Genomic DNA, 63,497 nt, shown 5'->3' with positions numbered 1-63,497 from the left:
TTTTAATGTGCAGCAAAAGAGTAGAAAAGGGGAGATACTGCATCAAATTTCAAGAACAAGCTTTATGAAATACAACTAATGAATACACCTTGAGAAACTAAACAAGCTTGCATGAAACTGAAAAAGGATTAAAGAAAACTGAATTGTGAAATGTTTTTCGGAGTTTAATTTTGCACAAGTAGCTTAAAACATTGCTCAGATGAACAAAGAAGGAGCAGGAAGGGAATGAGAAATGAGTGCTGGGAACTTACAGGTAAAAAGTTGTACATAAAGTTCATACAGCTGTATCACGACAAAAATAATTTGATCCCATTTTATCACATATAATTCCACCTTCTTTCTGTGTGAAGTAACTCATTTTTCAGTACAGAAATACCAAAAGTCATCATTGCCACACCCAATTATGCTGCCTTCTCCCCATGTTTTGACATATTGCAGGGACTGGTAAAAAGTTGCAGACACCAGTGCTGAAACTGTGAACTTTACCAAGCAAAGATATTAATGATTCATGACTGAGAAAGTGTCACCCACAAACCCCCATTTGCTAGTTCAGAAGTCAAAGGTATCTATTGAAATCATTGAGAAAAGATGAAAACTGGAGAAGAAAAAAAAGAAACTGTGACATTACTAATACTGCAGGTACTCTATAAGGAGAATCAAAACTTCCTCTAAGTAACAAGCCAGTTTATTAAATGGGAATAAAAGGCAGACACTGCTAAGAGAAAGAAAAAGGAAAGAGGTGGGAAGATAAGAAGGCATCCTTGTTCCCTGCCTCTTTTCATTAAACCACAACTAGTTGTGTTAAAGTGGGAGGGAGGATGGATTGGTTATTGCAAAACATCTGCACCTTCACCTAGACACATCATTTGCATAAACACAACTTGAATCTATATTTGATTTTATGTATATGGAAGCAAAACTATGTGAGAAAGACCAGATCATTCCCTTCTAAATTCAAAACTCACGTGACTGCAATAGAAGCTGATATTAAATGCCATAGCTGAATATACTGATAATTCATTTGAAACCCTGAACAAATACAGAAAGAGATTGAAAAAGTGCTTGAATTAATAGTGGTTCCTCAGCGCATTTAGTATATTTCAAGTGCTGAAAGAAATATCGATTTTCTCCCTTCTCATGAATAAGCAACATTTTTTATTATTTTCAGTGACATCTGAAATGTATTTTTGGTTTTGGATTGAGCACCTTCATAAATCTTCAGTTCCAAATGCTGTTTTTCGAGTGGCACTTGTTTTGTTGTTTTCTTGCTTTTTGAGAAAGACATGTTATGATGAGCATTACTTTAAGTCTAGGAAGCAAATATAGGAAGAATTTCAAAGAAAAACTGAATCTGTGAATCTGCTGTATGTTCTACAGATTATATTCACTTTAAAAGGAAAGATAATGAGAATGATTATGTGAATGCTTGGAACAGTACTCTCTGAACAGGTCTGTAAATAAAAGATTGATATATAAGCTAAGGACATCTCCCTTCTTTTTTCAGGTTCACAACTTTGATGTTGCTACAGATCTCAGTCACTGTGGATGTGAATCAGTGCCAGCTTTCATTTTGAATAAGAGAGCAGGGATAACAACAAATATTCAAATGTCAGTGTTCTGATTAAACTAAGCCTCAGAGAAAATATTGACAAAGATATAAGTAAATGTTGCCATGTTCTCGTCCCAGACCCGTACTAGAAATCGAGCATTACATAGCAACTCATCTTCTGCTCTTGGAACACAGGCCTACATGCTGCTTTTGAGTCTGATAGTCCTGACCATCTCCTCCTTTCCCTGTTTGTAGCCTTTCAATTCCATAAAATTTCCTCCTCTGGGGAGACAGTGCATCAGCGGAAAATAATGACAGCAATAAGGGAATTGAGATTAAAATCATCCTTCATTTTCTGTCTTTATCCTGTCTTTTGTTCTGGTTGTGCCCTTGTGTTCCAGTCATCCCAGCACCCACAGAATACCCACAGAATGTTTTAAGCACAGCCCCATGCCCCACTCCTGCAATCTCTTCTATTCTATAACTTTAGAGGGATTAATGAAGAACTCCAAGGCAGAAAAGGCCACGAACCACAAATTCTTCACAAGGCAGGATGTTGGAGCTTTGAAGAAAAGCAAAGTGTGCCTACAGTGGAGATATAACCACCAAGAAAATGCAGCTGAGGCTTCCACAGGGTTGTTATTATATACATAATATGTAAGTATATGTATTACATATATAATTTCTGTAAGTTTATGTGTCATAATTTGTCTTATTTTTTTTTCCTGAGATTAAATGGCTCGCCCCAGTTTTGGAAACAAAAACAAGGCTGAAGTTAGTGTACCTGTGCAAAGGATCTCTCCCTCAAATCCAACCATCTGTATGTAGTGGTGCCTGCTTAATGCCATGTGTCTAAGGGCTAATCAGCTCTGAGATGATGGTGTTGACCATACATGTGCAACATGTGCTTAAAACCAAACCAAACCAAATCCTAGCTGGCAACAATTTTTCTCTGTACTGCTACTCATTAACAATATTACATTAGTGGATGACTTCATGAGGAGTAGCAAATGGGTATGACAATCTCCAGAATAGAGGAAGCGCAGAATAAATACAGCAAACCATTTTCACAGACACAGGACTTAGAAACTTCATAGAAATGAAGCTCAATTAAATACTAGTAAGTAGACTTCAGGATTTATGGTAGAAGTTAGAGGTATCTCTGTACATAATTCATTTGCAGAACTCAGTTAGTTTACAAAAGCCTGTAAAGAACAAAAATAAGTCAGCTGAAGCTGTGTGTATGCATGGGAAACAGAGAAATAAGATAAGTTGAATACGGCAATATTTAAAGTCAAGATTTGAGTGCTGCACCACCATGGCTGTAATTATTATTATTTTTTATTTATTTATTTTTATGTATTTATTTTTGGTCAGATTTATTTTTTTTCACATATAAATGAAGTCACGAGGCTAGAGTTTTAAGAGTGGAGGAATGGAAGGTGTTTCCTGTAGATTGATTGTTAGGTGCCTCAACAAAGATTTGCAATGCAGCCTTGGGCAGACTTTCATGACAGGCTCAGTCAGGGCTGTCATTTCAATTACACACAAACAGCAGGATACAATAAAACAATTACTTTACAGATATACTTTCAAGCAAAAAGTTTCTATTTTTTTTTTTTTTTACACTCCAGCCACCTTCCATACCCAAACAGGATTTCATGGCAGCAAGGAGGTAACTTATCCCCTTTAACAATAGCATGAGGGCTGCTTCAAAAGTAATGCCTTCTACTGTATGGTATTGACTCACAATGTCAGAGGTGGGTGTTGGTGCTATGGCAGCGGAGGTTAAACCATCCCACCAACTACATTTAGTTGCTTTCCAACAGATGGCATCAGAGGGGCAGCTTGACAAAATGGCACCTGACATAGAAGTGCAGATGAAGCAAAGCTGTGTTGCTGAATTCCTCCCTGTGGAAAAAAATACGTCATTCATTGATGCTCATCAGCACTTGCTGAACATGGAGATCAAACAGTGGATATTGGCACGGTGGTGGGTAGTGCAACAGTGGGTCATCTCCACTGGTGAATGTAGACTTTTCATCACTGGCAACAATACACAGCTAATGGTGGCATTCTGCAGATGAGAATTTGCTCTATCAAAAAGTGTTGTTGTGCTCTTTGAATCTGTTGTAGCTTTCATGGAAATGAATAGGAGGCATTACTTTTGGAGTGGCCTACATACTAACCATGCGACATGATGGCACATGATCTCTGACACCTGCTTGATGCTCCTGCATCTTTAGATCTTCAGAAGGAATATCCCCAAAATTAAGAGAACAGAAAAATGAGAAGAAAAAAAAAAAAAAGTTTAATCCTAGCTCTTATCACTACTTCTTCAGTTCATCACATACTTCATCTATTCACTTCCATGAGATGATCAAGAGTTTCACAATGACTCCTCATGTAGGGCATCAGGATACCACAGGCAGTTGTGTCTTCAAGTGTAATAGCATTTTCATGCGCTGAGGTCAGCAGGAAGGCAGTAATAAAGCAGTCAGAATGGGGAAGCTTTCTACCTGAGGCAATAGGCAGACAATTTCATCAAGTCTTCACTCTGTGGTTAAATGGCGCTCTGTAATTGCAGCTGCTCCAAGCAGGTAAGAGAGGAAGATGTACCAGCAGTATCAGCATGGCAACAGCACCAGTGCTGCTGATCTTCTGGGGGTATTTCTTCCAGTTGTTTCACACAGTCTTACCCCACGTATCGAACACAGAAAGCAACAAAGCAGCAGCCAATCAGTGCCACCATTGACGCTGAAATCACAGTGACTGCACTGCCAGCAACACTGACCAGGAGCCCCAGGCCCACACCGAGAATGATCTGTGCCAGCTGGACCATGCAGGTGAGAGCAGCACAGTCAATGCCTTTGCCTCTCCCATGCTCCGCACCTTGTTCCTTCTGCTGTAGATTCAGGTCCTAGAAATAAACACAAAACAAGACCCAGAGGACTTAGACATGGCCCATAAGCTGAATCCCTCATGCCATGACATCCAGATGCAGCAAAACAGGCCAATGGCTCTCTGCTTCCTTTCTGGTTTTAGCATCTGTCCCACAGAGGTTACAAAATTCAAACAGAGATTGTTCAAGTGATAATGAGTTTTCCAAATTGTCCTGTTTCCCACATCAGCAGCTTTTCCTCCATCCCTTCTCTCAAGAAGAGAACTGAAAATTGATCAGAAAAAAACCCAACTTTTTCCTTGAAGTTCAGCTCTATTTGAGCTCTGGCAAACTGAAACAAGAAGAACATTTCACAGGACAGGACACCTCATCAAGGATATTTTAGCTCCAGCTCTCACGTGGCTGAATCACAGAATCACCCAGGAGTAATGGAATGGAAAAGGAATGGAAAAGGTTGTTTAGAGTGGTGTGTCTCCAACCAGGAAGATCTTCAGAACTGGACAAGACCGTGGACAACCTGCTCATGGTGATGTTACTTGCACAGAAGTATTGGACCAGATGATCTCTGGGCATTCCTTACAGACTCAGGTTTAATTTTGCGAATCCTTTCCACAGGGTCCTATTCTGTTTCACAGTATAATTACATGATGATAATTAAATGTTTATTGTCCTTGCTGCTGTTTGGAGAGGTTTGCATTGTAACAGACATAAAGTTTCCATGCTGTATGCTAGCTGAGCTGCTCTCTCCTAGTACCCAAATGCTCTTGACTGTGATTAGGATGCTTTTTGCTATACCTGTTATATTGCCTTTGAGCTTTTACCACATAAATATGAAAAGCAGCAGAAACCAGTAGTGCCTTTGTAATCCAGGACTGAAAATGAATTAGGTTCCTAGGGAATGGCAGCATGGAACAGGAATTGAAATGACAGCAATTTAAAACCCAGCATATGATTTTGGTAGATTGTATACTAAGGAAAGATGTCTGTTCTTTGTTCTAAAATAATACAGTGTTTTCAATTCCAGACACATTTTTTTTATATATTACATTTACTTTGTTGGGCTGTGCCCAGCATTCCTACGTGTCAGTTGTTCCAACCACAATAATACAAATGTGTAAGTGAATGCAGTCTTGCACTTGATATTTCCTTTTGTATCATACTTTTCCTACCATCTCCTGCATTATAGGAGGCTTAAGACAAACCTAATCCTGTTAATGTCAGACCTAACATATGGTTGTCATTTATCAAATGAGATAGCCATTTGCCAAGTGCTCTTATACATGGCATTTGAAGATATCGCTTTATTATATTTTAGGTCCATGAACACTTCAGAGTATTCTGTCTCTCTTTTGTTTTGGAACAGGTCTGATTCAGAACTGGGCTGTAATTTTGCCTTCTCATCAATCCTGCTTGTTTCCAGCCTTCTTAATAACTTGCTAGAATGTTTCCATTAAAGACCAGAACACTTCACAAAACACTAAGGTACAGCTGAGCCTACTGAGGTGGCATAAAGAACAAGGGATTTTCCAGATTCCCTTTGCAAACAGAATGTGAAGGACCAAGAAGAACACCAGAAGAATGAGAACAAGGAATACAACTTACTACAGAACTACATTAAACTCTTAGTACTTGAACTGCATATCTTTATCAGATAACAGGTTTTTTTAACCCTTCACAGTTAGCTGAAGCTTCTGAAGGCTTCACAGGGTGGTTATTAACCTCAGGGACTCAGAAGCCAGCTCCTCAGCTAACATGAACAACTTTATCTTCCCTAAAGTAACAGCAGCTGCTCAGACTAAGCCTCAGGCCTCCCTTTGCTTTTAAAGGGGACAAAAAACTCAGTGATTTAGATCTTATTCTCGGGCAGGAAATCTTTGAAGGCAACACAGGTTGGCTGGATCTCTGTTAGCAGCTTATGGCCTGAACACATGCTGCAATTGGCCTCTCTCAGTTGTGATGATCATTCTTCATCTCACTGTGGGACTATGGAGATTCTCTGGAGCTGGGACCTTGGAGCTCTCAATATCAGTGTTGTTTATAAATAGTTTGAAGTTCATAATTTAAAACCAATTCACCCCTTCTAACCAGTGTTCAGCCAAAACAAAATAAACAGATTCAGACAGAAAGACATTTACCCTGCCTTAGATTTTCAACTTACCTCTTCTTCCTTGTGATACTCTGCAATGAGTTGGAATGGCACTGTGTACAGAGTGCTGGACATGACTCCAAAAAGCGAACATAGAACCAAAGTGGAATAGACATTGGGAAACAAGCCAATCAACCCAGTGCCTAATCCAAAAAGTAGGTATCCAATGAAATAAAGTCCCTTTAACCCTATGTATGGCAGAAGGACTTTCTGCAGGTCTGTGGAAAGAAAGAGAGATTGCTGCCAAGGGTTAAACATAACAAGCAACATTTCATCAGGGAATTCATTTAAGTGTTTTATTTTCTAAGATGCAGTGGAGGGGAAATTCTTGCTGATTTTGAAAGTCGCTTCAAATTACTGTGGATACAAATGGATGCTTCTTTCTGATACTCTTACTCTGGCGTAACCAAGCTCAGAGAAGCAGTTAACAGCCATTCTGGATGGACAACCCCCATGGACAACTTCAGACATTTCTGCTGTTTGATTGCAATGAAAACATTTGGCATCAACCTCCGTCTGAGCTGGGAGAAGTGTTAAATAAATGCCTGTATTTGAGCTCCAAAGAGGATTTCCCTCATGCTTTTTTAAGATGCTCAATTCAACTCCCAATACGCTGTTAATGTGAGTTTTTGGATTGTAAGTTTATTTTTGTTTTTGTTTTTGTTTTTGTTTTTGTTTTAAAAAAAAAAAAAAAAAAAAAAAAAAAAAAAAAAGCCTGAGTAAGAGCTATGGCAAGATTTAGATGGCAAACTTGTTAGTATATTTACACAAAATTCTGGAGAACAAGGTTCATGTTTTTGGCAAGGACTTCTATGTAATTATGAAAAAGTTTATTTGTGAAGAATGCAGATGGCAAGAAGCCATCTGAGGGGCCTTAGCAAACCTATAGCAACAGTACTGCAAGGCGAAAATGATGCCTCCCTCCCCCCTTCCCCCCCCCCCCCCCGCATCCATTTTACTCTGGCTTTAGAATTATTTTCAGTGCTCATGGTCAATTCAATTGAAGGACGATGCCCTTCTCCCAGAGTGACCCCTTTTCATGTGGTCCAGGCAAGAAATCAAGAAATGCTCACCATAAGATACAGGTTTCTAACACTGTGAGAATTAATAATTGATAAAATTTTCATGTGAATAATAAATAAAAAAAGTAAAAAATCAAAACGGTGTTGGAGTACATTCCTGAACACTTACAAGAATAGGCTGAGGATGCAATCGCATTGATGCACAGCCCCCAGCATCCAACCTCCACTCCTCTTCTGTAGGTATGGTAAAGTGTGGAGTTATGAGAAGCGTAAGGACTGCCCTGGTACACAACCTAAAGAGACCACAAAGATCACAGAGGGCAAGGAATTATACAAGGCATGTATATAATACCTCCTGCACAGAAAGATGGGCTAGCATCCAGGAAATCTTTCAAACAGTGAAACATCACCTCTGTGCTGTACTCTGTATTTCACACCCATGTTTCACAGACTCTCACATACCAGGCTTATCCTTGTTTCTTGCCTTTTACTTTTTCCTGTGTTGGCCACTCTATAGAGACTCATCTGCTCTTTTTCCTTTGGGTGTTTCTCATTTCTCATTCTCCTTCTCCTTCCGCTTCTGACTTATTGCTTAATCTGCCTTCTCCTAACTTAGCTACAATGATTTTTATTTTTTTTATTTTTTTTTATTTTTTTTATTTTTTTTTTTCTCAGGCCAACACAAACACACTCAACTTTTTTCACTTAGTCAATCCCTTATTTGGCCCCTTATTCAGGCAAGCATATTTCATTTTTCTTTAGTTGTTCATGCCATATACACTGAAGGAAACAAAAACTGCCTCTCACTTCTTCCACAGAGAGAGGAAAAACCAAAACGCTAAGGCAAGGAAATACTGAACGCTGAGTGGGAGCCAGAGTCACATCTTCAAGTTCATAACAATATTTTCATTTGCTTTTGGTGGAGGAGGAAATGCGATGAGGAAAGAAAAGCAAGAGGATTTTACACATTTACCTGTCCCATGAAATCTGTGAAGAAGAGCATGTTGGACAGGAAAGCCATCCATCCAAAGAGGTGGCTCACACACAGGTAGCGATAATGGGATGGCATGCTTAAAAGAGTCTTCAAGAGTGACTTAAGTGTCATCCGCCTTTGAGCCTAAAAACAAGTATGTAACAATGTTGCATTAATGCCCTTAAGGCTAATAAAATGCTGACAGCAAGTGGAAAAGGCCTCAGTGCCTTTTCATGCTAACATTCCAAAGTTATTTTGGTTTTGCTTGGATAGGTTGGTTGGGTGCTGAACATCCTTCACTACACTTTTGATCTGTAGAATTGTTGGCTAATAAAGTTACTTGAAAGATGACAGGGACTCTCTACTAAATTCTGTGTTCTACCTTTTTTGGTATAGAATCACTATGAAATTTTCACTACACTACACTACTACTACAGAACACTACTGTGTTCTCCCTCACAAAGCAGTGAGAAGACAGTAATTTGTAACAGAAGAGATAGCACCCAAAACAAGAGATGCAGCAAAAACCCTGTTGGGTCCAGGACCTGAACATCCCCAGTCTTGTGGGATAAACAACACATTTCAAAATCAGAACATGGTGGGCAGAGGGTAAAAAAATTCTGACCAAAAAAATTCTTCAGGGTTCCACTTTATCTCCTTCTCCTCATCTGAACTTAGTGCTCAAAACCTCAGTTCCTTTCTCAGTCACAACTGTCAGTGTCACATTTTCAGCTGTGGTGGAATTGTTTTTGTCAGAGTATTTGATATGAAGCTGTTTTGGTGTTAGGGTTAATCCTCATAGGAATGCCAAAATTAATGTTGCTGACTACTACCTTGAACTGCATACGGTGTAAAAACCCCTGGAATTTCTCTTGGCATCACTGTCTCTTTTAACTGTTCTTAACAGGGAAAATTATCAATTCTACTAGTTATACAAAATTAAAAAAACCCAATATTTCATACTGAATCATCAGTATTATTTCAAGGATAACTACTGTTTTTTGACTTAGTTTATATAATTTATTCAGCTCTTCCATGGAGTTATTTAAAATAGCCTTTTAATCACAGTATTAAGATAATGTCAGGGAACTACAAAGAGCACTGCTGTAATTACAAATGATAATTTGACATCTAGAGAGGAATGCTTGCTCTCTGTTTAGGTATTTTAGAAAATGGAAATGGAAAGAAGTGTTTAATGCATGCATTCAATACTTGACAGTAAACACATTCTACACTGATATTTTTAAATGAAGCTCTGAATTTTGTCTCTGTGTAAGTGGTTTATCCTCCAAAAGTTCACAACATCCAACCCATTTCCCTATAAAATCACCATAACTTAAAGGCTAGGATGATTCTGACAGAGAGAGAGGAATCCATAGCATAGGTTTTACAGAAGATCCTCAGTGACTTTGCACCAAACCAAATAACAAAAGTAGAATAACTTTGGATTTCTATTCATACTGAAAGAGATCAAATCTCATTAATAACCATGGAAGCAATTAGCATGCAAAAGCATATTCCTTAATTTAGAAGAAATAGGCCATGATGCCTGCAGTGAAAAAAAAGATAGAAAAACAGGAAACCAAACCATTTCTTCAAGGAAGCAATTACTGTAATGAATGAACTTGGAAAGCATGTGCCACAGGAGACAGAACGTTTTGGTGGTGAGAGCATCTAGAATCTGCCCAAGCCTGGACACATCAAAGGAACATGAGACAGATCAAAGCCCACCAACCTCTGACAGGCTGAAGACCTAGAAAGGAGGGCAATTGCACAAGCTGGCCCACAGTGAATGCCAGAGATATACCTTGGGTGTCAGACATTACTGGTTCATTGGGATTCTTGCCAAGCCAAAAGCGACCCAATACATCCCTGCAAGCTTCCTGCAAGGAATGCTCTCTACAGAGGAAATGTCTCTTTTCCATTCACTTTCCCTTCTTTCAGGGCCTTTGTTGGTCAGTCGGTGCAACCAAGAATCTCCAGCAATTCAGAGTCAGATGGGCAAACAGGAAGCACACTGCAGCGTGCCAACTATACTCTGCTAACAAACCATTGCCTTGTTTGTGCATCTGGTATTCTCATCAGTCAGTGTTCATCTTTTATTCCAGCTTTTTGTAGTGTGTGGTGTGATGATATTCTTGTTTGGTTTAAAAAAACCAAATGCTATTAGAATACAATTGATAAATAACAAAAGACAATACATTTTATTTTTGTATGATTATAATGGTAGCTTTAACTTTACTTTAGGTTTCCACCAAATCTAACATAACCACCTGAGCATTCTCAGTAATCTTTAGCTGACTTTCCAAGACGTGTATCCATGGTACATATCTAATAATGCTAAGAGATAAGGAGTGAAATTAAAGACTGTTGCATTATTCATTGCCACACTTGGATCCAGACATACGTATTAGCCTTTGCATGAATAGGATACCATGAAAGTGCAGAGAGGATTCTTGTTGATGACCTTTAATGGTGAAACCCACTATCTGTTACTAAGACCATTCTACACATATCTCTCCAGATATTTTTCTGGTAGACAGCTTTTCCCAGATGGTTAGATTGCAGTAATGTCTTATAAGATCAAGGAATAGGCAAAACACCACTGGTTACTTGAAATACAAGTTCCCCCATCTCAAAGTTATGCCAAAGGCACAGCCATAGCAACAATTCAAAATAAAATAAAACCCCGGACGTGATGCAGTATTGTTGTTTAAGCAATTTCAGACAAGTCAGTATTATCAATAAACCCTCAGTGAAACACTGAATGGCAGCCAATGGATCACAGAATGAACGCTTTCATGTACTACATGTATCAGTGTGTTGATTTCAATGGGAGTCACAGACTTACATCAAATATTAATGGTCTGTAGCTCCTGTCCACAATTTGATGTTAATTGTACAAGGACTAACAGAGAAATTAGAACCTCTTGACAAAATTCAGATGGATAGGATATGAAGAAACAGGCACAGAGTAGAAAACTATATTTGGCTCTCCCTCAGCCACACCAAAGCATCAGGACAATACTTTGCTGGAAATATTCTGTAAATAACCAAAGAGAAAAGAAAGACTTTGATCTGACTCTCTATCCAGGTCAGAAGAAGAAAGAATCCAAAGGGATTATTTTTTCTGGATGTGCGTGTGAAAGGACTCTATTTCAACTAGTCAGCAACAGCTAATTAAAAGGCTACTGATGGTCTTCAGTTATGAAATGATACGGGTTATAAAATCGCCTCTGTTCTTACCTCTGAATACGATGTGTCAGTGCCTTTCTTCGGCTTACTCGTACCATTTAAGTCGGCACATGATAAGTATCCATTCTTGATTTCCTCTATGGAGCTGTACTTATAGGGCTCGGTCACTTCCAACAAGAGCTTTGTCTCTTCATTGTCATATCTGAGTGGGACTTCCGGAATACTGCGTAGATGTACAATAAGGCAGATGAGGAAAACCAAGGCTGACAAGAGGAAAATCACCTGGAATTCTGATGTCAAGGAATATCCCAGTACAGTTTCACCCCAGTCCACAGCACCTGTCAGGTAGCCCAGCGCTCCTCCTAAGCCTACAGGGGGAAAAAGGGGGGAAAAAATATCTATTGGTATTTATAAATAAGTATGCAGTATACAACACTCTCATTGTGCGATTCCCTCTAGAAATGACTTGAATAATCACTCCTCAGATATTAGGATATTCACTCCTCAGGTATCAGTACATACAAGAAGAATCAAAAGAAATTGGAACTCAGAGCAAATTACACATACAAGCAGTTATTAAAATACAAAACAAGATTTCCTCAGGTCTGGAAAGAGCCATGCAGGAGCTCTCAAAAAAGATCTCAATATACAGCAACATGGGATTTCATCTCTTTTCCAGCAAATAATCTGCATGGCTTAGAAACACTTCCTTAAGGCTGTGTTTCCTCTACAGAACTCTACTGGAATTTGCTTTCTAAAGCTTTGTGGAACAAACAATTTTTCTATTATATCAAGCAGAGTCTGTAAATTGTACCGTAGGTAGCTGACTCTAGACAGAAATACTGCTTCCGCATGACTTATCTTTTAGAAAGGGAATAAAATTTAAAACAGAGTTTTGTAATCACTGAAATGCAAGTATCTCTCTGCTAGGAGAGACATCTGTATGTCTCAGAGTTAGTAAAAGAAAAATCCCCCCTCTTATATTTATTTGTTTTTTAACAACTTCTTCCTTTGCTGATAGTGCACACTGTTTGAGAAGCACAAGGAAGCACGCACTGCTGCATTCAGCAAATGGGTCTCATAGAGAAAGCATTTGCCCAGTCCTGCCCTCCCTGATATCCAGGCAGCTCGGCAGGATGGAGAACTGGCCCAGCACAGATCATTTGAAGGACATGGTAGAATTTCTACCCTTCTGCTTAGGAGACTTCAGACATTCTGTGCAAGAAAAGGAAATAGAAATAACAAGACTTAACATTTGCCTCCCCTAAAAATCATGGTATTGTAACTCCATTCTGGGTTTTCTGTACATATTTTCCTCCTACGTGTGATTACAGCCCTTCTTTGTTATATCTTACTGAATCCTACAAGGCCTATATCACTGCTTGTTTTAATGAAAGACAATTAAGCTGTTAATATCTTCTGGAAGAAGATCTACATTCAGTGTTTGCTCAGTAGCTCATGTTTGATGCTTGAGGTCTTTTTTTGCATACTGTTTTGACTAAAAATAATCACGGCATTGGAATGCACAGCCTCGAGTTGTGTCAGATATGTACCATGTATCTTCTTCTTGTCTCAGTGGTCCTTACTGTTATAACAACAATCCATCCAGTTTGATGTTTAGAATTTAAACACAGAGAAGACAAACTGAAGAGCAAAGTCTTGAGGATGATTAATATTAAAAGAAGAAATTAAGTAGTGGAAAATTGAAAACTCAAAACACAAAACAGAAGCTGGAAAAATGAGGAAGGAAGGTTGCTTTTTGTGTCTGAAGTGGATAGAAAAAAGGAGTGACAAAAGTCAGAAATGTATTAGATGGATAATATGATTAAATTTTAGGGAATGCAGTCCAACAGCAAGGCCAGTGGCATGCTGGAACAGGCTGCTCTGAGAGGGCTGCAGGACCACTGTCAAGGGCAGACACAAAAACTAGAACCACGTAGATGTGGTAGAGAGGGACATGGTTAGTGGGCATGGTGTGGGAGGACTGGTGGTTGGACTAGATGATCTTAGTGGTCTTTTCCAGCCTTAATGTTCCTATGATTCCATGACTTCAGGAATGGGCAGGGCAATCACCTATCCAGAAGGGTTTAGACAAGGACAGCCTTGCTACAGAAAGCACGTGGTGTTGGTCCAAATAACACAGAGAAATCTGTCTGTCTTATCTAATGCAATTCACCCAACATCCCCATTTACAGCTTCCCATACAAACGAATCAGTTCAATCCATATCTTTAAATGTGGAAACCTAAACTTTTTAATAGGAAGAACAGTAAGCAGAGTTCTGCTGCAGACAGAAATATACCCAGCGTCTTGCTCCTCATTCTCCCCAAACAAGTGATTAGAAAAATTTGTGTCTGTTTCTAAAGGCCAAAAGTCATTTGACTTCATCAAAACTTGAAGATCAGAATAGACTGAATAAATGCTACTTCATTTTAAAAACAGTTAATTGTTCTTAATTGAGCCATGGCTATTTTGCTGTAAATGTTTAGGCCTGCAGCCTCCTGCAGCAGAGTTCTTGCACCAGCAACCACAAGCTGCAGTTCTCTGTAGCAGTGAAAACCCAGCAACAAGAGACCCGTGACTGAAGCACAGAATCAGATGATCAGTTCATTCAAGATTAGTACACAGTGATTACAAAATCCATGCAGTTTCCTTCCTCTCCCTCCAAGTAGGAAGGAAAAGAAGGGATATGAGTACCTGTAAACAGGGCATGATAATGCAGACCCTTCTCTTTATCTTGATGAGAGCAGACATCAAATAAATACGCTTTGATGGGGCCATCAATAAAGTCTGCTGCAAAATCAAAAAGCACCACTCCCAGCATGGTAATGACTATCGCCCATGTCCGCTGCTTGTCTCTCTCACCGATGAAAGCTACAAAACCAAAAAGACTCTCATTGTGACAGCAATAGTGCTTTGTTTCGCAAAACCTCATTTCATCTTTTCAGATTCCTCCAAATCTAAACAATGCTCAGTTATGCATGAGGGACCACTGATACCCAATGATTGACATCTAAGAAGCGAGATAACTGGATTTTGAGTCTGTGCAGCACTGTGCTGTGCTAGGTTCACTCCGAGCCCTGGATCAGCAGAAGCTCTGAGTATCCCCAGCTCCACAGTCAAGAGCATCATTAACCTTTCCTTTCTGCTTTGCTCTTCCACCGCATGCTCTGTTAGCCTAAAGCACATGTTGTTTGGAGTACATTTTTGTTTCATTCCATTTGTCTCACCCTTCCACACTTTTAGGCAATCAGGACTGGCCTAACATCTCTTCCTGGCTCAACAATTACAAATACATCCAACAGCAAAGAAATCCAGGAACAGAGAACAGATCAGCCTGTGGAAACACACTCCTCCTGAGGAGGAGCCACTAGTCACAGCAACAACAATGATTTTCCAACAAGTCTTTGAGAAGTTACATCTCAGGCTGAACTAGAACAGTGCCTGGGGATGTCAGTCCTATTTGATTTGCACATTCCAGGTGCGCTGTTTCCATGGAGTTGTGACTTCTATTACTCATCAGCATGACACATTCCTGAGTCAAGCCAGTGCTGCAATAATTTAAGATAGATAAATGTTTTGAATGTCAACTCATGTAAAATAGGAGCTAACACAGATTCATTTAGGATGTGTACTACATCATATGAGCAACATCAATCATTTAACTCTAGAAGGCAAATTTTAGTTATCAAATACATCTCTGGGCCTAAGCAGCGCTTTATTGTATGAACTGATCAGGCAGCCAGGTCATCATATAATACGGCAATCTCATGCACAGACTACTGAACACTACGTACAGGATACATAACACACAGCATTAGGATTGAATGTAAATAGACTGCAGTGTTCCTAATCTCCTTCAGTGCTGCTCAGTAGCATGATCCCCCATTTTAACACCTAATTTTAACAGGGTAAAAAATAACAGAACCCCATCCTTTCCCATTCAAAGCAATAGGATGAGTTTTGTCAGCCAGTACAGCGCGTTGCCCTCACTTACCTGAGATCATCTCGTCCCCATTGAGGTACAAAGCCATGCCTACCAGCATTATGATGCCCAGACCCAGAATGTAAGGTCTCCTCCTGCCCCAGCTACAGGCGCAGTGATCACTGGCAGAACCTACCACAGGCTGCAGCACGAAGCCCAGGATGGGGCTGATGAGCCACACCAGGCTGTACAGGTTCTTGGGCAGCCCTACACTGAGCAGCACCGGCGTGACAAAGGCAGCCTCCACAGCATAGCAGAACTCCCTCCCGAACATCGCCATGCTGTGCATGATCAGCCTTCCTGTCGCTCGCTGCTTGGGCACCAGCACTCCAGTCCTTGCTGTGGAGGGCTGCGCAGCTTTCTCCTTCCCTCCTGTGTTGTCCATGTCTGCCTTGGCCACCTCAGAAAGGGGTGGAGGAGGCTCCTGGAAGCTCTGTTCTGTTAAGGTCATTGCTCTGGCTATGCGCAGTGCTTGGGCAGGTCAGTGCTGCCTGGTCTGGCTGACATGGAGCCCTGATCATATGCCGGGTTCAATCGCTCTGTTCTGGGGGAGGGACTCGCATACTTTCATGGCTCCGCGATCACAAGTTATGAAGGAAGGGGGCGGGGAAGCCTGTCTTAACATTAGCAGTTCTGCGCTCTGGGGCGTCTGTAGAGCTCCCAACTATCCCAGACTAAAGCAGTACTGTTGCAGCACAAAACACGCCTACAACACACATCACATGGGAGAGACGCAGGATTAACCCGACACAAAGCCAGTCATTCCCTCTTGCTGCTGCAGGACAACGGTGACACCAAGACTTGGGAAACCTCATCTTTTCATTCAGCAAGAGCGCTGATCTGCTGCAGGCAGCAAAACAAAAAGGCAAACGTCCAAATTTTGGATCAAAACCTAAGTGTGCTGAGGGATTATGCTTGGCTATAATTACTCTGCTCCAATACAATCAGATGCATATGACACTAAGCAAATTCTCAGATCTCAGTGTGCAGCAAGGAATTGGATTTGATGACCACTGTGGTCCGTTCTGACTCAGGATACTGTATGGCTCTGTGATAATGCAATGGTATATAACATTCTCTTTCATCAAACTGATTGTGAATGGGAAACTTAAAATGCTTTTAATAACTGTTAACTAATCTGTCAGTGTCTACAAGATAATTCTTGCTTCCATGCAGGTGTTTGTAGAGTAGAACGTAAAAGGTCTTTTCGTATAGTACTAATGCAGATGCTTTGCCATGACACATGTAAAATAAAGTGTATCTCAGCTATGGAAACCTTCACAAGCAACAAGCCTATCTTCAGCAAGACTGAAAAATGACCAAAATTGTTTTAAAAAACAACCCTTTTTGTCAAAATTCTTGACACGTTGGACTAACAAAGATTGCATTTAAATCCATATAACTGATTGTTTAAATATATATATATATATAATTTGTGTTGAAGGAGTAAAGAACATTTCAAATGACTCATTTTGAAGGAAACAACAACTCTACAGTATAACCTTTTATAAAAGCTGTGCAACTACCCCCATGCCTTTCATCTTTCCAGAAAGAAAGTAAAGGATCAAAAACTGGCTGATATTTTATAACGAGGAATTTATTTCTGAAATTATTTTTCAGGCAAACTGGGATGCTGAACATAATACGATCAGGAGACTGCACTAAGAAAACATAGACAGGATATTAGATACAATTACTTTATCATAATAACTCTGCAGCAACACAAGGAAGCAGCATTATTCAGACCATTGTTTTGGTATGATAAGGCACATCAACCAATATGGTGAGATCCCCATTAATCTATGAGTAAAGAATCAACTGCTTACTAAGCACTTAACCATATTTTAAGAGCATGGCCTTCAAGTAATTATACTGCAAAGGAGTAGTTTAATTATGAGTTAAAAGAACCAAAAGTTTCACAGGACAAATTATTTAAAAAACCATTTTGAGGACTTACATCTGCTTGCTATGACAAACAGCACAGAACTTCAGAGCACATTTTTGGTGTCATTGTAGACTGCAAGCCATCCACAAACACAGAACTCCCACTGTTTTCCATTACACTTAAAACTTCATTTAAAATATTCATTTAAAAGAAACAGCACACAAACGTTCATTTGTCATGTAATTCAATACATTTAATCTTACTGCATCAGCCCAAAGTTCATCTGATTTGCATAATCAGATTATAAATTAGCTTTTAGTTTGTTGGATTCTATTACTTTATCAGAATAAAGTTTAGCAATCTCTTCCTGAGTAAATCCATATTCTAGAAGTATCTCTTCTGTGTGCTCGCCTATAAAAGGATCTCTTTTAAATGATGGAACAGCAGGGGTCCTTGAAAGAAGAGGAGCAGGTCTGGGACTTATCTCTTCCTGATCATTTTTGATAAAAGAACTTCTTTGTTTGTTATGCTGATGTAACGGAGCATCATCAAAGGATAAAACAGGGGTCACACACGCATCAGTTCCATCAAATATACTGCACCATTCACTTTGTGTCTTCTGTGCAAAGATGGATGCAAACATTTTCTTCATCTCAGGCCAGTCAGAGAAACTCAACTGACTGGGAAGCTTATTTGAATCCAGCCCAAGACCTGAAAGGAGAAAAACAGAATAGCTTAGCTTAGATAAAATGAAGTGCTGCCCCTAATTAAGTATGTTTCTCAATATCCTATTATTTTGCAGACAGTCCAACGGAGCATGGCATACTAACTAAAAATAAGAAATCACTAGGATACTGATTACATAAGTAAGGGAGAAGAAAATGTTACATGATTTCCAATTAGAGCAAACAGTATCAGCTGTAGCCCTTTAACTGAGTTCATCATTTTCATAACACTTTATAAAAACAGTAGCTGCCTGGAGGTAACATTTTGTCCTGAAAACATTTTCTGGAATAGATACTGTACATCTACTGGCAAGTACAAAACTCTGGTGAATGGGCTGAGGGCTGCAGCAACACACTTACGGCTCAGAAGCTCTTAGGAGTCCAGAATCATTGGGTATTTCCATGCTAGAGCTGAAGACAGTGAAGATCTGCTGCTCTCAGCTCTCCAGCACACTTCTAGGTTCAGATTCTTCTGCTTTTGCTCTTAAACCTACACCCCCTAACTGCTTAAAGACCCAGCTTCCCAGAAGGTCAGTTACGTGGGCTACCTAGGTATGCAATACACAAAGCCTTTCTGAGACACAACAGTTTGGTACGTAGGCTGTCTGCAGGTAGCATTTACACAGCACTCCCATATTCAGCTGCAGACAGGAAAAAAAAAAATCAAAAACAATATTTCTGTATCTTCCTCTATTTCTACATCTTCATTATCACTGAAGGGAGTGGAAATGCAGCTATGTGAAACATAAGGGGTAAGAAAAGAAGACATCTTTCTCATTCTTCAGAATCTTCGCCACATGCATTTCTTGGGCCTCATATTTGCCTCCAGATTACAAAGCTGTCGTTTATCTATTAGCCATTCATATCACCCTCATAAAAGGATTAACTACTCACAGCGGTTAAGTATCCTTAATTAAACTGAACCTAAAGATCCTTACAAAATGGAGTTGATCATTGAACTGAGAAGGAGCAGTGTGAGACTACTTCAGAACTAGGAGTTGATTTAAATTTACCTCTCACAACAGGTAAACCTAAGTAACAGTATACTACCTGAGACTCCATCCCCATGCCTGATATTAGGTCAACTGGGAACACTGTCTGATTAGCATTAATATGCTTATTAATTTTGTTTTTTGTTCTACCATTCAGTCCAATTCGAATAAAGAGATACAGTTATCCCATTACACAATTACAACTGGAGATTGTGCCAGATGGAAAGTTGGCTGAATCTAACCACACATGCTCCAGTAAAATAGAACAATATGCAGAACCTAGAATTTAATATTACATGCTCATTTTCCAAGGACCACTGAAGACCTCAACTTTAAATAGTATGAACTGACAACATTTAAGCACCAAAGCCTCTCATTTTCCAGCTTGTGCTAACCAGTTGTGGTGCAGATGAAGAGAACTGCAGCAGGAACAACTGAGTCAACAAGGAAACAATTACACAGCACAGAATTGTTTGGGATACCACAAAATGATATACTTCTCCCAATATAATCAAAAGCAAAATATCCTTTACACAGAGTATCTGGTAGAGCAATCAAGACCAGTTTCCAAGCTTGTTTTTGATTTTCATCTAAAGATTTTTGTTCAGAAAAGCTGTACCTACCTGGTACAGTTTTGACATCATGGTTTTCAAAAGAAAAAGGAAAAAACAAAAACTAAGTCTCTTTGCAATGGTACAGCTTTAAGTTCCCCATAATTGCCACAGCTTTATTGAATCATTACCTGTGCACTATTTACTGAAGCAACAAATTGGAAACACAGTTCCTTCAGAAATTTTGAAACAAACTCACACAAAACAAACTCAAGTAAAACTTAAAATTATAAGGGAAAATCGTCCAAAATGTAATGAGGAAACCATCAGCACCCCTAGCTCCAATTTAAATGTGATCTAAGGTTATTCACTCTGTGCAGTTCTTAATTGCAATGTTGTTGCATTGAACACTAATAGATTTTTGAAATAGCACATTATATGTCACCATCACTAAATGGAGAACTCTGAAGAAATCCCTCATAAAGATTTAATTAACTATGTTATTCAAATGATTTCTAATTTTTTTTCCATCCTTTTTAAATAGAAGATGCACAATGTAGTAAAAAGTTTATTAAACACATGTTCATAACTTTTATGACTCTTTCTGCTTTTCCTATCAATATAAATTTACACAAACTTCACTTTTTATGGTAAGGTTCATGGAATAATAGAATCACAGAATGGCTTGGGTTTGAAGGCACCCCAAGGATCAAGTTCAAGCCCCATTGCCACAGGCAGTGAAAAGTTCATGCTTCTTACCTGACACATGAACTTCATGTTCTGCATGCCTCTCCTAGCTCAGCTACTGCAGTACTGAGCTTGTACTGCTAAACGTCAAGAGAAACTTGCAGAACCAATTTATAGGTCAGCTAGAGGACATTCTTTTTATTTGAATACTGAGACTTAATATTAGCACATGTACCTTACACCAGATTTCTTGTAAAATGCAAAGGTATTTTCATTACTCACTGGCTAGCTTTTGCAGTAATAAAATTAATATAAGCAAAAGGATTAAGCATGTTTGTGAACAGGAAAAGGTCTATAGTGAAATCAGAATTCCACTCATGACACTGAAGCTATTACACCAATTACTTACCATGTCAATTTTATGCAGCCTCAGCCTCTCACATAAGCAATTTATTTTTAAATTTTATATAGTTATGGTAAGAAAAAAATTAATTTTTGCTGCTGAACACTATCCACAAAGCCAACATTTTTCTCAAACCAAGACGTATTTTCTCTAACTTATTAAGGCTCTCTCTGAAGATCCTTAAAAAAGAACTTTCCTCACTGTTTCATTAACTGCACTCAGTTCCAGTACTGGGATCCTAATTCTGAAGGAAAACACTGAAATGAACCAAAAGCCAAAAGATGGTTTTACTTCTGCTCACCAGAATTCTCAGGGCAGTGACAACACCTTCAGAAATCACATCCTCTGCTCACTTCTGCAATCTTTAAATCTCCAGCTATTGCTTTCACGAAACCTCTATCCTTGTGTTCTCACTATAAAAGAATGGTAAAAGTAACCCATTCTCTGAGTATGGACAGAGAGACATACAGAGGCTTCAGATTTTATCTGGAACAGCACCAGAACTGACCAGAATTATGGGGGAAAAAATGAAGTATGAAATAAAATTATAGAAACTGGAACATACTATTTTAAAGTGAACAAAGCAGAGAGTTAATACCTTAAACAGATGGCTCAGCTTAAGTCAAAGTTCCTTCAGTTTATGAAATAGAAATACTGTTCTCACAAGCTGCTTTTTACTTCCTGTAACGTTAAAAAGCTTAAATTCTGAACCGAATTTCTGTAACAGGTATCTCAGAAAGGACAAAAAAGTCCCAAAGCCACAAGACAAATCATCTGTTCTAATTATGTACAGTACTGTTTCAGAAAGCTTGCAAGCAGAGCTACTGAGGAGGGTAATTATTCCTATGTGAAAGAAATTCATAACATGCTCATGAATACAATGAGGAAGAGCAACTTATTTTAAATACAGTGTTGTGAAAGAATATTAGTTCAGTCTCGATTTAAAGAGCACAGAAAGAAAATTAGTGCCTAGGTATGAGAAAAAAAAAAAAAAGTAATTAAAGGCAAAAAGCATCATTTCCTTAAAAGACTGCAGTCTGTATATTGAATTTTAGAAAGAAGCTCACTGAAACACTGTGAAACAAGTTGTGAATATACATTTCAGCCTCAGAATGTAGATACTTAGAACCAGTGACAGGACAAGGGGCAATTGGTGCACGCCAGAACATGGATGGTTCCACATAAATACGAGAAAAAACTTCTTCACAATAAGGGTAACTGGAACAGGCTCCTTTGGAGACACTCAAAACCCACCTGGACTCAGGGCTGGTGTGTGTCTGACCTGGTCTAGGTGTTCCTGCTCTGGCAGGGGAATTGGACTTGATGATCTTTTGAGGTCCTTTCCAATCCCTGACATTCTGTGAGACCATAACTTACATCTAAGTAAACAGGTATTTTATCGCTGAAATAACTTCTGAAACTTAAAATCAAGTAAACACATATTTTAAGCAAATGGAATACTTTCAAGCATAAAAATACAGTTGGCAAATGTGGATGTCCCAGCATTGGCAGGTGAATTTATAGTTACTGCTTCAAGTTTACACTATAAATTTCTGAGAAATCACAAGGAAGAAAATAGATTTCAGCAGCTTCCTCAGTAAATAGATGTCTGGGTAAAACAGAAACTAGTCAGTGATCATGATACACAGTGACAATAGATTCATTCATCAAAATGATCTTCTTAGATAACATATTGGCTCGCTGACAGAGAAAAGCCTAAGATTTCATCCTGGAGCAATAATCAGCACAGGATGCTGGAGTGTTCAGCAAAAGTTCACTTAAAGTGACAAATCAGCACCTGACTCCATTACAGAATCTATTCCCTTTAATAACAACTGTCAAGTCTCTTCCACTCCTGCAACTTAATCTCCTGAGAAGAGTAGAACACTGCAGCCATGAGCACTGCAGTGAATACTATGAGTACTATTTGAACACTTCAAGCCAAACCTGTGGGTACCTGAAGATGCAGATTTATTCTTTTTATCTTTCTTTAGTATTTAATACGGGCATTCTCCCTAAAGACATGTCCAATCTTACAACCCCATTCCTTCCTTCATGACATCTTGTCTTAACTGCACTCCTGAGTTCCAAAAACTCCAATAAAAGAGCAGGTCCTGGCACTGACTATGCTCTTATTAGCACAGAGCAGCTGACTGAGGCAGAGCTGGCAGGAACTGCCTATGAGAAGGGATCCACTCTACAACTGATGGAATCATCAGTGGAGAGTCACTGAATAAGGCACTGTCATCCCCACTCAGCAAAGATTTACCATGAGCAAGTAATTCATGCAAAAAAGCAGTACACGTAACACTGTCTGAAAATATCCACATTAGCTATATTGCATGCTGGTAGTCCTTCTCATTAAACCGAATTAAAATAAGATTGACAAATTTTGATGTATATCATGCTCAGAACACTAGAAACAGAAAATATATATCAAATTATTTTGGGAAGTAAAACTTAATTTCATTAATACCATAAATTTATGAAATTAAAACATTACCGCATGTTTTAAGCTCATGCAATAATGACTCTGCATAGAATTACAGAATACCCTATACAGGAAGGATCCACATGGATCACGAAGCCCAACTCCCAGCTCCACACAGCATCATCCAAATTCAAACCCAAAGTCTGAGAGCACTGTGCAAATGTTCTCTGGGCTCATGCAGTTCAGGGCTGTGCCCACTGCCCTGTGCAGTCCATTCCATGCCCAGTGCCCTAACTGGGGCAAAGCCTTTCACAAACCCCAGCCCTCCCCTGGCACAGCTCCATGCCATTCCCTCAGGCCCCATCGCTGTCACACAGAGCAGAGCTCAGCGCTGCCCTCCACTCCCTGTGAGGGGCTGCAGTCGCCATGATGCTCCCCTCAGCTCCTCTGCCCTGTGCCCAGCACACCCACGGTCCTCAGCTCACACACCTTGCCCTCCAGACCCTCTCCATCTTTGATACACTCCCCTGGACACTTTCCAATTGTTTTATATAGTTTTCATATTATGAATCATTCTAATTTATTGAACAGGTAAACTAAATTTTATAATCCTATTTCAAAACTCTTAAAGTCAAATACAGAAATCACATCCATAGCTGGACACATAAAAAAGAACACTCAGATCCTGTTACAAAACTTTGGTTTTTATAAAATTTTCTGGTTTACCTTTATTATTTTCAATAAGCACTTACTTCTAAAATAAGTTCAAACCACTTTAAAAATTTTATAGCAGAAAGAACTGAAACTGCTTGCAATTTTATTTGTTGTATCAAAGAATTAAGCCTTCTTTTAAAGTATATTCACTTCCTATTTAATAAAATAGTTCTAAAAATAGTTCATTAGTGCTTAAACCAAACCACATCACAGACTACCACTGCTGTTATTCTAGAAGAAAAATTATAATTTAAGTGTAGTATCTGGGAGTAACACAAAGGGATTAAAAACAAAGAAATCAATTCCTGAAAGAAGATTCCTGCTACCATACTATCCATTTGGTTTCAAGAAGTGTTTAGCTTTCACAAAGAAATTGACATAACTAACTTCATGTCATTCAATAATGCATTGTTGATGAGAAAAGACTACTCCAGGCTACTCACCCTTTATTAACTGGTCATAGAATTGAGGCTCAATAGCACCAACAGCCATGAATTTTCCATCAGAGGTCTTGTAGGTCTCATAAAATGGTGCACCACTGTCTAGGAGGTTCTCACCTCGTGGTCTGTTCCAGAGTCCTAAATTTTGTGATTTCCACAGAAAAGAACTTATGTATGCTATTCCTTCTACCTTAAAGATACACAGAAAAACAAAACAACAGCTTCAGTAAAGCTTAGGTGATTTTATATCCACCAGGAGAGCACAATAAGTAATTTCAGTTGAAAGAATAAACTTCTTGCCTCTATAGAACACTGTACACCAACAAGCATTCTACCTCTAGAAATCAAGATACCTACACCAGTAAGCATCAATCCTTTAAGTATCAGTTTATCTGTATTTTTATATTCATGTATTTATATTTATGTATATAAGACTATATAAAATATATAAAAGCATACATTCCTGAACACTGTGTTTTCTTGAATGTACTAACTATACTTCTATTTTTACAGCCAGAAGGAAAATGAAGGTTAAAATTTTCTTACAACATGAGAACTGAAAAGTTCATCTGGATCCCTGTGTTAAAACATACATTCTTCCACTCTTGTCACTGAGAAGGATAGCAACATACCAAGGTAACCTTTGAATAGGCAACGGTCTCATGAATACAGCATTAGAAAACATGGTTAATCCTGTTTCAGATTCCTCCTCAAAATTTTGGATATGCAAAGCACAACTAGTTGAAAATTCAGGTTGTTCAGCTTTTGTGTAATTACCTGTATCCATCTTTCCACGCAAAACTATACAGTTCTGCTCATCAAAAGGCTCTAATTTCTTCTGACTGCATTAAAAAAACTGTAAGTGAAGATGTGACAGTAATAGGACATGACCAGAAACATTCCAATGGAAAAGTGAAAAACCTGAGCTGTGTAATTATCTAGCCAACACTCAAATCTCTGTAGAAATACAAGGAGCTTGAAAGGCAAAACAGCATTCACCTCATTTTATTACAGGTTTTTTTCTACTATGTTCTCACCAGTACTCTATGTATTTGATACACGTACTATATATGTTATGCTATATATATACATGTGTAATGTATAATACATATCTAATATGCAGTAGGTATGTAATATACAATAAGCACGTAGCAATGTACAATGTACATACATCTATGGTATCAGCATTATATATGACTGTAAAGAGAAATTTAATATGGTTTCAAAACAGAAATTTCAATGAAATTGAGACAAGATTCCTCAAGCTGTGTGCAAATGAGGACTGTGTAAACAGCATGATTAAAATTAGATGACGTCATATTTTCACAGTATATGAATCAAAATATTTTTCATATATATTAATTTCTACCCTTTAAAACAAGAATTTAAAGTATGCAGATCATTGAAGCACGCAGTCATGAAGGCGTCTTCATTTCATATGTATTGCTTGACCTTTTTCTCAATTTCCTGCCACAAATGAAGAATTATTTTTTGCCCTAATTGTCATATGATGAAGTTAACTTTCTTAGGAAAAAAATAATATGTAACATCATATGCAAGTTTGCAAGATCTGCAAAGGTATCAAAATAGGGCTTACTTTATTAAGGATCTTATCTTGCACTGCTCATTTTAACAAACAATTACACAAAAAACACTGCAAGTAAGGATAATTACAGGTGGGGCTAATTCCAGAATAAGCTCCAAGTACAAGTTAGGTTTTGGTTCCACAAATTAGTCAGAACTACTGACAATATCTATCCACTGTATTATCTGCCCTGGGAACATAAAAAAATAGCACTACTATTTTGGTCTGATACATGGATTTCAAAATACCCCTATCCGGGTAACTGGACAGCTAGCATCTGCATGAGGTCTGCTGTGCTTCAGAGACCAAAGTGTCTAGCATCCTCAACAAATCTCCAAAGGCATGCTCAAATTACACCACATACACACATTAATGTGGTCACTTTCTTTTAAAACATGAAAAGGACAACATGGGAGGACTTCGCTTTAGTCTAACTGTACGGTGATTATCATAATCATTAGGCATTACATTTAATTATTTCCTAAAGCTAAAAGCATTAACAGCCTCTGAAGGAGGGACAAGAATCCAGAGGCACAATTTCCCTGGATGACCTCTGTCAGATCCATGAGTCTTCTGTTCCCTCAGCAGAATGAATAGTTCAAAACAAAGCTGAGAATAAACCCACACCAACCTAACTTCTAACCTCGTGACTGAGGAACTCTTCAAGGATGTGGGAGTTTTACTTTTGAACATCTCTAGGCTGAGAAAGACTTGGAACCCCAGCCTTCTGTCAGACAGCTAAATGCTCTTGCCATGGGACAGTTATGCAAGTGATCATTACCACCATCTTTTCCTGTGGCTGTCTTTCCACAAGCAGTGAGTCATGCTTGATCAGATGCTTACCAACAGCTGTAGACTCTGTGTCTAAATTTCATGTGAACCTGAAGCGTTGTCGTAACTCATACGTGTGAGAGTGCAGAAGCATCACTGTGCCCACCATATTACTTCGTGGCACCCTCCCTGCACCATACCCAGCATGTGGGAACTATTATGACCACTGTACCGAAATCTATTCTTACAGAGTCAATGAAACAATATATAAAGCTGTCCAGACCAGTTACTTAATTCTTCTGAGGTAACCTGCTGACACACATTCCTACAGCCAAAAAATATCCCTTGTTTCACTCCCAATGAGACAGAGATCTTGTAAGGACACAGTGGACTTGCACTGACTTGAGACACAGAATTTTTTTAATAACTTAAAGTATTTAAGTTTTGTTTTTTAGTAACTTATACTAATATTTTCTCTTTTTTAGTAAGTTAAAATTCCTCTCTTATGAGGAAAGACAGAGCAATCTGGGTCTATTCAGCCTTGAGAAAAGAAGACTCAGAAGAGATCTTATTAACGTTTATAAATATTGTAAGTGTGGAAGTCAAAAGGACATGGCCAATCTCTTTACAGTGATCTGTGGGGACAGGACAAGGGGGAAACTGCTGACAACTGAAGCACAGGAAGTTCGGCACCAATATGTTAAGGAACTTCTCCATAGTAAGAATGACAGAGCACTGGAACAGGGTGCCCATGGGGGTTGTGGATTCTCCTTCTCTGGAGATGAATAATCAAGACCCGCCTGGACACCTACCTGCGCAGCCTGTTGTAGGGAGCCTGCTTCGCAGGGCGCTGGACTTAATCTCTAAAGGTCCCTTCCAGCCCCTACAATTCTGTGATTCTGTGAGTAGTGAAGACAAAGTAATACTTCAAATACTTGAGCTAAATGATCTCTTAATGTCCTTTCCAACTGAACTACTCTATTCTGAACTACAGGAACTGTTCTGAGTATTTACTTAAAGTATATGCTTGCCATGTGTTTTCACAAAGATGCAAATCCTCTCAGTTTTCCTTTGTAGGCCATGTTTTTTACACTCACAGTCATTTCTATTATGTTCACTGGACCTCCTCAAATTGGTCATTTTTTGTGAAGGAAAATGTCGTGTCAGAAAAAGTATTTTTCTGAGGCTTTAGAAATACTGATTAGATTGGAAGAATTACTTAAGAAACCTTGCTGGCTCTATTTCCTGCTCATACATCCCAATACAGTGTGTATGTGTTTTACAACAACATTACATTGTTGACTCATGTTCAGCTTGTGACTACTATAAACCTCCAGGATGATACTTCAGCCTATTGTTCTCATATCACATTTGTGCAGCTAATTGTTTCTGCTTTAGAAAATTACAGAGCAGAGGTCTCAATGAATTTCAGGCAATTTTTTCCAGGTCATCTGTCTGATTTGTAAAGGTCAGTTTCAATTCTAATCCTGTCATCCCACATGCTTGCAGCTCTTCCCACATCCACATTCTCTGTGAATTTACCAAACAACATCCCTTGGCCAGCATTCACCTTAATGCAAAAAAACACTTAAAAATAATTAGAAATAAAATAAGCCCGTGAACAAATTCAGAGAGGAGGAAAGTAAAAGAGAGAAGGTAGGAGTGGAGGAAGTGGAGGGAGACAGCACACAGGTTTCAAGAATAAACATGAATATATTTGTTTTTCTTTATGTGTAAATGGGTGGCCTTGCACTGGGGTGGAATTTGGTGATCCCTGAGGTCTCTTCCAACCCAGGCAATTCTATGATTCTATAATTAAAAATTCTACAATATGAATTATTAAGCAATAAAAAAAATACCCTTCATTTCACAGCACATTAATGCAAAGTGTTTGAAATTAATTTCTCAGCAGTGATCCATGGCTGTGTAATTTTTCTAGGGAACGGTGCTCCTCATAAGACATGATGCACCTCAAATTGACAAGCAGTTTTATCCAGGACAAAACTAATGCAAATGTTGTAATAGGATCATTATTTTGCTGTTTATTGCATACCCTATTTTCATATATCAGATTTATTCACCAGTGCACTCAGCTAACAGTTTTTGAAGAAGGTAGACTAGTAGAAGAAAAATAGGGAAAGGCACTGGAGAAAAGCTGCAGTATGCCCCCCATGTTGTAACGATGTCATGGTAACACTGACCTCTGAAACCTGCCTGCAGGTAGAAAAAATAGCTACTTTATGAGATTATTTACTTTCCTATTCCAAGTTCTCAATTTTAAACCTTAGTCAGTAGCTCCAACTTTCTCCCTTTAAGAGATTTAGAGTAGGTAAAAAAACCCACAAAAATCTTAGCAAACAAATTCAACCATTTTTCCAAGACAAGACTTACCATACTTGCATCAACAACCTGCCCCTTGCCAGATATGGTACGTTCATAAAGGGCAATAATAATGCCCAGCGCACATAACACACCTCCACCAGCAAAATCAGCAAGAAGATTTAAAGGTGCATACGGATTTTCACCTTTTCTGCCCAGCTTTGACAGCACACCTGAAAGCAGAGCAAACAAAGCAAACGTACGCATTAAAACTGATGTTTGTAAGTCAAGTTTCATTCTTTTCAATCTATGCAGGCAAATATAGGCCAGAGCAAACTTCCCTCAACGGCTTTCTGATTCATCTCCAGCTACATCTTAGCAAACATCATTCATGAAATAACAGGATATCTGAAATTACTTCAGTGAAGACAATATCTAAAAATATAAATTAATAAAGAAGTTAGTATCTCGTAAATAAATCACTGATCATTTGGCTACATAAGTACAACATTTCATAGAAAATTAACTTGTATACAATAGTTCTACATTAATACTTCTACATGGATAGAGCCCCCATAAAAAAAACTTAGTAGGCATTATGAACATTCCTCAGAGCAACAATAGTGAATTTTTCTTGTTTGGAGCTTTTAAAGTAAAATGCAGATTTACAATCTTCAATGCTCATAATCCAAGAATTAACAGAACTAACAAAAGATTTCATACTGACATCCCTGTTTCTGTTCTACTCTCTCATTTGAACTGTCTTCTAAAAACAGGTTGTGTATCAGAGGAATGGATGAATAACATACAAAGGCAACCTCTGATTGCATGCAACAGGCACTAGGAACCTATGTTTATGCCAGAAATTATGCAGAAAATGAAAGGTTATAGAGTAAAGGTTAGGTAAATTTACTCCAGTCAGAGCTCTGAATCTGTCAGCATTTTTCTGACATCCCAAACAGCCTTCTTACTGTCATTTCATTCTTTTTAGCTTCCTTGTATGTCCCTTAGGGTAAATAAAACTCTGCATGTGGTCGTGTCACCCATTATGTGACGTCTCATTTTGAGGACAGATACCTTTAAAATACTTTGTCTTATTTCTTTAAAGTTGGAAGAAACACAGAATTTTTTGGCCCGTTTTCTCTCCTCGCACATACACTTGGAGAAGCAGCAGGATCAGAAGCAGTAAGAACAGCAGTAAATGCTGTTTAAATCAGGTCATGCCTGACAGCACTGATGATGCACTGATTGCTACCATCAGAGTTGGGTAATTTTGTTGTCTAATACTACATACCTGTAGAACTGTGATACTTGAAATCAGCATTCTGTCCACAATGCAATACTCAAAGAAAACAGCACTACACACAAAACCACATTATTTTCAACTGCCTTTTTCCCCACTTCGTATCAATACAGACAAGTATGCCTTAGACCTGGTCAGTTGTTTCATCAGACTGCATATGAGGTTATCTGAGCTATCTGCAAAGAACTTCTCAGTGAATTATTCAGTCTTTTCTTAGGAAAAGAATAACACTTCATTCAACAGAAAATTTTACAGCCTACCTGATAAAGCCACATAATTGATGTCGTGACCTGCAGACTTGGCATACTTTCCTGTCTGACCAAATCCTGTAAGTCTGGCATAGATGAGTCTGGGGTTCTCATGCAGAAGGACCTCAGGACCAAGACCAAGTTTTTCCATGACACCTTAATGAGACAAACCACAGAATCCTAATTCGCATTTGTGTTTAATAACATAGATGATTAAAGGTTTAATCATAAAACAACAGAAATGAACTGCCATCTCTGAAATAACACATTCTAAATCACTGTTCATATTAAAACATTAACAGTCAGAATGTAACAAATTACCAGCAAACTGCATACATTTTGAATGCAAGCCAATTAAATGGAAATTAAGTCTTAGGGTCATTTCTTATTCTTCTGCTTTTTGTTTTGTTTTCCAAAAGCAGGCCAACAGCTTGCTCTGCTCTACAGTAGAATGCCACCAAAAGCAGGCATAACTTTAAAACAATCCCTCCCAGAAAAGAGTTGATTTTTACATTTTCCACATCTAAATGATATGAAATTGCTTCAATTTTTCACTGGAATATATCATAGAATCATAGAATGGATTGGGTAGATAAGGAACTCTAAGATCAACTGGTTTCAACCACCCTACCACAGGCAGCGTCACCAACCACCAGACCAGGCTCATTTTCCTCATCATATTAACCTCTCAGTACAACATGCATTCCTGTGTCTTTTAACTCACTTACACAAATGGACCATGCCAGTATGGATTCCACAAATCATTTGCAATAATTGTACAAAAGAAGATGTGTTAAAAAATAACAGAGAAAAAAGAACTTTTAGAAATCAATGAAAAATAGGCTTGATCAGCACGGGTTTACAGTAATCAGGCCTAAATTTTTGAACCTGCATTCTAAAATAACGGATTTTAAAGTAGCAGATTCAAGTTGCAAATAAATATGTATTTGTATTGGCTCAGTGCTTTCTGGTCACACTGTATGCCATTATCTATATTGGGATTGCAGGGAGATTGAGTTTGGAGAGGAGGGGATTGACTCTCTATAGAATCACAGAACCATCAAGGTTGGAAAAGACCACCAAGATCATCCAGTTCAACCACTCACCTATGACCACTATTTCCCACTAAACCACATCCTTCAGTAGAACATCTAAAGTATTTCACAAACACCTTCAGGGATGGTGACTCAACCACTACCCTGAACAGCCTCTTCCAGCACCCAACCACTCTCTCAGAGAAGAAATTTTTCCAACCTGAACCTCTGTGGTCAGTAGGGCACACTGCTGGCTCATGTCAAACGCTGATAAGCACCCCTGGGTCCATGTCCTTTACAGTTTACCAGACACTCTGCCCCAAGCCTGCAGCATTGTCTGTGGTTGCTGTCTGGATTCTGGTTTTGTTCAGTCATGATGAAGAAAAAGAGACAGTTATTAGTTGTAGGTGATTCCTCCCTCCAGGGAACTGATACCCAGTATGTTGAGCAGACCCTGTTCTACCTAGCCTGTTATAGCTGTCAGGCTACAAGCCCATACTGCTTTTCTATACAGCGAGAGATGAAGCAGCTATAAGTGGGTCATGGGTTTCAAGGCCTTGGGACAACAGCTAAGGGAACTGAATGCACCGATCACCTTTTCCTCTCTGCTTCTTGAATTGGGAAAGGACATGGAAACAAATCAAACGATCTTCTTACCTTTAAATATGTGGCTTTGTAGCTGGTGCCAATGCCAGAACTTTGGATTTCTAGACAACTAGATGGCCTACATAGCAATGAGTCTGTGGTCAAAAGATGAGCTACATAAGGATGGGGACGGGAAAGCCAAGACCCAGCTTGAACTGACCTTGGCAAAGAATGCCAAAAAGAACAAGAAAGGCTTCTTCAGGTTCCTCAGCCACAAAAGGAAGGTCCAGGAGGGTATACTTGCCCAGTGAGTGACATGGGCAAGCAGATAAAACAGTAACAAGGAGAAGGCTGAGGAAATTAACTTTTTTTTTTGCCTCCATCTTCTCTAATATCTGCTCACCACACAGCCCTCAAATGTTTGATTAGGTAGTGGGGAATCAGGGAAGCAACATCCTTCTTGCTGTAAGCAAAGATCAAGTTTGTGAGCACCTGAGGAGCCTGAATATCCACAAGACTGTGGGTTCTGGTGAGATGCATCCCAGAATCCTGAGGGGGTGACTTGGGGTAGGCACTTTCAACGATACTTGTAAAGTCATGGCAGCCAGACAACTCTGGTCTCTGAACAAAAGGCAACAACACACCCATTTTTAAGAAGGGTAAAAAGGAAGATCCCAGGAACCACCAATCTGTCAGTCTCACCTCTGTGTCAGAAAGATCACGGAGCAGATCCTCCTGGAAGCTATGCTAAGACACATGGAAGGCTATGAGGAGATAGGGGAGAAACAGCATGGCTTCACCAAAGGGCAAATCCTCTTTGACCAGCCTTAGTGGCATTTTATGATGGTGTCACTGCATCAATGGACAAAGGAAGAACCACTGATGTCACCTATCTGGACTTCAGTAAGCCTCTGACAAGGTATCCCACTACATCCTTCTCTCCAAATTGGAAAGTTATGGATTTGATGGGTGGACTGTTCAATAAATAAAGAACTGGCTGCAAGATTGAGTCCATAGAGTGGTATTCAATAGCTCCATGTCTGGATGGAGATCAGTGACAAGTGGGGTCCCCAGAAGTCAGTGCTGGGGTGGATACTCTTTAATATCTTCATCAGTGCCATGGACAGCACAGTGAAGCAAACCCTCAGCAAGTCTGTTGATGACACCAAGCTGTGTGGTAAGGGCAACACACCAGAGGGCAAGGATGCCACCCAGGGGGACCCAGACAGGCTGGAACAGTGGGCTCAGGTGAAACTCATGAGGTTCAGCAAAACCAAATGCAATATCTTGCATCTGGGTCAGTGCAACCTTCACTACCAACACAAGCTGGGGGATGATAGGCGCAATCCTGATGAAGGAGACCCAAGGGTACTGGTGGATGGGAAACTGGACATGAGCCAGCAGTGTGCCCTCGCAGCCCAGAAAGCCAAATGTATCCTGGGCTGCTTCAAAAGAAGTGTGGCCAGTAGGGTGAGGGATGTGACTGCCCCTCTACTCTGTGCTGATGAGGCCTCACCTGGAGCACTGCATCCAGATGTGGTGGCCTCAGTACAGGAGAGACACAGACCCGCTGGAGTGTGTCTAGAGGAGGGCCACAAAAAATGATCCAAGGGATGGAACACCTCTGCTACAAGGACAGGATGAAGGAGAGCTGGGGCTATTCAGCCTAGAGAAGAGAAGGTTGCGAGGTGATCTGAGAGGGGTCTTTCAGGAAGTCCTTTACAGTGAGGGTGGTGAAGCACTGGAATAGGTTGCCCAGAGATGTGGGTCCACTCAATCCCCTCATCCAGGTCATCCATAAAGATATTAAACAGGACAGGTCCCAGTACTGACATAACTGGTATGTCTGTTCTATTCCACAACCTATTACTGCAACTTGTTTCAGGCTGTTCACAGAATTACTACACCTTCAAATTCCTTGAGATCTACTTCTCTTGTATTAACAGGCACTGAAAATATTTAACATTACAGAGAAATGGGTGATATTTGGTACCACAGTTCTACAAACTCACACCAATTCCAGAAAAGCAAGGTTTATCTAATTACCACGAGGAAATGAAAGAAAATTTCAGTCTTCCTAAAGACAGAAGTTTTGAGGATTCATGATCGTAGCTTAAAATAGGAACCACTGTCAAGAAGCTTCAAACAAGATCAGGTCTGGCCTGTATAAAGACTTCCAATGGAAAGTGTTATTGACAGTGCCAAATATACTCCATCCATAAATTCACTTACTTGACATCAAAGCTAGAGGACTGGCTCAGAATACACAGTCAAAGTCAAAAGCTTCTTTCTACTGAATCTCTTGTTATTGTATGAGCAAGATTTTCATGTACCACTGAGGACTGGTTGTTCAACAATCACTGTGCCTCAAGATCACTGACTGAAGGTCAAAATACATGTGCCTAAAGAAACCTCCCTTCCACTTAGCACTTAGGCTCTTCTCATCTCTTTGGTTCACATTAACTATGCTGATCACACATTTATCTTTTACAGTTTTAGGCCCACAAACCTTAATGTCTAGTTTAAAAATTGCCAGCATTTTCTGATAATCATAAAACCGTTTGAGTTGAAAGAGACTCTTAAAGGTCACATAGCCTAACTCTCCCACAATGGGGACATCTGCAGCTAGATCAGGGTGCTCAGAGACTGCTCCAGTCCCGCCTTGAATGTCTCCAGCAATGAGGCATCCACAGCCTGTCTGGGCAACTTGTTCCAGTGCCTCAACACCCTTACTGTAAAGAACTTCTGTACATCCAATCTAAATCTCCCCTATGTTAGTTTGAAGCCATTTCCCCTCGTTCTACCACAACAGACTCTGCTGAAGTGTCTGTCCCGGTCTCTCTTGCATCCCTTAGTTACATATTACAAGGCTTCTATCAGGACACCTCAGAGCCTTCCCTTCCCCAGGCTGAACAGCCCCATCTCCCTCATTCTGTCCTCATCGGGCAGAAGTCCCATCTCTTGAAACTAGAAATTCCTAAAGTTAAAAACATGTTTTACGAATGAATAAAGCATCTCATACACATCTGCCACCCGCAGAGGAATCACAAGCTCCAAGAACATCTCCTGTATTAACCTCCCAAGTGTGAGCAGGGCTGACAGACACCACAGGCCTGCAGCCCACGCTCACACACGCCTTGTCAGATACACGGGTGTTTCCCAGCACCATTTTCTCAGCCTGCCCCAGGCCGTGGGGCAAAGCCTGGTGGAGAGCACGGTTTCTCCCTCTGGTGCATCTGGGCTGACACATCCCCGTCTGTCCCACCCCAGCCACAGGAAATAAAACTCCAGAAGCTGTTCCCTTCCCATTTCCCCTGTACACATCAAAAAAGCCACACACTGAGGGATCCCCCTCAGCACCGCACCCGCCCCCTCCCTCTCACAGAGCACACCATGGAGCTGCTCCGAGCGCTGCGGGAAGCCCTCAACCCTTAACCCGGGGCTCCGCCGCCGCCTCACCGTGGCGGAAGGGCTCGATCAGCACGTCTGCCCGGCCGCACAGCCGCCTCAGGGCCGCCGCGCCCGGGGGTCGCTTGAGGTCGAGCGCTAAGGAGCGCTTTCCGCGGCCCTGCACGTCGGTGGCCACGGCGGAGCGGGGAGCCCGGTCCACCCGCACCACGCGGGCCCCGAAGTCGGCGAGGATCATCCCGCAAAGCGGAGCGGGAGCCAAACCCGCCAGCTCCAGCACCCGCACCCCGCTCAGCGCCATGGCGCCGCCGCTGCCTGCCGAGCGCCGAGACATCGATCCTCGCAGAGCGGGGCCGTGCCGCCCTGCAGGCCGCGTGGGTCGGGCCCTCAGCTGTAGGATGGTGATCCGTCCTTTGGATGATCACTTTGGTGTGCTTTCCCTTCTGCATCACGGTCAGCCAGACAGCGAGGAACGTGAAAATCAACAGTTTACAGAAAAACTGCGGTGGTTGTGTTTTACAGGGCCCTGCTAATCATCTTTTTTTTTTTTTTTTTTTGCTTTTTTTTTGCTTTGTGAAGCTGCACAGACACACACGTTCTTCAGCCTCTTCATGCCATACTCCAGGATATCAGAATAGGCTGATTAAAGCCTTTAGCTGGGCTGTCTGGTCCTGCTACAGCTGCTGTAATCTCTGTTGGAGAGCCAGTGCTCACACATAGATATCTCAATCAATTAGAAGATCGCCTCTTAGAATCACAGAATGGTTTGTAAGGGAGCCTTAAAGGATATCTAGTACAACTCCCCTGCAGTGAATGGGGACATCTGCAGCTAGACCAGCGTGCTCAGAGACTGCTTCAGACTCACCTTCAGTATCTTCAGTATCTCTGGGCAACCTGTGCCAGTGCTTTACCACCCTTATTTTAAAACGCTTTTGTATACCCAAACTATATCACCCTTTTGTCCGTTTGAAGCCATTTCCCCTTGTCCAGTCACTACAGATCCTGCTGAAGAGTCTGCTCCCTTCTTTCTTGCAGCCCTTATCTATATAGTGACAGACTGCACTCTGATTTCCTCGGAGCCTTCTCCAGGCTGAACAGCCCCCACCTCAGCCTGTCCTCCAGGTAAAGTGGTCAAGGCAGGGCTGGCACAGCTGCTTATAGCAAGTATGGCACTGAGATTTTTTAATAAGTAAAAATTTTAACAAAGAATTTAGGGCTCACAGGGCTTTTCAAGTGTATGTCCCACTCTGAGTCTCTCCGTTTAGCAGATCAAAGAGGCCCTTCAAGACAATTTCATATTTGTTTCGTTTATTTTTAAGTTACTTGGACTATAAAAACAATCACTGGCTGCAAATGCTGAATTTGTTTTAACTTTGCACTGGCAAAGATTTTTCCAGTTTTATCACAGCAACCCATTTATGCAATGCTGTGCACGTGTTTTTTGCTGCCATTAACCATTTCAGTGGGTACTCTGGGGCAGCAACATCCAAGTCAGAACCTTATTAAATGATTTCAGTTTCAGGAAGGTGTGGGCAAAACTTTATGAGCATTAAATTCACTTTGAAAATTTGCATTTTAACAAGTTAAGAAATACATAGGTGTAAGGGAGAAACAGATATCCTAGTTTACCGAGGGATGACACAGATGATCTGCATCCAAGAAACTCTACCAAAGCAACAAGTCACACCACACAGAATATGTGTTGAAAGCAGGCAGCCATCCCCTGTCATAGGCTTGCAGAAAGAACAGTACGGCACTGATATTATTTATTGCTGATTCATGACTCTGCAGCAAGAAATAGGTGATTGTGTAAATTCAATACTGCAGAGGTAATGGGTGTGGGTGAGGTCAATACATCCCTCTGAAGTAGCCGTGAATTCATACCACCTGGGAATCTGTCTGAGACTATGAATTACGGATTTAGAAATGAAAGTCCACTCCCATCTGCAGAGTACAAATGTGTAAGCTGTGTTGTGATTCTATATTAAAATCAACATATCCTAGAAATTCTGCCCTTTTTGATTGGTTAAGTCCGGGCAGTCACTGAGGTGAAGATCTGGCCTTGCTGCAAGGCAAGCTTTGCCATTAATTTTCGGTTTACTCCTTATTACTCTGTTCAAACAGGAGGACAAGTTACTGATATCTGTGACAGTGATTTCCATGCTTTGGACCTTGTACCTAAATTAGAGTATTCACCTTTGAGTTGTGCCTTCTAGTATAACTGTGCTTTCTTGGTTTAGATGAAGAGACTGGCAAATAGATTTGACTAACCTTTATGCTGACTAAACTGAGGAAAATAAATATTTTCCTACAAGTTTATCATTAACTGCTATTGTATGAACTGGAAAGTCTAGTCCATGGTTATTCCTGTATGTTGATTGCCTGGATACTGAGCTTCAGGTCTCCTCTGGGCATCGTGTTACACTAATTGTCAGTCTTGCCCTAATTCCTTTCCTGCTGACTGGCATCTTCCACAGTTCTCATCATAGGCAATTTTTCTAGGTTTGCCAGTGTGACTGGCCTTTGTTTTTATGAACTGTTTCTGTCACACAGACAGATTGTCACCAATAGGACACTGATTTGCACCTCAGTGATGGCCAAATTAATTTATAGTTCATGTTCTTTTTCATTTTTTGATCCCTAGATAGGTTGAGAAAACAAACGTGGACTTTTCTGAGTAACGTGTAATCCTGAAAGAAAGAAAGCATTGATCTGAATGGACTTACTATCTGAAATATTTCATCTGAAACAGTGTGTCCACTCTTTCATCGTTTAGAAGATGAAAAGCAGACAAAGTAAATTCCATCCAGGACTTTTCACTGCAGCCCAGGACTTTACACATTACTCGTACAAACACTCAGTTCCTGTATAAGGAATGTGTTCCCATATGCTGCCATCTGTCAGAAAGTTTCTGTGGTGTTTTTCTGTTGCCTTCCACTCTGTCTTAAAAGGCCAAGTTGTATAAAATTTGTGAAAATGATGTAAAATGAGAATTGCAAAACTATATTTTATATTATTGGCCATTACAACAGATTGTGTAATACAAAGAGCCTTAAAATGCTTGTGGGTATCCTTGTTTTTAAGCAGTGTATGCTACCCCTAATGAATTTAAAAAAAATCCATACCAAAGGAAAACAAATTCTTTAAAGGAAGCCTTACAGATTTATATTTTTGTGTGTGCACAGATATATATGCGTGTAAAAAGAATATATTTTATGACACTTAATATCAGCTTTCTCCAATTAAGTAGCAAAAGTAATGCTTAGGAAATATATTTTGTGTATATATCTCTATAGTCTTCAAATGGTGAAGGTCTTTGGTTGATCTCAGATATATAGTAGAATATATAGATATGAACAAAGCATTGTAGTTTTATGACTATTAATCTTTATTGGGTAAATGTATGTTTTACAAAGTAAGCAAACATTGCTAACATGTACACAGAATACTTTTTTTTCCAGGTTTTTTTCTGACTTGAACATTAGCTTGTGATGACATACATCTCATACACCTTGTGTATTTATTTCCATAGAACAGCATTATCTGAATACTTGATTGGTAGGTTTTAAATTGAAGGCATGCCAGAATCATACTAAAACACTTATCATAATAACATGGTCTCAGGCTTTAAAATGTACGTGGTAGAAACCCACCCCAAATTCATGAAAGAATAAAAGTCACTAGAGGAGAGTTCTTTAAGATGAATCTTTTCAGTGGTTGTTGCAAAAACTAAAAAATCTCAAATCACAGTCAAGTATCAACATGCATAATTCATCATAAAGTGTGATTTCCATATTCTAGAAATTCAGTATTAGAGAGTTTCAAACAAATGTTGTCCTAACCCTGCCTGCTTGTTACATATTAATGACAGGTAGTGTCTGTCATAAGCCTGTTGAAATGTAATCTGTATTTCGTTAGTTCATGGTGGAGAGCCAGAATGTGCAGAAGATACATTCAAACTTCTGTACTTCTTTAGTATATTCGTTGTTGATTCTGACAAAAAGAAAATAGTAAGACAGGATTTCAGGTACACAGATTTTGAAAAACTGATGGTAAATGTTATTGCTGAAGAAAGGCCTGATTTACTGTGGTCAGAACTGCTGACCCAGACAGTGTTTGCTTTCACCAGCTAAATATTGAACTAGGTTGCTACAGCTTTGCCAGGCTGCAATGTCTTTTCCTGAAATACTGGCTCTAGGAAGGCTGGTACGACAACTGTATCAACATCTTCACTTTTAAGTAAATATGCTATATTAAAATATACATCCTTCTGAAAGATCCCCAAACTCCATAGTTCATATGTTTCTCTGTGCTGTTGACATATCTCAACTTTTCTCTGTTTTGACAGCTTGCATTTTGTCAATTTAAAGGCTGGGAAGAAACACGACAGGTCCCCTGCCCAGTTCCCTGCAGTCTGCAGACTGAACTAGCTTAGCACAAGTTGCTACTAAGGCAGAAATTACTGCTGCTCTTATTTTGTTTTGTTTTGTTTTCTTGAAGGGAGCAAGCAAGCATAAATACACACTAAAAATATGTGAAAATTGACATAAAATGCATCTTTGGAGGTTTGAGATGGGGACACAATAAACCCAAATTCTGGACATCTTTGTTTTCACATTTTTTTTCTTCTATGTGTAAAGTTCACTCTAGTCCAGTAAAAATATCTTCCTTTAAAACTGGTCTCAGCTGAACCTACTTATAACTCGTTCCGTCCTGGTTCCATGCAAATTTAAATGAACACACCAGAAAGGAAAAGAAAAAAATAAAAATAAAAATTTAAAATTTAAAAAAATCAATTGCTGAGTTCCTGGTACACACTTAACTGTAGTATTCTTACAGACAAAATTGTCCTTATTGTGCAAACTGCTCTCTAAATTACTGAAACTACTTTCCCTTTGTTTTTCTCTTTGAAGAAGAGAGCAATAAAAATTGTGTCAACTACCCAATGTGTTCAGCTCATCTCCAAAATAGCAATGCACTGCATCAAAACAAGCCTTCCTGACCTTTACAATTCCACAGTCCTGAAAAAAAATGCAGTTCCAAAAAGAAGCTTCTTCACATAAACAGCTATTTGGCTGTTTTCTTCTCTACTTGGTTTCAAAAAGAAGAAACCCTGCAAAGGTGGAGAAGCGCTGGTGGTCCCCATGGAGGGCTCCGTTTCCCATTCGCAGCCAAACTTCATCTCCCTTGGCAAGTTTCAGCACCGCACTGTTACCCGAGGTGTCCGCCTTCCCTTTTGATTCATAGCTAAGGATGAATATTTTAACAAGTCAGTTTTTCTTTGTCAGCAATGATCAAGGAAACAATTTTTAAAAAGAAAAACAAAAAAAAGAAAAAAAAGTGCATCCAAGAAACCACATTCAGGCTTGCCAACATTCTCAGTTTTGGGGAGGGGAATTTTGGAGTTTTATTTAGTTATTTATTCATTCATTCATTTTGCACTTGATCCCTAAATCAAACATTGCACCTTATCTATTAGGTACTCATCATTATTTCCTTCTGAAATTCTGGAATTCTGAATGTTTAAATTAGGTGTTTTTCCTGCATACAGGTTATGAGTGTACTATTTAAAATAAACTTATGCCCACTCTTTGCAACACTCTGGATCTTCTGAGATGGTCTCTCTGTGAGATTCATCACAGTCAGTTTTAAATGCCTCCAGGTCAGAAGTTGCATGTGAGCAGGATCCCTGTGCTCCTTGCACAGGCAGAAGGCAGACAGGGTACTCAAATCGCCTTGAGGTCTTTTGTTGAAATACAGATGCATTTCATGTGGGCTAATGCAACTATTCCTTTGATTGTTGGTTCTCTTTCCTCCAACTTTTGCCTTTTCTGACATTAATGCTTTGTGGGAAAGTAATAGGGTGCTCTTTGTTTTGCAGAGAAGTTCTGCTGGGAATGAAGTGCAAGGGGAGAAGGGCAAAGGGACATGGCCTCAAGTTGTGCCAGGGTAAGTTTAGGTTGGATATCAGGAAAAACTGATTTACAGAAAGGGTTGTTAATCACTGGAATAGGCTCTCCAGAGAGGTGGTTGAGTCACCATCCCTGGATGTGTTTAAAAAGTGTTTTTATGTGGTGCTCAGGGACATGATTTAGCAGAGGGCTGTTAGAGTCAGAGTAGTATGGTCAGGTTGTTGCTGGACTTGATGATCTTTAAGGTCTTTTCCAACCTGAGCAATTCTATGATTCTAAGTACCCTTTAGTTGTGCCTTTGTTACTGGCCACTGAAAGAGTCTAGATGGCTTAAATAAAGCTGCTCTTATCTTAGGTGCCTAAAATCCAGTGTGCTGAATCTCAGCTTTTATGTGTGCTTTATCAGCTTTGGAAGATAAACTTGATTTTATCACCAGATTCCTTACTGATATTGAACAAATTACATTTTTTCAAACTTCCTTTGCACATGTTCACTTGGCAATAAGCTTCTTGACCTGATCCATATAGAAGATACTAAGTTAAAAGTGGATCTTATTCTTGATGAATCTGCAATAAATATATAGAGCTTAGAAAATTTTGGTTCAAATTGTGTTAATGATCACAAAGCCAGTAAATGGAACGCCTTGCTTCTTACTTATCTTCACTACTGCAGTTTGAATGCTCTCCACCTTTAAAGTAAAGTGCTTTCCCTTAACCTTCCATAAGACTATTTTTAGTTGCTGAAGATTTCATTACACTCTGACAGAAAAAATATAACAGTGAAGGTAGGTTTCAGCAGAAATACAGCACTCTACCAGTAGACTCCAACCCTGACTTGTGCTAATTCATTTCCCTTCAGCACTGGGGAACTTCTGATTAAGAATCATTTTCCAACCTTGTCTCAAGGACAGATGTTATGTAAATTTATATGTTGGGGAGCACAAAATGTAATACTTTTCCTTATTTGGTTATTTCACCCTATGAAATTTCTTCAAAAAAGAACAAGTTTGTGTTTTGAAGTGTAAGCATGTAGTCATAGTCACGTCAATGCAAACATCTTTTGCTGAGAAAATGTCATAGTCCTCCACTTACCTATATAAGCTGAATACTGTGTTACCATTATGCATCAGGTACACGTACACTTCCTCCACATCTTCATGTTTCATCATATTGAAGGTGAAGAAATACACACCTGGAATGATTACCAAAGTGTTTTCTTCATAGCAGTAGCCACTCTACAGATTTGTTCTCGGAGTTGTATTGAGTGATCCTTACGGGTCCCTTCCAACTAAGTTTTTTATGGTTCTATATATTAATCTCAAAAGAAAGCAGCTGGGAGAATAATCGCCTATGCTTCTAAGTGTCAGTAAGACAAGTGACATAGCAAGCTTGGAGGGCCTGACTTCCATTAAATGTAACGTCATGTGTCATAACTGGAAGTAGATGAATAGAAGTGTGAGAAAGGCCAAATGGAGGAAGATGCTCTTAGTCTTCACTTACATGTGTTATTGTCCTCCCTCCTCCATCTCCTGTTGCTGACTGGAAAGCCTGCTTTTGACTTTCTCAGTTTCCAGTTTCAATTCTCCAAAAGCAGGGAATCGTTTTGCAGAGTGAGTCTTATCTGTTCCTTGCTCTAACTCAGTACCTTTTTCTCACTGTTACTGACCACACTTTTCTCCAGAGGTCTGAGGACTGCGTTATTTTGTTTGACAAGTACTCACCATTCACTGGAGCACCAAATCTCCCGGTCATTACATCAAAGAAATTCCCAACGTTAGTTTCAACGCTACTGAAGATGATCCCACTGTTCTGGTTGCTGAAGTGAGTAGCCATGGAAGCCATGAATGCAACCTGGAAAAATTTACTGCTTAGGCAATCATTCATTAAATGTGCATGTATCAGGGAATCAGCTACATTATTTTTTCCTGGATTTACACTCTGTTTATTTTCCTGACGGATATGTTCTTCTAGGGCCTGCTCCAAGGCCATTAAACTCCAGTAACAGAACTCCCATTGAAGGAAGCTAGAAGAGTGCTAGCCTTCTTGGATTCAATTGGACTATTCATGGCTGTAAAGGTAAGTGTATGGGTAAGTGTTTGCAGGGCAGAACCTTAATTTTGGATTTTATTTACCTTCAAGTCTCTCTAGAATGATGCAACGATCAACTGGTATGGCATTTTAGATAAATGTGAATTAGTTAGTTTTTATATGCTCCCTAGTGTACCTAGGCTGGATATTAATTTAAATGGAATATATTGAATAAATAATCTTGGTAGAATCCAAACACATTATTGTTTCTTTCTAACTGCCTTCAAAGATAAATTAGGTATTTTTATTAGAGATCTTCTAGAAGTTCAGTGGCTGGGATTCAGTAATCAGCACTTTTCCTCAGATTACCCTCAGTAAGACACCAAGGTACAACCAATAGAAAACTGCGTTCCATGGGTGGGGCAGGGGGTTATCTCTTTTGTCAGTCTGTAATCCTCCCACCTGATTGTCAGTAGAAAGAGTACAGGAAGAACTGCAGCACCTGCGTGCTAGAAAGTCACACAGTGACGTAGTGGAAATGTTATTCCTCTCTCTTTCTCTGAAGAAAAGTTAGAAGAGTGTTCAATTACAGCTGTTAAGTCCTCCCTACAATAACCATGTTTTTAAAATGAGATTCCAGACCTTTTATTCCAGAACTGTTATAAAAAACAAAACAAAAAAAGCCCACCCAAATCTTTTGATTTCAGATCCAAATGAGAAATGAGGTGAAATCAGATGCCAGTTCTGATGCAACAATGGAAATAATCAGCCATTTGCTCAGAAATTTGAGGAGCTCCAGATGTGAGCTGAAAGCTTGGGCTGATTTTCTTTATCCTTACACAGGTACATTTTCTCTGACAGCAAAGGTTTACATTCTTACTTCTCAGTCAGGTGCACATCAAAGTTCATTCTATGTTAAAGCAAAGCGGCTGTAATGGCCACTAGATGGAATTTATTACTCTTTGTTCAGTTTCCATTTTACTCTCTCTTCAATTCAAAGGTCCTTTTCTGGGCTGATCAGAACAGCTGAAAAAAAAAAGAATGTCCTTTCTCCCTCTGTCTCATTTTGAACTACAAGTCTTTCAAAATAACTCTGTGCTTCAACCACTATTTATTCAGACATCTTTTTTACTCTTCCCCTCTGCTCTCCAAAGTTCTTAAGCATGATGTTAACAAGAAATTACATACGCTGCTATATGATGAAGCACGTCTATCGAATAGTGATTAACTTTTACCTGAAAGCAGTCACTGCAATCTGAGCCTTTGTTATTCATGCCATGTCATTATTCATTGTTATTACCACTGTCTTATGTAAGAAAAAATACTGATATCTCATTTAAAATTGCAAAAAGATCAATGTTGAAGATAATTGCAACAAATACATTTTCCAAGATATTCAGCTATGATGTTAATTCCACTTGCTTTTTAAAGACTCCTAAGATAATTATGCTTTATTACAAACATCTAGTAGTTTTGGAAGCTATTTGGAAGCTATTATGTATTTTATTCTGTCAGTTACCCCACCTTTATGCAACCTGGAGCTGAAGATTCACGCATACACAACACCAAGAAATCCAAAGACATTTTCCGAGATTGCACAGGTTGGTTGTACTAGTGATTCTACTAGTGATGTGAATTTGTATAATTTAAATAAGGACGTGAAACAGATATGAATGACTTCTGTTTGGAAAAAAACATTTCAGTTAAAACCTGTGGATTTTCAAGTAGATCAGAACTTCAGTTTTGCCCAGAGTCAGAGGGGCTATAAGTAGAATTAATTTTCCTGTACATTTGCTTTATCCCAGTTTTGTACCTTCAGTGGTGGAGTTTGGAGATATGAAACAGCTCAAGACTAAGACACTTCTATTTGAGTATGTACATGTGAACAAGGATGTAACTGTCTTGTAATTACTGGAAAGTTAGTCTATGTGCTCCTTGAAGTATGAAGACCCATATGCCCCAAACCAGCAATGTCTTTTAGTTGAGTTGTTCTTCTGGGTCCCCAACAACTATCAAAGGAGTTTAGATGCTCCCTGTATAAGTAGGTTCCTCAGTCTGGATCTAAACCCAGCCATAATCAGTGGCTCACACAAATGCACCTAGAGCCATATGAAGTGCCCCGTGAGACTATCTGATCTCATACAAGACCCCCAGAAGCCACCACAGTGGCAGATGGAGACTCTAATCCCAAAGCCTTTCCACACACCTAAATCTTGCATTTTGTACCTATGCCGCTCCACAGACATACTCAAGTCTACTGCTACCAGTGATGAACTGATCACATATCTTTACACTGTAGCGTATAGTATAAACAACTCTTAAATTCCATTTTCAGCTGTAACCAAGGATCCTAGATATCTAAGTCCCATTCACTTTTTATCACCTTAAGAACAGGATTAGGATCATAGAGTCATCAAGGTTGGACAAGACATCCAAAATCATCTAGTCCAACCATCCTCCTGTCACCAGTATTTCCATGTTGTTTCCTGGTGGAATGGATAAAATCTGATCTAAAAGCTATAAAACTAGGCTTAATAAATAAATAAATAAATAAATAAATAAATAAATTCTTGATTACAAATATGCATTTGTGTCAGCTCAAAATTGAACTCAGTTTTTAATGCTTCCCTGGGTTTTGGATGGCTCATACCTAACAGCCTACATTCTTCTCAGCATAGTTAGGATATTGAGACATGGGAAAACATAGATGTCTGCTGAATGATATTTTTCAAAACAAGAGGGCTTTGTTCTGAGTTCAAAGGTTTTGGGCCGATATTTGGGTGATTTGGATACACATTCTAAGAATCTCACAAGGCCTAACTGACTCGAGGAGCGTAAGTTCAAGTAACTTCTTTGCTCTTTTCTCCAGGAAGCTCAGAGCTATGTAATGTAATGGGGCTTAATAGAAAAATGCTCATCCTTGTTACCACGCAGGTACTGACCTTCTATTGTAAAAGGGAGCCATATTTTCTGCTGTTAATTAGATGGAATCTTAGTCTAACATAGCTAAACTTTGCTGATTTTCTTTTCCAGGAAGATCTGGTGAAGCATATCTGTCAATCATGACACAGTCTTTTACTGTGTTCTTTTACAGGTGGAACTTCTTAAGCTTCCTGTACCAGTCACTGCTGCAGCAAACGTGAGGCAGATGTTTTGTACCTGTAGCTCTGGAGGAATCCCAGGGTAACCCTTTTCGCCTTTGGGTCCATGATGGCCGCGCTCTCCCCTTGGTCCCATATCTCCTTTGTCTCCTTTCTCACCTTTGGCTCCTTCCTGGCCAGTTGCTCCATTATTGCCATTGTTTCCATGATTTCCTTAAAAGAAACAGACCTTCCTATGTAACTTTAGAAATTTCATACAATACATTTTAGCAGATACAGTGAAAGGAAGGGTTTTTTTTTTTGTTGGTTTTTTTTTTTTTTTTTTTTCCCAGCAGTTTACAACACCTGCACTTTTCAGTGCTACTGGATAAAGAAAGAGATGTTTTGATGAGCATTTTCCAGGAGGATGTACATTGATGTTTAAGAGTTAGCCACCACATTATCTTGTTATTGCTCTATTAGCTGCAGATGTCTCAGGTCAGTTGCTTTGCAGGGATGATGTCCAAGGAGGAGACCTCAGAAAACACAAGGCTTGGGTGAAGTGAAGGACACTGTTGGCTGACACATATCAGGTAGTCTGCATTTTCAGTCTTATTTTTCTTTTCTTGTAAAAATATTTCCTGCTAATTCAAGGTGACTAGAATAGGACAAGATGATTTTGAAGAACATTTTGCTGTCTTTAAAACTTAAGGTAGCACTTATAGTGTGTAACCTTAAACTAGCTAAAAATGGGCCCATCTGTGCCAAAAATTGTGGGAGCTGTGTTCTTGGTGTGCTAGTTGGCTTTAACAGGTTGGTTGCTTGTTCCTAAGTTTGAAGACATTAGTGTTACAGTGAACCTTTTCTGAGAGGGCTTCTTATAATAGGGGTCATTACAACAAATGCATTTCTGCGTCTGCAGTACTACTTCCTCTTGTTTACTGAAGAAATTACTGACCAAGCATCTATGCATCTGACAAACGTTTAAAATTGGTCAAGATAACAGAGTAATTATTATGCCTGCCCAAAGCAAGAGCTTGATCTTTAATTTAATTGCTCAGAGGATTAATTAGTGTCTTCGATGATCTAATTCTACTTGAATTTAAATTATATTCTTTGTCACTCTGCTTATTCTCTAATTACTCACTTCAGTTATGAATTTTCAAGAATGGTGCTGTCTGAGAGCAAATCTGAGTAAGTGATTCTTCAAAGCTTTTGTATTAAGAAAATGACTTCAAATAAAATGTCTGAATGACAGAAGAATAGAAGCAATTTTTGCTTGAGAAATCAATAACTCCTAAAAATTACAAGATTGATCCTTTGTGTAACAAGAGAACTACTTCTCTAACAGCTCAGAACTGAAGTGTACAAACAATATTTGATTCAGTCAAGAGAAAAACAGCCGTTGCCCTTCAGCTCAAGTGCGTAATGATAGGAAATGAAGCAGATGAAGGAAACAGAGGAATTACAAGCTGCAGAGAGATGCCATGGGCCATACAATTGTGATATCCTTTGGTAGCAAGAGAGTGTGTCTGAGTTACACATTCACATGAGGAAAAGGCAGAGGTGGACTGGGCTGCATCTCAGTATATCAACTGGCAGCCTTGTAGTGTGGATGTAATACAAAATCAAATCATGTGCCACTTCTAAGAAGTCTGCTTTGAATTGATACAAAACGCATAAGAGGTTTCAACATTAGTTTCATTGATATTATCTATCTGCTTTAGGGATGGTAATTTTCAAATCCCTGGCAGTAGCTTCTGTAACAAACCTAGACCAACACACAGCTGTCTTTTCCCTTTCTTTGGGCCCTTCTTTTTTTTCTGGGTGAAACTATACATTCTTCTTGTGTACCACATTTTTCTGTGTATATATTTTGTCTTAAAAAAATAAAAATAAAGATACTTCTTATTATGGAAAAACAAAACAAGGAAGAAGGAAAAGAAGAAATTTCCATGAAAGAATAGGGGTATGTGTGTCTCTAAAAATTTGGCTAGCAGTATGCCCAATGAAAACATTGTCTGAACACAGCACAAAATAGCATTACTGGATGTTCAGAGGAGAAAACAATAATCAACTCCAGGAAATAAGTAGTTCCAGCTTTAATGGAGGCTTCATGCTGCTTTAAGGAGAAAGAATAATTTGGCCTAGAAATGCAATGAGGTTGCTTTCAACATGAATTTGTGAAAGCTGAACTTTATTAACAGATGTTTTTTCACTAGAAAAATCTTTAGAGTCTAATTGAAAACCTCTGTCCCCTCAGGAAATTTGAGAAAAACTTGCTTCCAAATCCATCCCCTGATACTGATTTGGATCATTCTGCAGTACTTCACAGATTTCTCTGAAATTTATAGCCTAAAATTAGTCTGCTCAAAAATCAATTAAAGTGCATCTTTACCTGGCATCCCAGGGGGTCCAGGAGGTCCTGGGGGCCCTTGGTAGAGTCGAACTCCAAAGTCACCACGGCAGCAGGAGCTACAGTCTGGATTCTGCGGTCCAGTCTGTGGGGGCTAAGGGCACAAAAATAAGCTTTAAATAACTCATTCATGGAGTAAATTGATCACATGCATGTCAGACACAGGCTCTTCATTATGTAGACTTTGCATATATGCTGATTTTTCAAAATGCTTATCTGGACTGAAATCTGCTATACTTGGGTTCTCTCCAAAAATGTTATTTTGAAAAGATTTAAGGGGGGGGGGAAGTTCTGTCAAATAATGGGGGTTTTGAAAATAAAATAATACCAAGCAATAAAGGCTAGATTAATATTCCAATTAGGCACCAATACTACTTTTTGCTGATCCTGCATTTCAGCTGACCTTTATTGACAAACAGGCCTACAGTCAACAAGTGGTGGGGAAAAAAAGGGACTTCATCTGGCCATCAGCAATGATCCTCCACTAAGCATTGAGAAAATTGGGTCAGACTGCTAGAAAGACATTAAAAATACACAGCTCTTAAAGTCCTCAGTCTTGTGTATGTACAAGCTATTTAAGTTGGGTGAACCTGAAGAATTAATGGCATTTGATTATTCACAGTTGTGGATGGTTATCTCTAACCAGTCTGTATGATAAAAGTAGCACGGCAATATAAATACAGTAATAGGTTAAATATACACAGCTCAGTTTCTAGAATAGTAGTTTGATAATGGCTGTATTTCAGTACTTTTCAATTACACCCTATTGTATTTATTCCTGTGGAGTCTCATTGAATCCTGGTTAGTTTTCACTGTAGTGATTTAGTGGTCACAAAGCTTCTGAAGGCTCAGCTGAGGCAGATGGCCTGGATTTTATTTTATTTCTCTACATCTTCATTCATCCTGTTTTGTTGCTTTTTTAACAATTTTCTTAACATTTCTTTGCTACTATCCAGAGTCACAAATGTGCAGTTCTTAACTTCCAGAGGCCAGCAATTCCAATTGTATATTTTCTCTATTTGTCTTTCTTTTCACTTCCTTTACTTTCTTTCCATTCCATTCCTCTTTATCATCGTCTCATGACTTGCTTAATGCAGATCTATTGGTTTAGCAGCAAATTAGCCTCTGGTGGGATTGGAACTGCCAAATGATCATACAGCTATGCTGTATTTTTGCCATCTCTGTCACCAGCTGGATGTGAAATACTGAAGTTTTATGCCCATGTTTTGAAAGCTTTCAAGAAATCCCCCTGAATTCATACCCTCAAAGTTCATTCATTTCAGGAGACTTTAAAATTTATGCCACTGATACGGAAAATACTATTCATGCCACCAAAGTATTGCTTGCCACAGATATGTGTCCTCCACAGCTGGAACCACTGACAGTGGAGGTACCATGGGAATAAAGGCCAATCTGACAGCTCAGCAAACATACTCATTTTTCAAAGACTCATAGAAATGTTAATAATTGCAGTGGACAGATGGCTTTGGATTTATATAATGCTGGTCAACACTTTGCTTTTTTACTTTTAATCTGCGTAAAGCCTTGGCAGCATGAGAAAAATGAGTTCTACCTGTTGGACTGTCCCTGGAGATCTTGTATCTCTCCTAGCTTCTATGAAGAATAGAACAGATAATCACACTGATCAAACATTTCCAAGTATGAGAAGTAACTGCTTTCAGCTCCTTTTCAGCCCATGAAGGGGAACTGAGAGGACAGGAGCTGTGCAAACATTTTGCACCATCAGAATGAAGTGTTTGCTGACATCAAAACCTCCAGCTTTTTCTTTGATAGTGCTTGATATCCAAGTTAAATGAGAAAGCCAACCATATAGACATCTGCCAAGTACAAATAAGTGTGGTCAGCCTAGAAATATCCAAATAGTTACAACTGTGTCTTACTGCTATATGAAATCACGAGTCCCCCAAAATGAGCTGTACGTGTCAGAAAGCCTCACTTCAGGCATGGGAGAGTCTCTGCATGGGTAAGATTTGTTATATTACACAATGCACTGAAATTCGGACTGGTATTAGGTATGGTATTCTATGGTATTAGGTAACCAGCAGTGTTATTGTAAAATAGATAACATTGCTGATCATAGCCAGCAACCTGCTTTGACATAATCTCTCCAAAAACTCAACAGGTTATTACATGTGCAGGAAGGCAAGTCCTGCCAGTCTGGTTATACTGAGAGCAGTCCCACTGACTTGTGAATAAATACTTGTGCATGCCATAAGGAAGCACTGATTTATTAACTCTGCTAAGTCTTTGACTAGGAGGAAAAAAATGTTCACAATCAGCTGCCAAGAACAGTGAATTCTGAGGATACTTTTTAAATCTCTGAAATCAGAGAACTAAATGAAAGCTACAGTTAAAAGAAAAGCCTGTGCCTAATGTAAAAGTACACTCAAGTGGGACTCGGAGATTAATTACAGCCTACTTGCCAAAGGTGATCTATGCAACCATTTCCACATAAATTTTATTGCACAATGAATCTTTGGCATTGCTTTCAGAACATGAATATCACTTAGGGGCTTTTGAAATGTATCTGCTACATGACTAACCTAATACAGATAGAAAACTGGAAGCAGTGATAGTGGGGATATTTGTTGATTTTCCTACAATTTTGTATGTAGGAGGCAGTTGTAGGCAGCAGATGGTCTATAAAATTCCCTTAATTTATACTCATGAACTGATCATAATTGGAGATTTAGTTCTTTTTACTTCCTGATTAATTTTATGGGTTTCTGTTATGCCATATAAGATAATGCAGAAGACAAGTAATGTACACCCACTGCTCCTGGCTCCTGTTTTGAATGCAAAACAGCCTGTTTGTGTGGGCACCAGAGTTCTCTGTGCTACTTCACTAGCAATGAGATAAGAAAAACACCAGCATTTGAGGCAAAACACCGGTATCTTGAATAGTACCTGAAGGTTTTCAAGGAGCAGGATCAAAAAGAAGAAATGTCTCTTAATTCATTGAGTTCTTATGTTTGAGAAATGCACGTTATATTTCTCATAAGTTACTGTAAGTACAGAAACTAGCTCCTTAATCAATTGCTATTGCTTCACTGCCAAAGGAATGGGATCTTTACTGTACTTCAGCAAGAGTTCTCTAGCCACAGCTAGGATAATTAAGAAAGTAGGGACTTAGGGGATTCTTTGACTTCACAGACTGGTTGTTTCCAGCAGCTGCCAAACAGCTTTCAGATAGCTCAAGGGGAAGGGAGAGGTTTGACATAGGTTAGAATATGTCCTTTCCATCTTTCTTCCTCTTCTGCCTGGAATCCCCTGGAGTCCCAGAACTGAAAATACCTATTGCATCAGACACTCCATGATGGATTAGCCCTGTCACACATCTGCTAGAGCTCTGTCTCATTTCAGTAAGCCAAAAATTGCATCATCTCTCCAGCAAAGATTGCTTCCTAGAGAGGAGACTGGCAAGTAAACGACTGCCATCAGCTGAGCTCAGACTTGCTGGGCTCAATTTTAGTGTCACAGTTCCTTATAGCAGCAGACAACTTCATACAGGTACTAAATTCTGCTAAGAGGGATACGTTCACCCACAAGCAGTGGAATCTATTGCAATGGAGAATTTTACCTTCAAAAAATCATTGTATTGCATTAAATCTTGCACTATCTAATATTTTGTTGGCAGCTGCCTTTAACTACAAGTGATGCAGAGTCTATAGTATGCAACTGCACAATTCTCTGTGCACTTAAAGACACACACATGCTAACTGACTCGTACTACATACCCAATTGATCGCATTATTTACATGCTGGAAATGTCATTCAGCACAACAGTAGTCAAATATCTATCTTGCCAAGTGCACTGGAAGAACATAAAATTCCTGTGCAGGAAATAATATGAAATGCAACTACAAAAATTAAAGACAAGGCATACAGGGATGTATTAAACTCATTCCCATACTCTGATGTGTTTCGGTCATTTAAAATGGAGTTAAAATCTCCCATCTGCTTATCATGAAGCAGATTGTGGAGTAGGTTGCTATTCAATACTTGTCTTTAACATCCATGGTTGTTGGAATGCAAAATATAACAGTTTGATCTAAAAGAGTCTTAAGTCACCAATGACAGAAGGTGAGCTGTGCAGGACCAAACATTCATATCAGTAATGAGAACAAAACACTCATGTTCTTGTTATTTCTCAAAAATACCAATTAACAAACTTTTCAGTAGCATTTTGCTGTGCTAGAAAAAGCTTCACCTTCTGCCCTTCAGATTCTTCTTTTAAATGTAGATTGCAATATTTATGTATAATCGAACTGTTCAGTTTGCTCTAAGCTAATGACTATAATACCCAAATTGCCACGTAAAAGGCATAAAAACACCCCCAGTTTTAAAAGCAGATACTGCGGTTGATCTTAAAAGTTTCATTCCAATCCAAATCTTTTCCCCACCAAAACGAAGTTGTTATCTGTAATTACTAAACTACTCAGATCCCAGACACAAAGTGTTTTTTTTTCAAACATTCCTTCAGAATTACAATTCTGACTGCTCAGAATTTTATGCTTGTCTTTTTTTTTTATATTTCTATGATTTTCAAGTAAATTCATTCTCTGCTAATTGAATCTTTGCCAGTGTCTCTAGAAATCCTTTAATTTCACTCCAAAGCCAAATCAGTTGATTGATTCTGAATCCTTAACATGTTAACCAACTAACAACTGATAGTTAAGAGGCTTTATCTGACAGTATGCTTCCAACAAATCGAAGTTCCAGACATAGAGGGCTTCTATCTGTGTTCTGACCGTCATCCCCAAATATGCTGTTGGCTCTCCCAGCTAGTTTAAAAGTTGTATAAAGCATCCCAGCAGCATACAGACCATTATACAGCTAGAATAAAATTCATTTCATAAATACATTATTAGTAATCTTATATATAGTAATATATATATATATATAATATCTCATTAGCTGTAAAGTTATCTTAGAAGATTAATTCAGAGTACCTGGACTCTATCTGAGGTAGTCAGTTCTACATCATCTACCTCTGGTCTCAGAACATTTTGGTCTGTAGAAGAGCTATTAGCAACAGTCCACTCTATAAGTTGACTCCGCTGCTTCAAAATTTCCCTGCTTCTGGAACCTTTGTGGCCAGTCTGGTGGTGACTTTGCAAGACTTTGGCCACTGGTTTATAAGATCTTCTGCTCACCTCCATGTATTCATCTTGACACAGGCAAAATGGAAGAAAAAATAAAGCCAGCAGATGCCAACTGATGAAATCCTTCTCTGCCATGTTATTCAAAATAATTTCTCAGGAGTCCAGCAAAAGTCTTGCAGAAGGAGAGCCTCTTTGCTGCACCAGCAGTTATGTAGTCCTTTCAGCTATCCAACTCGTAAGCCTGGCACTGAGACCAGTACCAGGTTTTATACTGTTGTGCGCAATAAATAAAACTGAAAATGCCAAAGTGACAGGATACTTCATCCAAAATCAGTCATGCTCCTTTAAACAAACCAGGCATTATTCACCACTTCACCACCACAAGGAAAATTGATTTGTATGCTGGAAATGGCCACAGCATTTAACGGACTCCCATGGTTCCTATTTGGGGGCATTAAAAAATGTAGCACCTTTTCTTTGGCATGTTTCTGTTTAAGTGTGAAAAAATGTGATGGAATTGGAGAGCATGTGGCTAATGGTTTACATTCCCTGATTAGACATGGAAAAGCTGTGAATTCACACTCTAAAATGTCTTTTGGACACAGTCACCTTCCTCATTTGCCAGGAAATTCACACACACAACTGCGTCAGCCCAGTCTGAAAAATCCTTCCAAGAGCAATTAGGAAACAAAAGCACAAGAGGAGCTTTCGCATATGATTCTGACCCAGTGGCTGTTTCTGACTATGCTTTTCATTCACTAAAAGAAAAATATTGAATTTCTGTCAATTGGCCAATGGTGGAAGTAGACTGGATAAGTAGCGTTGAAAAACTGGTTTGAATTCAGATTCACAGAGACCCATTTCTCAGTATTAGTTCAACACACTCAGCCAGGCAATATTTTTTCCCTTGAGTTTCCAGTGTTTTGCTAAATCAACTGCCAAACCAAATTTTGTATCTTCTCTGCCAAGTAAATATAAATTTACTGGGGGTTTATTTTAGACTAAATGTATCAAATTATATCTATATATTATAATATCCTGCACTGTGTCTTCAACCACCCACTAGTATCCAGTAGAACTGTGACTGCTGCAGACTGAAGTTCTGCACATACACCCATATGTCGCACAGCACAAGTGCACACACAGCCCTCCTGAGAGCAGGTAGCATCCTGGCCTAGAGGAGCACTTATCCAGAACACAGCTACAATATCATCACTGAGTGCATCAGTCACAGGGAACGATTCCTAGTCCTGTGGAACTTCCCATGTTCCAGTTTGTGCCCATTGCCCCTTGTTCTGTTGCTGGGCACCACCAAGAGCTTGGCCCCATCCACCTGATATCTGCCTGCTAGATATTTGTCAACAATGATGATGACCCCTCTCAGCTTTCTCTTCTTCAGACTGAACAGCCCCAGGTCTCTCAACCCTTGAGTGTACAGGAGGTGCTCCAGGCCCCTCATCATCTTTGTGGCCTCTGCTGAACTCTCTCCAGAAGTTCCCTGTCTTTCTTGAACTGGGGAGCCCAGACCTGTGCAAGTACTCCAGATGTGGCCTCACCAGGGCACAGTAGAAGAGGAGGATCTCATGAGCAGAAAATGCTCATTAGCCTATGCTTTATGACTACTGAAAATCCCCATTTGGAAAAAAAAAAAAAAAAAAAAAAAAAAAAAAAAAAAAAAAAAAAGCAAATATTCCAGTATTTTCACTAGTCTAAGAGGAATAGAAAGGAATTTACTGGAAAGTTATTCAAGTCCTTTCTAAACACCATTCCAAACTTCAGAAGATGCTGCCACCAGAATGAGGTTGCTTTTGCAAGGAGATAAGACTTTCTTGGTAGGAAAGCAGCTTGAAAACCTTGAGCTCTTCAGAACTGAAAATGACTCAGAGAAAAACATTAATTTATCTTGGCATTCAATAATTTGATTCAGCAAGTGCTGGGACAGCACTGATATTTTCAGCTGCTGTTAGGGCTTTCATGGCTTTCCAAACTCTGTTCCAGGAGCTTCCTGTGGCAAATTTTTCCAGTATGAGTAATGAATATCCACTGCACCCATGTCCCAAAGCAAGGAAGGATAAAACCAAGAGATTTGGGCTTCAAAGAACCCATCTATCATTTCATGCAAAAGCTGAAACAAGCGTGTTTCTTGGCAGCTACTAGAAAACATTCCCTTCTTTGCTTTCTAATAGAGTCCACCTGGTTCCTGTCCATCACTGCTCTGGTGGTTTGATGCTACTCACAATTTTTGGTCCAAATTAATGGTGGAGTTTAGCCTCTGCTCTTCTTTTTTCAAGCTTCTGATCAGAATCCCATCTGCAGAAGTGTTGTTGCCCATTGTTTTCCTCTGCGTCTTCAACAAAGAATAGCTGGCCCACAAAGACATTGTCTGCAGGCAGAAAGTTTGGACTTGGATTTAAAAAGAAATTGAGGTTCCAATTCTTCATTCCTGGTCTCCAAGGAGTGAAATGCACTTGTCCAAATGTGAGAGGAGAGTCTAAAATAATGGGACATCAAAATAGCAGTATTCTGGATTCTTTGTTTTTTACTGGAATAAAACACCGAGAATGGTTCACAATGAGAAGAACAGGTGCTACTGATATGGAGATGAGAAAAAGACCACAAGATTGGTTTCTGCTTTTAGTTGTGGGACCAGTGTGCATCGTAAGAGTTCCAAAAAGGAATAAAGAACCCAGCAGCACCCTTCCAAGCTCTGCTACATAGCTCCAGTGCAGCCGTAATTGCCTTTCCCCTGCTGACATGGTTCTCTGAGAGAAGCTTCTGCCTCTGTCTAGAGCATGGATCTGTGTATGTTTGTGGGATTGTTTTAAAGCTTGCTCTGACTAAGATAGGGTTGTATCTGCAATTGAACATTAACTGTTCCTTTATTTAGAAATCATTCATTTAGAGTGCAGATGCAGTTAGACATAGATAATCTGCCCCTTCAGGTTATTAGAATAGAACCTTCTGCTATTTCACAAGTCATCTCCACTGAGACATATTGACACAGCTGGATGAAGGCCATTCAGCTCCATGCCACCATGATGAATGACAGTCACAGATCTCCTGGCTCTACCACAACTCCCCATCTCCTTCATTCCCAGCATGTTCCTTGCCCTGCTCTGCGGGGCCACCAGTGCTCTCCATCTGGCTGGCACTGTTGCTGCTGCTGCAGACACACAGAAGTGAAGCCTTCTCTCTCCAGTACCAAAGCACAATGCCCGGCACTGTGCCATTAATTGGCTTACTTCTCTATCAGCCATGTGAAAGGTCCCAGCAGCGCTCTCAGGGCTTAGCGTGGCTGCAGGGAGAATACAGACGTCCCTTTCAGATGGGATTTGCAAGTGTCATCCCCTGGGAGCAGAGATGGAAGTTGAAGAGCCAACGAGCTGTGCATTTGCTTTTCATATTATGCCTTTGAAGCCTTTTCCCACCTCTGGTGCTGACCACTGCAAACCCACAGGAGCAAGAGAGGTATTTTCATGGAAGGCTTCTGTGATCTGCTCTGTACTTCTGCAGGACTTTTGGTCAGCAGCTGGAATTTAGGCAAATCCCACAGACATGAGCTATCCAGGAGAAAGCAGATTTGTGAGGTTTCCAGGCACTGTGCACTCAGAAAGGGCTCACACTCACATTCTATGAGAAACACCTTCCCCATGGTTAAACATTCTTCTCCTGCAAGCTGGTTCCACTGAACTCTCTGGATGTGCACAGTTTGTACTGTTACACTGGTTTCCTATCACTAACAGATGGAGGAAGAAAGTGGGGCAGATCCAGCTGTGTTATGTGGTTTCTACCCTCATCTGAAGTGGGTGGATTTGAGAGAATTCTGGATCTCCTCTAGGTTTGACTTCCAGCAGGAATTCCTTTTGCCTTCCTTGATGCTGGCATGTTCTTTTCATTGTGATCTGAGAGCTTGTGGTGGTTTAAAGGTCCTAATTCTCTGCTGATGTCTATGACTACTTTGGGCAGTCTAGGGAGGCCTCCTGAGGATGATATGCTACAACAGCCCTGAACTGCCTCTCCTGGCTCATCATTGGACCTTCCAACCTCCATACACTTTTGTCCATATAACCTAAGAGGTTAGGGGAGCCACCAACATCACAGCAGGATGTCCTAAAAAGTGCAGATCATGGGAGACACAAGGCTGTGTCTTTCCTGGTACTGGACACATTATGGACTCTTGCAAAAGGTGCTCCACATGCCCTCAGCACATCAAAAAAGCCTGGTGGGAAAAACTACTCACCATGATGCTGCTGGTATGACCAGCTCTCCTGCTTCAGGGATTGTCTCTGTCCTTGCAGTGCCCTGCTCAGTGCTATGAAAAGCCCCTCTGAGTGTCTGCTGAGTGATTAGCAAGGGAAGCTTGGGTTTAAATTACAGATGAGGCATCCTAAAGCACTGTTGGCTTGGTGCTACGGGTACCCAAATGGCTTCACACGCTCTTGCTCAGCAAGTTTTTGGATGCAGCCTGGTGTTGCAGAGATGGGTTAGTGGCTGATATGTTCACCCAAACCATGAGGAAGAGCAGAATTTGTAGGTTCAGGCTGGCTTTGGGACAGGGTGTGGTAAGGAAATTCAATGTGAATAGCAACAGGCAGAAGCACAGGCTCTGAGCAGAGCCACAGTTTGGGTGATCCTCCAGTACACAGCACAGCTCTTGTCAGCACAAAGCCTCCCTCCAAAGTATGCACTGGAGAAACAGATCCCTTCACTCTGTCAATGCCATTTGCAAGGATCCGTGACAAACTGTATCAGCCTGTCGACAGTCCCAGACAGGATCACCAGGTGGTTTATCCAAGTCTCTTTCAGACTTGAAGAAATAGATTTCACAGTGGTGATAGGGCCCCAGTGGTGGAATAAATAATACAGCATGATAAGCTTTTTCCAGTCTGCAGTGCATCAATTATCCGTCTCTAATTGAAGTGCCAGAGCACAGTGACTTCCAAGAAACTGGGGCAGGGAGAAAACAGACACGGTGCCAAAAAAATAGCCACGGTCAACATTTTTGTCAGGGATAGATATCCTGGTTTGGATTAAGCAAGACCTAACCTGAATCTTTGGCTCTATCTCAATTCACCTTTTTCTCAAGTTTCAAACTGTTTAAATTTATTACTTGAAATGTGCTCTTCTCTGCAATTCTCCGTTCTGACAGGACCAAATGTGTAATGGCTAAAATACCACAGGAACAACTGCTCATTACTTTAACCATGCCACAAGAAATAAGGAACATCTTGTGAGAAATCCTTCTCTGACTGCATCCCCAGCTTGAGTTCTGCATGTGCAGCTGATGTGAGCAGTTCGTATACAGTGTGCTTTTTTTGGATGAGAAGCTGAGGTACAGACTCAGGCCCACTGTTACCCAAGACTCTTCTTCTGGGCTGTACAATGATAGGCTTAAAGACAAAATGCTCTCAGTGAGCCCCAGTATCAGGAAAGGCCAAGAATAAACTGTGCAGTCCTCATCCATGGTCTGTAAGAATTGCTTTGGTGACATGATTTCACATATATTTTTTTTAATGATGCAGAATTATGACAGTTTCTCAGATGTATAAGACATATCAAAGACATTTCATCTGCAGGGAAGTGTGATATCAGGTGAAAAATGGGGCTTGTATAGATCATCAACCTTTTCCTACCCTACTTGAACACCAGATGAACAGTGTCTTATTCACGATCTGTTGACCCAGCAAGGCCTGATCACTGGGATAGTTCCTGACCGTTCACATCAGATTATTAAAGTCTTTGCTTTCTGCTTTTATTGAGATGCAGAGCAAGGCTGTGGTTCAAGCATTAGGAAAATGTCAGGAAGGCAGCACCAAAGCTGTGGATTACATCCTTCTGGGAAGCCCAGCAGAGATCTTTAGGAGAAAGGTCCAGGTGAGTGATTGTAAATGTATAATGTGCAGGCTCCCAAATGAGAAAACCTGAGTCAGTGTGTGGGTCACAAATCAGTTTATTCAGATCCCATTTTGGAGAGAGGAGAGTGTCCATCACCAACGTATTTTCTGATTTTGCTGAAGTATCTGCATCTTCTACCAACACTGCATGCTATGAATGGACTGGCTTGTAAGGAGCTAAGAAACCTGCCTTAGAAAGAGGAAAAAAGGTCAGGCTTATCTAAACAACAGAAGCCAGGTGCCAAGCTTACATACAAACCCAGTTAGAGCGGTGTGCGTCAGGACTAGCCCCTTTCTTCACTTCTTCACCTTAAAAATATTATTTGATAAATTCACAATCCACAGACATCTGTTTACCCCAGAAAAAAAGTGCACAAAAATGGCACTTCTATGAATTAAGAGGGACATCTGGGACAGCACGAGATAGAATTTGTTAACTTTCATTCATTGCCTGTCTGTCTGAGCTAAAAATATTTTTAAAAACATATGCTGTAATAATAACTGGGAAAGAGCCACATGGGCTGAAAGGAAAAGTGAGCTCTCTTACAGAACTGGCAGCCCTTGCTGGGTAAAAGCCCTGCCAACTTGCACCATTTATAACAGAAAAGAATGTGTTTCCTGCAAGGCAAAAGCTGTGTTTGTCTTCCTAATTTGGTTTCTAAATATTTCTTTCAAAGGGAGGGATAGGAGATAGCTTGAAAAGGAAATTATATCACCGCAGCGGTTTTTGAATGGCATTTGTAAAAGATTATGGCTTTATACACATAAGGAATTTCTTATTCATCTAAAGGAAAGGATGGGGAGTAGTAGAAAAACCTATAATGTTCCACACACTCCTGTAGACCTGCTACCAGCCACGTCCAGGCCTTTGTCTCGGGGCTGTCAGTAATGACTCCCTCTGGCCAAGGTGATGGCTTTTGCAAGACATCCGGGAGTTTGTTCAGTTTTTGGCAGCCACAGCTGTTAGCAAATGTTCCTCCGCTTATGGCAGCTCCTGGCCTGATGCATAGCGAGTGAAATGAAAATAAAAGCCCCATAATATGGAAGGCTGTCTGTATCTGTTGAGAGCTAGACCTAAATATTTTTTAACTGGGCACTTCTACTCTCTTGCGGTGCCATCGGCATCACTGATTCTTTATCTGCTGTTTCAGCAATCATTTTAATTTAAGATCTTACTGTATTAAAGACAAGAGAATAGACTGCAGGTTTTAGAGCTGTCTGGGGCTGTACACTCATTCCATGTCTGAGTCCTGAGTAGCAAAACATCATCTTTTTATGCGCTCTTTTGCTAAGGGAGACATTTTACACGTTACATTCCTTACTGTAATGCTCACTGCAAATACTACATCTTGTCCATACATTTGTAATTAAAGACCCAGTTTACTCCATCTTTACAATTAGGATGTGGGTGCAGTGTTTATGGCTGCATGTCAAGGAAGTTATCTTGTAACCTGCCAAGTGTATCGGTACAGTCTCTACAGAAGACAGTGGTGGCAGGAATAGGCATTTTACAGAGCAAGGCTGCTTCTCAGACTGTGATAACTTCTGAGAGCTGTGAAACATTTTGGTGTCAGCCAGGTGACGTGGCTCTTTAGCTCTGGATTAGGCCCTTACTCTGACTGTTTTGAGTGACCTTTGTGGCAGCCCCCCAGGTGGCAACAGTGATGTTTCCATCTGAGATGGATACAGGATCGTACAATTATTGATAATTCCTTCACAGAGCAGTTTGGACTCTCCCTGATCTCCCCTGAGTGAGGGGAAAGGACAACAGAATCCTTCTCTTTGCTCCTCCCATGTACTGATCCTACAAGATTTTTGTCAGCAGACAGAATAACCTGGAAAATAAAAGTCACAGCAGTGACAGAGAACCTTGTATAATGCCATCCAGCTCCTCAAATAAGGTGTAAGCCACACATAAGCACAGTCAGGACAGTGAAAGGCTGTCTGAGCAGCCCAGTCATGTGTTTCAGCTGACACTGACAAAGATATAAACTCAGGTACAGAGTTTAATTTTGGGAGGCCTACTCCAAACATAAAGTGAGAAACTTCAGACATTTAACAAGTGTGTAGGCACAGCTGGTATCTTTGCCATCATCTTGTTTCAAAAGCACTCTCCTCATCAGCCGCAATTAATTTGCTATGGCCACCCACAGCACTGCTATGCCTACTTGCGTTGTTAGAAACATGTTATGGAAAGATACATTGCCTTTTGTTTTCACAGTGCTTTCTGGAAAGAAAGAATTTCCTTCTACAAGCCTTTTGGAGGAACAGCTGACAGAGATAAAATTGTTACCTGAATCAATTACCTCTAAGCTGTACAAATTAAACTGGTTTCTTGTTGACTCGTAACTTTTCTATTTAGGAGAAAAAACAAGTATTCAATTTTTTTTAGAGAAGTCGATCATCTTGGCATTTTCTTGTGTTTAAAGGTGACAAGAACTAAAAGGTTTTCGTAGGGAGTGTAATTTTTTCATATAGATTTATATTCATTTTGCCAACGTGGGCCTTGGAGAGAAATAGCCTTCATTCCTGCAAAACATCTTTAGAAACACCTCAGAAACCTCAGGACACAGAAGCTACTAAAGCACATGTTAGATTTACTGATCGGATTTTAACGTTCTTCACTGGTTCATAAGAAAAGCAGATGGGCTCTGAATTACAGCCAAGAGATCTGCAGTGGGGCACTTCGGCTCAACAAAACTCACCCCGTGTCTGTAACTCCTATTAACTTCATCAGTAATGCCAGATTCAGTTATTGACAGGAAAGAAACCTGAGTACTGCTCTGAAAGGCTCAGCCATGGTCCCATGGCAGAGAACCACCCAAGGCAGGAGGCAGCCCAGACTTCCACCTTCAGGCTGAGCTGCAATGGTGTGTGGAAAGAGTAATGCTATCAGCAAGTGTCAGCACCAATGGGTGGCTTTAGACACTGGTGCAGGAGGCTGCCTTGGCATGTGGCAGGGACTGGCCGCACGCAGCAGTGCCTCAGGACTTGGATGTCTTTACCTCTCTCTGTAGATCAGCAGCTTTCACTTCTGCTTGGAGACTTGGCTTCACTCATCTGCTGCTGAAGCTGATCCAGGACAATAGCTACCAACATTCCTTTAAATTATTATTATTATTATTATTTCTCTTTAAAGAGAAAAACAGTGCTTCTTAGGGTGCTCCTGGGAGGGAAATCGGACCCTTT

General features: G+C 39.8%; 3 protein-coding genes across 5 annotated transcripts; all 3 read right to left on the bottom strand.

The window, feature by feature from the left end:
* Positions 1-2,821: 2,821 nt before the first annotated feature.
* On the bottom strand, positions 2,822-16,352 carry SLC45A2 (solute carrier family 45 member 2). The gene is made up of 7 exons (XM_015848455.3): positions 15,784-16,352; positions 14,484-14,660; positions 11,839-12,155; positions 8,593-8,736; positions 7,789-7,912; positions 6,610-6,815; positions 2,822-4,469 (listed from the first exon to the last, which is right to left on the bottom strand). The coding sequence occupies exons 1-7, from the start codon at positions 16,220-16,222 to the stop codon at positions 4,245-4,247; spliced, it is 1,632 nt and encodes a 543-aa protein (XP_015703941.1). The 5' UTR covers positions 16,223-16,352; the 3' UTR covers positions 2,822-4,244.
* A 995-nt stretch (positions 16,353-17,347) lies between these two features.
* AMACR (alpha-methylacyl-CoA racemase) lies at positions 17,348-36,318 on the bottom strand. Of its 2 annotated transcripts, none has more exons than XM_015848396.3 (5): positions 35,904-36,318; positions 30,838-30,981; positions 29,347-29,507; positions 24,603-24,789; positions 17,348-18,367 (listed from the first exon to the last, which is right to left on the bottom strand). In XM_015848396.3, exons 1-5 carry the CDS (start codon positions 36,184-36,186, stop codon positions 17,958-17,960), a joined length of 1,185 nt encoding a protein of 394 aa, XP_015703882.1. In that variant the 5' UTR covers positions 36,187-36,318; the 3' UTR covers positions 17,348-17,957. The 2 variants fall into 2 exon arrangements, with proteins under 2 accessions (XP_015703882.1, XP_085384826.1); XM_085528700.1 differs by lacking the exon at positions 35,904-36,318 and adding an exon at positions 32,080-32,217.
* Positions 36,319-39,216: 2,898 nt separating this feature from the next.
* C1QTNF3 (C1q and TNF related 3) lies at positions 39,217-54,651 on the bottom strand. 2 transcript variants are annotated; one of them, XM_015848398.3, is made up of 6 exons: positions 54,262-54,651; positions 49,271-49,382; positions 46,952-47,106; positions 43,486-43,615; positions 42,857-42,956; positions 39,217-41,099 (listed from the first exon to the last, which is right to left on the bottom strand). In XM_015848398.3, exons 1-6 carry the CDS (start codon positions 54,547-54,549, stop codon positions 40,940-40,942), a joined length of 945 nt encoding a protein of 314 aa, XP_015703884.1. In that variant the 5' UTR covers positions 54,550-54,651; the 3' UTR covers positions 39,217-40,939. The 2 variants fall into 2 exon arrangements, with proteins under 2 accessions (XP_015703884.1, XP_015703885.1); XM_015848399.3 differs by having other exon boundaries at positions 54,466-54,651.
* Positions 54,652-63,497: the final 8,846 nt, after the last annotated feature.

This window comes from Coturnix japonica, chromosome Z, assembly GCF_054131305.1.
Source record: "Coturnix japonica strain WE chromosome Z, WE-NBRP24, whole genome shotgun sequence".
NCBI lineage: Eukaryota > Metazoa > Chordata > Aves > Galliformes > Phasianidae > Coturnix > Coturnix japonica.
This window is presented reverse-complemented; position numbering and strand designations above follow the sequence as displayed.

What these genes read in the sequence shown, in the direction of transcription:
- AMACR (XM_015848396.3), bottom strand. Translation starts at nt 36,186, where the DNA reads ATGTCTCGGCGCTCGGCAGGCAGCGGCGGCGCCATGGCGCTGAGCGGG. An exon ending in AGGTTGTTGATGCAAGTATG is followed by an intron (nt 24,790 to 29,346) that starts GTAAGTCTTGTC and finishes TGTATCTTTAAG; the next exon opens with GTAGAAGGAATAGCATACAT. An exon ending in CTATGACCAGTTAATAAAGG is followed by an intron (nt 18,368 to 24,602) that starts GTGAGTAGCCTG and finishes TTCTCCTTTCAG; the next exon opens with GTCTTGGGCTGGATTCAAAT.
- SLC45A2 (XM_015848455.3), bottom strand. Translation starts at nt 16,222, where the DNA reads ATGACCTTAACAGAACAGAGCTTCCAGGAGCCTCCTCCACCCCTTTCT. An exon ending in TGGGGACGAGATGATCTCAG is followed by an intron (nt 14,661 to 15,783) that starts GTAAGTGAGGGC and finishes TTGGTTTTGTAG; the next exon opens with CTTTCATCGGTGAGAGAGAC. An exon ending in AGTATCACAAGGAAGAAGAG is followed by an intron (nt 4,470 to 6,609) that starts GTAAGTTGAAAA and finishes GTTTATTTCTAG; the next exon opens with GACCTGAATCTACAGCAGAA.
- C1QTNF3 (XM_015848398.3), bottom strand. Translation starts at nt 54,549, where the DNA reads ATGGCAGAGAAGGATTTCATCAGTTGGCATCTGCTGGCTTTATTTTTT. An exon ending in CTACCTCAGATAGAGTCCAG is followed by an intron (nt 49,383 to 54,261) that starts GTACTCTGAATT and finishes TTGTGCCCTTAG; the next exon opens with CCCCCACAGACTGGACCGCA. An exon ending in ACAGTATTCAGCTTATATAG is followed by an intron (nt 41,100 to 42,856) that starts GTAAGTGGAGGA and finishes ATTCATCCTTAG; the next exon opens with CTATGAATCAAAAGGGAAGG.